The sequence below is a fragment of the Lynx rufus genome, unplaced genomic scaffold, assembly GCF_022079265.1.
Source record: "Lynx rufus isolate CCGP_SWC_20201006 ecotype Redwood Valley unplaced genomic scaffold, mLynRuf1.p SCAF_2, whole genome shotgun sequence".
Classification (NCBI taxonomy): domain Eukaryota; kingdom Metazoa; phylum Chordata; class Mammalia; order Carnivora; family Felidae; genus Lynx; species Lynx rufus.
This window is the reverse complement of record NW_025814834.1, coordinates 189041500-189112643: the sequence shown is the minus strand read 5'-3', so window position 1 is coordinate 189112643 and position 71144 is coordinate 189041500. Positions and strand designations below refer to the sequence as shown.

The window sequence follows — 71144 nt, the reverse complement described above, 5'->3', positions numbered from 1 at the left end:
TTACCCTGGAAAAAACTCTGTATAAACAGCAGGGAGTGGTTTGCATTGTTTTTTCCATCTCAAAGTGCTTTTTCAGTTTAAATACTTAACTGACTCTCTTCCACCTCATAACAATTTCCCTTCCTAATTTCCCCTCCTTTGATCAATGCTGTCCTTTCAACAAATGGAATTCACCTTAATAGATTAAAGGAGGAAAACCATACGATCATCTCCCTTGATGCAGGGAAAACATGCAATAAAATTCAGTGCCTCCTAAAAAATGAGAAAACTTCCTTTTTAAAACAACAAAAAAAGCATCTATAGCAACATCTCTATCAAAACTCATACTCGGGGGGGGGGGGGGGCGCCTGGGTGGCGCAGTCGGTTAAGCGTCCGACTTCAGCCAGGTCACGATCTCGCAGTCCATTAGTTCGAGCCCCGCGTCAGGCTCTGGGCTGATGGCTCAGAGCCTGGAGCCTGTTTCCGATTCCGTGTCTCCCTCTCTCTCTGCCCCTCCCCCGTTCATGCTCTGTCTCTCTCTGTCCCCCAAAAAATAAGTAAACGTTGAAAAAAAAATTAAAAAAAAAACAACTCATACTCAGAAATACCATTATGCTTCTAAACTTTAGAAGCATTTCCTTTAACATTGGTAACTAAGCAGGCCAATAAGATGGGGTACTTCTATCACCATTAATGCTCAATATGATAATGGAGGTGCTGACCAATACAGTAAGACCAGAAAATGAAGGCAGATGTATAAGGATTGGAAAGGAAGAGATTTAACTGCAGATTATCTCACTATTTGCATAAAAAATAAGAATAGCTAACATTTACTGAGCACTTAATATATGCAGGTTCTGTTCAGTAAGCATTACATGTATAATGCCATTTAATCCTACTCTTTAAAAAACCCTAGGAGGTGGTCACAGTTATTGTCCCCATCTTACAGCTGGTGACACTAGGGCAGAGAAGGTAAGAAATTGACTTAAGACAACTAAGCAGTCTAATCCTAGGGCCTTAAGTTTTAACCACATTCTATATTATAACTTTACTGTCATTGATGCAACTTGCTTCAGCAAAGAGAGGAGTGAGAAGATCTGATGTAAGGAAATTAACGTGTCTTTAGAGCTGGAGGAGAAGGCATAAGAATGGTTCTCAACTTTGCATATTAGAATCACTTGGGAAGCTTTCTGAAAAACCCAAATGCCCACACTGCCCCAGACCGATTACATCGCAATCCTGGAAGAAGGGTGGAAAGGCCTCAGTTTCTAAAGAACAACACAATTAAAAGTGCTCTTAAGAGCACTCAAGAATTCACTCAAATTGTGATAGAAGTTTCCTTTCTTGCAACCTGGGTGAAGTTGCAAACTTCAGTCAGATGAATTACAGAAGAGTGTAATTTGAACCCAGGAGAAGGGTATAGACAAGAAGTCCCCTGTAGTTACAGTGACTATAAGAAGGGGTCACTGCATCCACAGGTGGCTCAGGTAGAATCACCTTGGAAGCCTGCAGAGCTCAGGTCCCGCTTCCCAGTGTTGAATCTCTTGCTGATAATGACCTCACTGTGTTAATAAATTGTCAACCCAATAGCCTCTGCTTGTTTAAGATGTCAACGTTAGCCTTCCTGAGAAGGTAACTATATCAGAGCCATGAACTGTTGAGCTGGTCACCTCAAGGTGGCCTCCCCTAGATGGTAACTCTATCATGGCTGTGAATTGTTGACCCAGTAATGTGATCTCCCTGGAGATGCTAGAACTTCTTTCTTAGTGATTAAGTAGCTTTCAAACCTGAAAAGGCTTAAAGTTAAATATAGTGATGATAGAGGCACCTGGGTGGTTCAGTTGGTTAAGTGCCTGACTGTTGATTTCGGCTCAGGTCATGATCTCACTGTTTTGTGAGTTCAAGCCCTGCGTTGGCTCCCCAGTGACAGTATGGAGCCTGCTTGGAATTCTCCATCTCCCTTTCTGCCCTTCCCCTGCTCACATACCTGTATGCACTCTCTCTCTCTCTCAAAATAAACATTAAAAAAATAATAAAAATACAGAGATGATAAATCAAATCTATCATATTCATACTTTTGTGTTTAAAATATATGTCTGTGTTATAATTTTGAATAATAATAATATAATTCGTCATATTGACGAATCTGGTAGATTAGTCTGTGAGGTGTAAGAAAATGTAATTAAGTTTGGAAATAGTATTGGAATACCTCACAATTAGATCTACTAGATTTGTGTTACATGTACATATATAAAACAATTTTTGTCAACTACTTGGGAAAGATTTGCTCATTAGGAATGGTAACTAAATGAAAATAGAATATATGAGATCTATAAATTTAGTTTAAAATGCTTAATTGGGGGCACCTGGCTAGCTCAGCTGGTAGAGCATGTGACTCTTGATCTCGGGGTTGTGGATTTGAGCCCCAAATTGGGTGTAGAGAATATTTAAAAATAAAATCTGTAAAAAAAAAAACGTTAAAGGAATTACATTTTATAAGTTTTAAAAATGGGATTAATTTTTTAAGAGTTTAGATTTTTCTGCCTGTTACTTGAACAATTTTAAAAGATCCCCCCTTAAACCTAATTAATATTTGTATATAAGTATACAAAACTTACAAATAGAATAGTATAGCTGTAAACTAAACATTTAAAGCTTAAATAAGACCAAAGTTTTGAATTTGTAAATGAATAAAGTTAATATTAACATAAAACCAAAGATGCTATAAACAGTCTTTTCTGTTCACAAAAATCTGTCCTCAGACATGAAAAAAACCCCACATTGATGCTATTATTATCTGGACTTAACCAGTGAAGAAGCTGAAGCTCAGAAAGGTTAAGACAGCAATCAACTCTATGCATGTCTGCTCTAAAGCCTGGGCTTCTTTTTTTTTTTTTTTTTAATTTTTTTAATTTTTTAAATGTCTATTTTTGAGAGAGAGAGAGCAAGTCGGGGAGGGGTAGAGAGAGACACACACACACACACACAGAATCCAAAGCAGGCTCCAGGCTCCGAGCTGTTAGCACAGAGCCCGATGCAGGGCTCGAACTCACAGACCATGAGATCATTACCTGAGCCTAAGTTGGACGCTTAACCGAGTGAGCCCCCCAGGCGCCCCTAAAGCCTGTGCTTCTTAACCAGTTTACATGTGGCTTCCATGACTGACCAACCCCCTAAAAAGTCAGGTGACTTTGGATCAATTAAATAAAATCTTTTGAAGTGACTTAATGTTTGCTTACATGCATTATAGATTGACTTTATAGCAAAGCAGGCAATTTTAGCTCAAGGAAAGAGAATTTATTGGCTTATATAACTGAAAAGTCCAGCTTCTGACAGGGTTGCTAGAGACTCCAATCCTGCTTCTTTCTGCCCATCTATCTATATTAGCTCCATTTAGAGACAGGCTTTCTTTCCCCTTTTGGTGCAAGATGACTGGACCTTTCCTCTGGGCTCAAGTACAGCTAAAAAACATGTGACTGCCTCTCCCAAATATTCCCCTCAAGGAGTCATTGCATCTCATTAACTCTGGGTAGCTTATGGGTCTATTCACGAACCAATCACTGTGTCTGGGAAATGTGATGCTTTAATTGGCCATGCCTGTGATTGACCCCAGAATTTGAGGTAGAGTCAACTCCATCACAAACACACAGGTTTGAAGTAGGGATTATGCAGTGTGTGTGGGACAATATCAGATGGACCAACATATGCAATGTGGACATCCCAGAAGGGGGAGAGAAAAAGAAAGGGACAGAGAGAATATCTGAAGAAACAATGCTGAAAACTTCCCAAATCTGATGAAAGATATGAATATAAACACCTAAGAAGCTCCATGAACTCCAAGTAAGATGAACTCAAAGAGACTCACATTGAGACACATTATGATCAAACTTTGAAAAGAAAGACAAAGAGAGAATCATAAAAGCAGCAAGAGAGAAACAAATCATCAAACACAAGGGATCCTCAATAAGATCATAAGCAAATTTCTCATCAGAAACTTTGGAGGCCGGAAGGCAGCGAACCAACATATTCAGTGTTCAAAGAACAAAAACTGCCAGCTAGAATCTGTATGTGACAAAAATGTCTTCAAAAGGGAAGGAGAAATTAAGGCATTCTCTGATAAACAAAAGCTGAAGGAATTTGTGGCCACTCGATCTGATCTGCAAGAAATGCTCAAGGGAGTCTGGAGAGGTGAAATTAAAGGACACTAGACAGTGACTTGAAGCTGTATACAGAAATAGAAATCTCAATAGAAGTAAATACATGGTAACTACAAAAGCTAGTATTATTGTAACAGTGGTTTGTGACTTTTCTGCACTTGGTGTTTTCTACGTGAGTAAAGGGAATAATATTTTAAAGAAAAAAAACCCCTAATTATTGGTTTAAAATGTGTTATGTGTTATCGTAACTTTGGTTTATAACTCCAAATTTTGTTTTTGACATAATTTAAGAGACTAATTAATTAAATTTTTTCTAATGTTTATTTCTGAGAGAGAGAGAGAGACAGAGTGTGAGTGGGGGAGGGGCAGAGAGAGGGAGAGGGAGACACAGAATGTGAAGAGGCTCCAGGCTCTGAGCTGTCAGCACAGAGCCTGATGCGGGGCTTGAACTCACCAACTGCGAGATCATGACCTGAGCTGAAGTCAGATGCTTAACTGACTGAGCCACCCAGGTGCCCCAGGAAACTAATGAATTTAAAAGAATTATTAGTTTATGTTTTGAGGCACACAATGTATAAAGATGTAGTTTTGCAGCATCAACAACCAAAAGGGTGGGGACAGAACTGAAAAGGAATAGGTTTTGTTTTGTTTTGTTTTGTTTTTTAAGAATGTGTATTTATTTACTTTGAGAGACAGAGAGCTTGAGCAGGGGAGGGGCAGAGAGGGAGGGAGAGAGACATTCCCAAGCAGGCTCTGCACTGTCAGCACAGAGCCTGATATGGGGCTCAAACTCACAAAGCATGAGGTCATGACCTGAGCCAAAATCAAAAGTTGGACACTTACCCAACTGAGCCACCCAGGCTCCCCAAGGAACAGATTTTTTGTATCTTATTGAAGTTAAACTCTTATAAATTCAAATTAGAGTGGTATAACTTTAGGATGTTAAGTGCAATCCCCATGTAATCACAAAGAAAACAGCCACAGAAAAATCGCAAACAAAAGGAAAAGAGAAAGGAATTTAAACATTTTACTACAAAATAAAAACAAAAACAAAACAAAAAACTGAACACAAAAGAAGACAGTAATGCAGAAAACATAAGACAAAAAAAGCTATGGGGTATATAGAAAATAAATAGCAAAATGACACAAGTAAATCCGTCTTTATTAGTAATTACATGTAAATGGGTTAAATTCTCCAATCAAAAGACAGACTGGCAGGATGGATCCAACTAGATGCTGTCTACCAAGGACTCACTTTATTTATTTATTTTTTTGGGGGGGCATTTATTGGGGCACCTGGGTGGCTCAGTTGGTTAAGCAACGGGGTCTTGATTTCGGTTCAGGTCATGATCTCACAGTTTGTGAGATTGAGCCCCGGGGCAGGGTCTGTGCTGACAGCACAGAGCCTGTTTGGGATTCTCCCTCTCTCTCTCTCTCTGTCCCACCCCCGCTCACTTCCAGGAGCTCTTTCTCTCTGTCTCTCAAAATAAACAAATAAACATTTTATTAAGTTTATTTATTTTGAGAGAGAGACAGCATGCACATACATGCATGAGTAGGGGAAGGGACAGAGAGAGATAGAGAAAGAGAGAGAGAAAATCCTAAGCAGGCTCTACACTGTCAGCACAGAGTCCGGTGCAGGGCTCAATCTCACGACATATGAGATCATGACCTGATCCGAAATCAAGAGCTGGATGCTTAGCTGACTGAGCCACCCAGGTGCCCCCAAAGACTCACTTTAGATCCAAAGACAGATAGATTGAAAGTGAAAAGATACAAGTATGTAGTCCATACAAATAGTAACCAAAGGGGAGTAAAGATAGCTCTCCTAATATCAGCAAAATAGACTTTAAAACAAAAAAGTTTACAGATTACTAGGGGCATGAGCAGGAGGTTAGCATGTTAGAAAAAGCAGGCCATAGAGTACAGAGCCTTAAATGACAGGTTGGGTATTCTTTCTGCAATGTGCAGTCAACAAGGCTATCCAGGAGTAAGGACTGATAATCCCAGATCTGAGTGAGAAGAACTGAAACAGTGAAGAGTATGGAGGAAGTGAACTTGGTTGAGGAGGTATTTCAGTTTACTCAGAGAACAATAAATGTTTTCCCATAAATGACTTGGCTTGAAATATCCCTTATAGAGCTAGCCTCTGAAGATACATCCCAAAGAATCAGATGTGATTTTTGAAAGTATAAAATGAAAGACTAAAGCCTGCCTAAGCTCCAGCACCTATCTCCCAAAGAATAAAAGAACAATTTTATAGATTTTTGGCCCAGTTGCTTTGGATCTATGTGGTTTTTAAGAAATCCAGCATAAGTTGGCTATATAATAATAGTTATTATAGTAACCATTTAATGAACACTTGCTGTGAGCCAGGTACTGTAAGTCTCTTCTCATCCAATACTCACAATGACCCTGTGATGATATACGTTCAGTTATCCTCCTTTCATACATGAAAAAACTGAGTCCAAGAGCAGCCACAGAATCAATATGCAGCATTACGTAAAGTTCTGTGCTTCCTATTTCAAAATCATGTTCTCAGCCACCACACTTCACATACATAAGCAGTTGTACTTGGCGAACAGCATATGGCACTGCCCCCGGGATTATGGGCTCACAAAAGAACTGCTTGACTTTTCTTTTTTAATGTTTTATTTATTTTGGGGGGGGAGGGGTAGAGAGAGAAGGGGACAAAAGATCTGAAACGGTGAGCCCATGTGGGGCTTGAACTCATGAACGGTGAGATCATGACCTGAGCCGAAGTCGGATGCTCAACTGACTGAGCCACCCAAGAGACCCAAGAACTGCTTGACTTCTTTAGGCCTCAATTTGTTCAGCAATAAATGGAAATAAAAACTGCTCCTTTATTGAGCAGGGTGATAGAAGATAAGGCCAGTTTTCCCTCTTGATTGGATTTTAGAGGAAGCAGATGGAAATAGGAGGCCAGTTAAGAGGGTGTAGTTACAATGGCACCCAACTGCAGTCACCTCATTTAGACAATGGGCATAATAATAGTAATATCTACCCCCTAGGGGGTTATAAAGATCCAATGTATTAATAGAGGTCACAGATTTAGAACAGTGCTTGAGAAATAGTACTCATTATCTAGACGCCAGCTGCTATTGGTATTAAAGATAGAAACTAGGCCACCAGGGATCCTTGTGGCTGTAAATATATGTAACCTCCAAGCAGACAGAGAAGCCCACACTCACTTTGGCTGCCTCTCAGTTGGCATTTAGCTTGGAGGATTAGCCAGCTATAATCTTGGCTAATAGAAAGAGGAACACAAAGACATGACATGGATGGAGACAGAAAGTGTTGAAAAACTAGTTCCTATTTTTTATTTCTCTGGTCAAGCACTACATGAGGAACATACCACTGGGTCTTGTCTAATCCTCACAGATCTCCAAGGTCAGTATTCTTACCTGTGTCCTTTGTCTTACTTCCAACTCCCACCTCTGTAAAAAGACAATAAAAAGTGATGAGGAGTTGTGTCTGGGCAATATGCCCCATGAGCCTGTACTCCTGGCCCCTATCTTCATGCTTCTTGAGGATCTGCCACTAAGAACCAGATGTCAAGGCCAGGTGTCAACAAAGCTATGGTGTGGGGGGACTGGGACACACTGTAGATTACATCACAATCTGCACTAAAGCATGTGGAAATAAATGATAAGCTCAAAATACTTTGATATGCCTTGTTTAAAATTAGAGTTTAAACCCTAGGCTACAAGTATCAATGATACTTCCTGAGAAACTTTGAGGGCAGCCTATTGGCACAAGCACTTTTGAAATACAAAACACTAAAAGACCTTCTATCCTCTGCTTAGAAAGAAAGGGGGGGCGGCGCCTGGGTGGCTCAATTGGTTAAGCATCTGACTCTTGATTTTGGCTTAGATCATGATCTTGTGATTTGTGAGTTCTAGCCCCATGTCAGGCTCTATAAGTCTGCTTGGGATCCTTTCTCTTCTCCTCCCCAACTTGTGCACATGCGCACACTCTGTCTCTCAAAATAAATAAATAAAGCTTAAGAAAGAAAGGAAGGAAGGAAGGAAGGAAGAAAGAGGAAGGGAGGGAGGGAGGAGGGAGGAAGGAAGGAAGGAAGAGGAGAGGTAAGAGAATATTTACCTATAAGTTTTTATAAAGTTTAATTAAATCTATCCTTATTCTTTATACTTATTTCTACCAGAGACAGCAACTGAATTCTGAAGCCTCCTTACTAGGAAAGGCAATGAAATTCTTGTAACGGTCAGAGGTTTGTTTTCATAATTATCTTTCATGGGTTGTTGTAACCCTACAACTCTATTTTTGTTATAGAAAACTACATATGTAGAAATGTGGAGAATTAATTGTATTGGTCCCCTCAGAGTTGTAAAATATGCCACAGGAGTTTGGATTTGCTCACCAACCCTGTGATAACTAACATGCTGACCATAGCCACTGATCATAAATAACAGAAAATATGAAAATTGTGAAGTCTCTTCTCACATTTAAAAACAAAACAAAAAAGTTTTCATATGGTCTAAAGGCCCTGTGTGATATAAACACCCTTTCACATTTCTGACCTCATCTACTTGTTACCCTGGTCCCAGTTGCCCCAGCCTCCTTGCTAGTCCTCCAACACATGAGCATGGTCTCACCTTTGCACCTTAGAGCTTACTGTACCCTTGACTGACAAGGTTTTTTTCCCTCAGACATGTGTATGATTTGCTTCCTCGCTTCACTCCAGTCTGTACTGAAATATTACTCCCTCGGGGAAGACTTCAGGTTATCTCGTCTAAAACTGACCTATCTGCACATGCCCTCACAATCCATCAGCCTCTCTCCCAGATTGCCTTTTACCCCACAACACAAATCACCATCTGATACATTTTTATTGATTGCTCACACTCCTGCCCCCCGCCCCCCGTTCCAGCCCCAGAATGTAAGCTCCTTGAAAGACTATCTTTCTTATTCCCAGCACTGGAATAATGCCGGACACCCAGTAGTTGGCCAGTAAATGAATGAAGCAAAATGAAAGAAAAAATCTGAGTCCCAAGACAGGCAACAGCTTGCACTGGGAATCCATCACCAGGTGGTTTACGAGATGCTGACCATCAGAGCCAGAGATGACCTTGAGAATGGAAGCGACCCCTGGGAAATCACAGAAATCTCAGGGGTAAGTACCAGACTTTCTGAATAGAGTGGAAGGGAGAATATGGACTAATTCTAACTGATGCCAGCTTTATACATATCTTATTTCATGTTAATATCACTACAGGCGAGGAAACTGAAGATCAGAAAAGGGAAGTGATTTCTCCAGGGTTATTCCACCATGTTCTTTCCAAGACACCACACAGCTTAAGAAAAAGCTTGGCAAAGAGTGTATGCTCAGTTAAGTAACAGTTGAAGGAATGAATGGATGCTTTGTAGAGAAAGTGACAGTTAAACGGCCTTATAGAGAGAGCAAAGGCAGACCAGGAGAAAGAAGGAGATTGAACAAAAAGTTTTGGGTTAGTTAGGTGAGGAGCTGTCCAGGGAACACTGAGCACATCATTGTGGCTGGATCCTAGAGTGCTGAAGGAGTGTGTTGGGAGATAAGGGCTCCAAAGACCAGAATGTGAAAGATCTTCACTACTAAGTTAAGGAATTTGGGCTTTATCATGAGATAGTGGGGAGCATTAAACCCTAGGATAATGTAGTCAGACACTGCTTTAGGAAGGTCATTCTGGGATGCCAGTGACAGGGTAACCAAACAGATTTGTTGTAATAGTCCCAGTGAAGGATTATCTCCAAAGCAATCTATTCTCTCTGAACCCCTGAGAGGTTGAGGTTAAAACCTGCCCCAAGTGTTCACACAACAGCCACTAGTTGGCAGCAGTGTCCCAAGGAGCAGCTTCTCCCGGGGCTGTGATGGGATAAACCACCCGGTGGACAACTGGAGTAGGTGGGAAGGCCATCTGCGTGGAGGGAACCCAAAGCCCCTGAGGCAAGGAGTATGTAAAGGTCAAAGGACAGAGTAATCAATGCCTAGAGGATGGTTCAGGTGAGGTGGTGGGGAGGAGGCAGTGGTGAAAGATGAGGCTGCCTGTGAGTGCTAGAAACTGATCCTGAATGGTCTTGAATTTCTGGACTAAGGAAGCTGGGCATTATCCAAAGGGAATTGAGGACCCAGGGAAGGTTTTAAGTAGGAGAGAGACATGACCAGATGTGCATTTTATAAAGATTTGCAAGGGTGCCTAGCTGGCTCAGTCAGTAGAGCGTGAAACTCTTGATCTTGGGGTTGTGAGTTAGTTCAAGCCCAACATTGGGTGTAGAGACTACTTAAAAATAAAATCAGAAAAGAGAAAGAAAGAAAGAAAGAAAGAAAGAAAGAAAGAAAGAAAGAAAGAAAGAAAGAAAAAGAAAGATAGATAGATTTGAGAATAAGGGAAGGCAGAAAGCAGAGAGAACAGTGAGGAAGTGCTGCAGTGATCCCTGGAGAGAGATGAGTGGCCTGCAGCCTGCAATAAACAGAATGGGTCAGATCTGTAGGTGACTTAGGAAATCAAAATCATAGGATGAGAAAGGGGGCACTAAACATACTGTTTTGACAGGAGAGAATGAACATTCTTTCCCCCTTATACATACGGTGAATTGTTGGATTTTCTGCCTAAAACTGCCCTGGAAAAAAAATCAGATTGTGGAATGTCACTGAATCTAAATTCTAGTTCATTTGGTCGCCTGACCAAATTGTGTGGTGAGATCTGAGGCCAAAGGAATGGCTCAGCAGTTGCCTCCCCAGTCTGGTGTTGGGACAGCCAACTCCCATGTAGCTGATGGAGGAAATACAGGATGCTGCGGGGTCCAGCGGGGTAACCTGATCCAGGTGTCCAGGGAGAGGAGGCTTTTGAGCAGAGGATATCCGACGAAGGAGCTCACAAACTGTCAGCGAACTTAGCTAAGCCCTGGAAAAGAAGGTGGCCGGGAGCACTCTCGTTACCTATTTACTCCTTTTCGTCAGAATGTGTAGCCATCCCCTTATGGGCGATAGGAATCCCAGGTGGCCTAGGTTCTCCAGGTGCCGGCGCTAAGGTTCAGCGCAAAGGCACCTCCCAGAAGGCAGACCTACAAGACGCTACAGGATCGCCGCCGGAGAAGCCAGGCTGTGATTGGTGGTGGCCTGGGGCCCGCCTTCCTGCCAGCCAACAGTGCGGCCTGATTGGCGGAGGTACCGCGTAGCCCCACCCCTCCCGCGAGGCGACCAAGGGAGCGACCGCCAGGGCAGGTCCTGGAGCACCGCTGGTGGGGTCTGGGGAGGACGGCCTGTCGCCCGGGCCGTGGTGGACGCCAGGAGAAAAGGCGTCGAGGGAACGGAAGCTGTGCCTCCCACAGCATTGTGGGCCACGGCTGGGGCGGGACTGGGCTCCGGGCGCCTGCGCGCACTGCGCACTTTGGGAAATGGCCGGCACCAGGCACATAGGGGCAACCTAGTGCGGGCAGGGAACCGGGGAGGGGGTTCTCGGGCCTTTTCACACCCGGGTCTGGAGCCCTGGGCCGGGGCGGGGCTGGGGTGCTGTGGGCTGTGCCCCGCTTCGGAGCCCGGGGCTCGTGGGCGCCAAGGAGCGGCGCGGTTTCTGCACGCCATGGTCTTTGCATCCTCGAGCTCCGGCCCTGGGTACGCCCCTTCCGCCCCAACCCAGCCCTGGTCTGTTAACTTGCATCCAGCGCAGCAGCCGCCGAGTGCCGCCATGAGCTTTTAAGAGCCTGGATGGAACTCACTCCTGGCATTCTGGACCCCTAACTCTCCTCTTTACACTACCCCTTCGGGCGCCTCCTCGAAGTTTACAAAGATATCTTGCTTTCAGCGTTAGATTTTTGGAGACACACAAGGCTTTCTCCATCCCACGCAACGCCTCACGTGGCCTCCACCCTTCGCGCTTTAAGCCCTCAGGCTCAGGCCGGGCATTACTCTGAATCGCACCCCTCATTTGTGAGATGGGGATGGATAGATAACGCCTCAGATTCTTTGTAACTAATAACATACATAGACACTTCCATTTACTAAGTTCCATTTCCCTCCTCACTCCCTCCTTACAATCACTCTTGGTGCCAAGGAAATTTTATAGTTTTGCCTGACTGCAGTTATAAAGGCTTCTACAGGCAGATTCCCCCGATTTTCTCCTCTGAGTCTGTAGGGACAAATACCCTTAGTGCTTTATTTCATCAACTATTTTCCAAGCGCCTGCTGTGTGCCAAACCTGCCTTAAGTGCTGAAGACACAGATGAACCAAATTTGACTTTCTATGACATTGATACAAGGGGAAAATTAGGAGTTATAGATAAAGGGTGCAAGAGTACAGTGCCATAGGAAAGGAACAGAGGAGGCCCTTGAAATTCCTGGGTGGGAAAGGGGGTAAGAAGTCTTTTGAGAGGCCCCAGTAGCATGTAAGCTGGATCAGAGGGGTCATTTCCTAGTTTAAAGGTTAGAGGAAATCAGCTATGGGGTAGGGGTTGTGTAGTGTAATTGTTAAAAGTAGGGGTTCTAGCATGACTTACTTGGAAGTTTCAGGCACATAACCTCTGAGCCTTTCAAAGGCAGATATGGTACCTACCTCACATTCAAGATAATGTGTATCAAGGCCTGAGCATCAAGGTTAGCACATAGCTGTCATTTTTTGAATACCAACTATCATGTGAAGGAAAATAGGAATGTCTTGGATGCCAAGATATTTAGATTTTCTCTGGGGAATAGGGATTAGACAGATTTTTAAGCAATGGAGGGTCTCCCATCCAAGTACTAACCAGGCCCCACTCTGCTTAGCTTCTGGAGATCAGAGGAGCTCAGATGCCTTGAAGGTAGTATGACCCTAGACAAGCAATAGTGGGTGTTCATTCCTTGGAAGGGACTGGGTTTCAAGTCACAAAGTTCAAAGTCACTATAGCCATTATTTCGCTCCCATTCCATCTCATTCTCCCTACCCTTAACGCACAAGCATTTCAAAACCATGTTTCTAAAAACCAGCCATTTATATCTGTTTAGGTAAGTTACAGAGGAAGTAAGGTGGTGTATTTACAAGTTGGTTTGTCCAGATATACTATAACTTAGTGTCTGTATTTAATATTGACAACCAAAAAATATATATAAATATCTTCCATCTATACACAGCAGGGCAGGAGTGTCCATGTCTTCTTGAGCAGTGAGTTCTCAGTCTCCTACGGCCCTCCTCTCATGGTGATCGTCTGGCCCTCAGTGCAAAGGAGACTAGAAGCTGGCAGCCCAGTCTGGCCCTTCCCCTCTCCTCCCTGCACTCCAGTGCTCCCAACTGGTCTCAGGCAAGGCAAGATTACTTTGAGTGGTTGGGCAGGAAGGGATGGGTATGGGCGAACCCTAGTGGAGCCTAACCATTACGGTAGGGAGATCCAGGCCTCAGAAGAGAGCGGCCACAGCTACCTCTTGGGGTAGAAGCCTCATAGTTCGTTGTTTGATTAGTATGTCCTTGGTCATAGGTCCAGCCCTACAGATTAGCGTGGCAAAGAAGGCAAGTGTCTAGGCAGGACTTGGTCCCCACCTTCAGGTACTGAGCCATTCAGAGTGAAGTCTGGGTGTAGGTACAGGAGACTCTGGCTGATAAAAAAATAATAACAAAATCAGTAATAAAAAAAATTATAAAACCTGTTGCTTATCTGAATAGATCTGAGCAACAGTCTTGTTTTTGTTAAAATCCTGGAGCCATTAAAGTCCTATTATTCTTCTGGACATCACTGTTGGCTGAAGAAAGGAGCCCCAGGCCCGGCTCTGCTGAAATCCATCAGTTTGAAAGTCTCATCCAGCTGCCTGTGCTCCGAGAGATCCTTGGGGCTGCTGGGAGCAGGCCGGGCTGGTGGTGTGGGGCACCTCACACTTGGGAATCGGCCCCCAGGGGGTGAAACAGCTCCTCGGGTGTCTTGTCACTTTGACCGGCTCCTCCCTGCCGGAAGCCGGAAGCAATCTCATCGAAGGTCCGGCCTTTCGTCTCGGGAACTTTGAAGTAGGTGAAGATGAAGAACAGAACCAGGAGTACGGTGAAGATGATGAAGACATATGGACCACACAGTTGCTGAAAGACACACACATACACTTGGTTGGAGTACTGATCCTACATCCTGACTGTAGGACCTTGGCTTATAGGACTTGATCTTTGATCTGAAAAAGGGAACAGCTACTCACGGCCCAGGCATGCAGGGATGATTAAATGAGACTGCCTGCACCTGGCATGTGATGGGCTCCAGGGAGCAGGGTCCCACCGTAGAGCAGAATAGAGACAATTCAAAGCTAAGGAAAGAACCCTGGAATTGAGGTCTGTTTTTAGCTGTGTGACCTGGGCTTCTGAGCCTCAATTTCCTCCTCAGCAGGATTCCAATGAGAACAGCTGGGAGAGCACTTTGCAGAGCAGCACAGGGTCCTGCATGCAGGAGAGCAATGGTGAGCAGGGACAGTGCAGGGTTCTCACCTCTACATACTGGAAGCACATGCCCACAATGAAATTGGAGGTCCAGTTGGAGAAGCCAGCAACAGCAATAGCAGCTGGGCGAGGACCCTGGCTGAAGAGTTCAGCCACAATGAACCATGGGATAGGGCCAGGGCCCACTTCAAAGAAGGCCACGAAGCCAAAGATGGCCACGATGCTGAGATAGGACATCCAGGGCAGCTGTTCCTGTTGAGGACAACAGAAGGGTGGAAAGTTAGATTAGGTTGTTATGGATCCTCAGAGGAAACCAAAACTGCAGAGGTAGCCCAGGGCAGGGGTAAGAGTCCTAGGCTGGGAGGCAGTCCTGGGGGCTGATCCTGGATTTGCCACATAGCTTAGGTTCCCTCCACTGGGTCTCCGCTTCCTCATCTGAACAAAATGATCTAAGTCCTGCAGAATGGCTGTGAGCTCAAGCCTACCCTCTGGGAATGGTAATGCGGTGTGCACATGGAAGGTGCTAAGAAGAGGTCCCTGTGGTCCCCTGGCTCTAGATGCAGAGCAGTCCACCTGAAGCAGAATGCTGTGGAAGAGCATTCCTAGGACTAAGTGTTAAAGAGTTTGTAAGGTGCCCAGCTCAGGGCCAGCAGAGTAGGCCCAAAGCATGTGGTCCTATATCCTCATTCTCTTCGAGGAGGCCACAGTAGAAAAGGTATAGGCTTTGGGTCTGATCCCAGATCTGCCACACATCACCTGCTGCGTGCTGGACCTCTCAGCTATCACCAGACTTTCTACGCTCTGGTTAAGTTGTAAAATGAGCATACTGTTGCTTCCTTGCCCAGAGGGTAGACAAAGGAGGGTTCGTGCATGTGAAGTGCCTGGCACAGGGTTACCACAGTGATTAGTCACAGGCTCGGGGCCAGCAGACCTGGGGTCGATTCCTGGCTTTGTCCTTTATCTGCTGAGTTACTAACCTCAGCAGGACTAGAATTCCTCACTTGTGAAATGGGAATACTAACTACACCTGGCAGGGGTGAGAACTGAGAAAAGGCATGTTTCCATATCTTGGTGGTAAGGAGGGGAATACTTTCTAGGGCTGTTCTGAAGATGAACTAAGGTCACAGTTGAAGACTTTGGAAGACTTAGTACTGGGCAGAGCAATTCCTGGGGAAAGGGGCCTTAGGTCCTGGGGCCAGAGGTGCTGTGGTGAGAAAGCACGGAACAGGGAGGAGCCAGTTCAAGACAGGATGTGAGTGGGTAGGAGACAATCTAGGGAGCCAGAAGGCCATACCCAGGCTCATGGGGCTGGGGAGAAGGGGGCAGAACTAGGGAGAAGGCAGCCCCTACCTGGTCTCTGGATGCTTCTGGCCAGACTGGGGCTGACACAGTCACTCGGATCAGAAGCTGTCGTGAGCTTTCCCCCCAACCCCTGCTGTCTCCCAGAGCGGAGCAACTCACCAGCAGTGCCAGTGCGATGGTCATGAGCACAGCACAGCCTGCCATGCCAGCCAGGCCTATGAGGTGCAGGGTCCGCCGGCCGGCTCGTTCCACCACAAACAGCTGTGGGCAGAGACAGAGTCAGTGCCACCCCCTCCTAGTGCCTCTCTGACCACGCCCGCCCCCCATCTAGAGGCTCGTCCCAAGTGTTGAGAAAGCCAAACAGCACTGCCTCCTCCGTGGGGCTCAGCTTAAGGACCACATAGGATCTGAGGGGCAGAGAGTTGACTCCAGGCAGCAGGACAGGGGGTGAGAGCCAGCCCCAGAGAGCCAGACAGCGGAGCATCCTGGCTGTGACTTTGGGCAAGCCGCTGCCCTTCTCTGAGCATCAGTGTCATGGGCTGTTTGATATGAGTAATGAACTTGACAGGTTTGTGAGGATGAGACGACACAGCACTCAGGAAGAACCTGACACACTGCTTGGCTTGCAGTAAATGCTGCCGTTCGGTCACAAGGCCCTGGGGCCACCCTGAGCTGGACCCTGGCAGCTGACCGGCGGTGGGCAATGACGCAGACTCACCGACACAACAGTGAAGGCTGTGTTGACGATGCCGGAGCCAATGGTGGCATATACAGGCTGCTGCACCCCCGCCTTCTCGAAGATACTTGTGGAGTAATAGAAAACCTAAGGGACAGAGAATTTGTTGGGACTTGGCCAGGTGCCGTGGCTCTTTCCCCACCTCCGTCGCTGTGGGTGTGGGACACGGGTGAGTGTAGAATGAAGGGGACATGTCTGGGTTTTGGTTCTGAAGGAAAGCCGCTCCACTGGAAGGGGATTGTCTGTTTTAAGTTTGGGATCTGTTCACAGCACACACTTGACCACGGGGTTTGGCTGGGCCCAAAGGAAAGGGTGGGTGAGGGGCACTCACAGCGTTGATGCCCGACAGCTGCTGGGACAGCTGCAGGACCACGGCGATGAGGATGGGCTGGCGGTAGGCGGGCGAGCGGAACAGCTCCAGGATGGTGACCTTCTTCTCCCGCATCATCTGCCGACTCTCCTCCTTCATCTCCTGCAGGTCGCGGGTCACGTCAGCCGTCCCGCGCAGCTTCTTCAGCACTGGGGGGACCGGAGGGAAGGTGGGGGTGGCTCAGAGCAGGAAGGAGGCCGGGGCGGGAGGGGGGCTGGGGAGAGGGCAGAGCCCCGCCCATACCGCTCTTGGCCCGGTTCTCCTCGTTGCGGTTGATGAGCAGGAAGCGGGGGCTCTCGGGGCAGAAGGGCAGCAGGACGCACTGCAGCAGCGCCGGGACGAAGATGACGCTCAGCAGCAGGGGCCACAGCTCCTCGCTGCCCATGATGGAGTCCAGGCCAAACACCTGCGGGCAGCAGGGGTGGGGAAAGCCGCCCTGAGTGCCCTAGCCCCGCCCCCACACGAGCCCGCCCCACCCAGTGGCCTCCGTGGTGTCAGCGGCCGCTTTACCCCAGTGTCCTCATTTGTCGCATGAAGAAAGGAGGACCGACCTCACAGCATAGTGGGAGGACAAATGGCACATGGCATAGGGGCTGTCACTCTGCGGCGGGACAACTTTGGGGAGGGGAAAGGGAAAGCCTTCTAGAGAGAGGGTAGTGTATACAAGGAAGGCCTCAAGGCCTGCAGGCAGCAGAGAACCTGGCATGTGGGGGTCCCAGGGGGCTTCCCTGTGGCTGGCTCCCCAGGGGAAGGACAGGTCACGAGGCTGGGACCAGAAGGGCCAAGTCATCTGGGACATGCGCTCACACCAGGGAGGCCTTGGCGGAACTGTGAGTGACAAGACTGCTCTCTGGGGCCTGTGCCTACTAGGGTGTGTGCACGAGGCTATCCCTTGCTGCGGGGCTGTGGAAGTCTGGGTGACAACTCTGATCAGGGTGTCATCTGGACACAGGAGGGCCACCAAAGCTGTGGGGTGGGGGCAGTGCTGGGCAAGGAGACCCAGCCCCAGCTTACCTGGGCGATGAGGATGCCAACAACGATGCCCAGCTGGTGCAGGGTGCCCAGGGCCCCACGGAGGGCCGTAGGGGACACCTCCCCCACATACATGGGGACGAAGCCTGTGGTCAGGCCACAGTACACACCGATGATGAAGCGGCCCAGGATCAGCATCTCAAAGGACTTGGCCAGTTTCGAGAAGCCCATGAGCATAGAGGACAGGACGGCCAGCAGGTTTATTATCAGCATTGAGTTCCGTCTGGGGGTGGGGTCACAGGTCAGGTGGGTGCCTGGATCTCCCCAGATTCCCAGGGGCTAGGTCATAGGCAACACCCTGAACAGGCAGGGAAGTCTCCCCCACTCCCATCTGGGATGCCCTGGCCAGGGCCAGGACCCCTTCTGCTCACCGGCCAAAGCGGTTAACAAAAAGGCCCACAGAGAAGGAGCCAATCATGCCTCCTACAGAGAAGATGGCCACGGAGAGGGACCACAGCGTGGTGAGCGTGGTAGGCAAGATGCTCTCCCCATAGCGGTGGATCCAAGTCTGGTTGTAGAACTCTTCAATCACCTGCAGTGGGGGAAGCAGCCTGTTGAGTCGGCCGGGACCCAGCCTCCTTTTCCCCTTGCACTGCACTGCCCCCTCAAAGAGGGCCCAGCACCCGGCCAGACCCCAAACTCACTGCATGTCACTGAGCCAAGTCCCTCCCTTTTGTGGGCCTTAGTTTCCCCAGGTGAGAAACAAGGGGATGGGCTCCATCTCCAGAGTGGCACCAGCTCTCCTGCTTCCCCCAGGTGTGGTTTCCAGTGCTCTATGGTTTCATATGTTCCACAGAACTTGCTGGAGTGGACAGCAAATGACCAATGGTGGAACTTCAGGCACAGAGCAGAGACAGGTTCAGGGAGAAAGTGCTTCTTCCCATTTGCCCCTTTTCTCTTCAAAGTGCCTAAGGTGCTAGGCTCTGGCCACCTGGGCCCTGTCCCCAAACCCCTGCTGGGAAGGAAATACAGCTGGACAGATGGTTCCACGTTCCAGACGCTCTGGGATGAAGGGAAGGCTCATAGACTTCACACTTAGGGCCTGTTGTGACCAACCTGCACATAAGACATGCTCCAGAGACTTGTGCAAATTGCTTTCTGACCCCCAGGCCCAGCTATTTGTGGGAGTTACACCCTGAAGGACCCATGGCCTCCTCCCCTCTCCAGGGTGCCGAGCTGGGAGGCATGGGGAAAGCTAAGGACAAGGAAGCAGTTCCAGGAACTGGAAACACCTGTCCTAGAGGCCTGCCCACTACCCCCGCCCCCGCCCAACGGAGGGCCTTACCTGATCCACCGGTTGTGCCTGAGCACGTTCACCCTACTCTAAGGCAACACAGACACACACCCAGTGCCACGGGACTGGCCAGACCCACCCAGCCACATGCGTAGCTGGGCACAGGCCCAACATACCCAGAAACAGCTTCCTGTGTACATGCACCATCACACACACATACTAGTGCTCACATGATCTGAATATTCCTGGCTTCAGCCAGTCACAAACCTGGATGTCCCTCTTTCCCTTCAACCACCTGCAGCTCAAACTTGCGTAGCTAGTCCATCCTGGCACCCCTCTGCACATGCATGCTGCAAGTTCATGTGCACGCAGCAGTATGCAGCCTCTTACACAACCTGCATGCCACTGCCCTTGAACCTCTCTAATCCTCCCAAGCCCCGGGGGTCTAGCAGAAGGCATGCGGTGGGTAAGCCATAATTGCCAAGGGGAGAACGAGGCTCTTGGTCCCAGGAATGCTCATCGAGTATGCTGGGCCTGGCCGCACAGTTGCAACGGGTCCTTGGCCTCTACCTTCTTCCTGCCCTGCTGCCATGATCTGTCCCAAGTCTGGAGACACCTGACAGAGGCCGGGCTCTAGGGGGTGAGGACAGATTGACACAGGAATGGGGAGAGGAGGAAGGCAGACCTAAAGATCTTATGTCCCAAGGAAGCCAGACAGAGTGTAGGGGTTAGGAACCTGGACAACAATTGAGTTCAGATCCCAGCTCCACCATTTATCTCAACTGGGACCGAGGGCAAATTATTTCATCTCAAATGGCGACATCAGCAATATCTATTTCATCATGCTGCAGGGGAGTAATGAAACGTAGAGTGCTTACAAGGTTCCTGGCACGTTCACTGAACCAAGGGACCCCACCATGTTCTGGTACTGACCCAAGGGAAGTCAGATCACTGACAAAAGTATAACCAACCCTGCATCCCATCATTCAAAATCAAGGCTCCTGCCAGGTATCAGTCTGACCTCCCCACCTAACACCATCTCTACCTTTGCTCTCGGCCTCATTTTCATGCTCTTCATGGTTACTCTGCCTTGAAGGCCCATCCTGCCTTACCATGCTGAAACCTTTTGAGATCCAGCTCAAAGGCTCCCAGGAGTGTGTCCTCCCTGAGCGCAGGGACCCTAGTGGATTCACACTGGGACCTGTCCCAGAGCTGGTGCCAGGGATGCCTGGTGAGTGAATGAAGAGAGGGCCTTAGGCTCTCCTCCTGGGAGCCCCTGCTTCTGCTGGGGCAGAAAGAAGGCAGATTTTAACAAAACAAAACAAAGTGCTGTGTTCTTCAAGGGATAAAACCAACCCCAGAGGAGGACTGGTTGGGAGCAGTAATGGTCCATTTATCAGGCCCTGCAGAGAACAAGCTGTCCTGGATAAGGGGAGTGTCCAGATAAATGACGCTTGCCCCACTAAGGACCCATCAGGGTGGAAATCTTTCTCCCTTCGTCACTCTCGCTCTGCTGCCCTTGGGGCTCTCCACGGGGGCAGGAAGAGGTGTTTGCCCCAGATGGCCTTTAATTGATGCATTCTGTAGTTCTCAGGGTCTTCCTCCACACCCCTGTGGTTCAGATGCTGTCTCAAGAGAAGTCTCCACATCCAGTTTAAATTTTGCCAAGAAGTCAGCTAATGGTGGGGCGCCTGGGTGGCTCAGTAGGTTGAGCGTCCGACCTTGGCTCAGGTCATGATCTCGCAGACTGTGAGTTCGAGCCCCACATTGGGCTCAGCACTAACAGCTCAGAGCCTGTAGCCTGCTTTGGAATCCGTGTCTCCCTCTCTCTCTGCCCCTCCCCTGCTCACGCTCTGTCTCTCTCTCTCTATCAAAAATAAATAAACATTAAAAAAAAAATTAAAAAAAAAAAAAAAAAAGAAGTCAGCTAATGGAATTGCCTGAATTGTGTGCAGAGTCAACAAGGGCTGAGTAAGGGCTTTCTACCTAAAGGAGCTTAAAGATGTGAGGCTGAGGTTTCTGTTCTGGCTGCTCGGGTCTTTAACCCTCTTCTTGGGGCTGGCTGGAGATGTTGAGGCAGCCAGTAAGAGGACCACAATCCCAGAGGCTCCCTTCCCCCAGCGAAGTGTGCTGCTTGCGGTAACAAGTGAGAGGGACCAAACCTTGTTGAGAGGTAGCTCCTCAATGGCTCATGAGCTCCCCTGCTACTCAGATCAGACCTCTTTATGGGCATGCATAACGGGGAATAGCCAGCCCCCTTCACCTTCACCTTGGCCTCAGGCTCATCCTTTCCACCCCCAGCAGCACTTCCTGGCCAAGCTGAGGCTGCACAGTGAGTTCCTGCCTTCTGATCTGGGGGTCTATGCCCCACGTGGGGCTGAACTGGCCCTTGGCCCAGGAAAGGCAGGGAGTCCCTGGAGAATGGGAAGAACCCTACGTGGGGACAAGTTCTGGGGTCACCATCCACCCAGTCCCTGCCCTCAACATCCACCCTAGCACTGGCTGAGTGCCCCTAAGCAAAGAAGAGCCTTCTTCCTCCGAAGGATCCCACAGACCCAGTCTCCACTACACAGTCACCGGCAGCCTCCGCAACCCTGGCTCATGTTTGAGGCCTGGCTGGTGCTTCTGAAAGCTCCCACTCCCGTGCTCCCTCCCACCTCACATGCTTTTCACGAGACTTGATCCTGTCACCGCCCCACATCCAATCAGTCACTAGGTCCCGGTCAGTTCGCCCTCTTCATCTATCCTATTCTCTGCCTGTACAGCACCTACCTGCCCTAGGTCTCACCCGGATTCTCCTCCTGACTCCTCCCATCCACCCAACTGATTCTGCCTCCCGTGATTAATTACTCTCCATGGAGCCCTGCACATCAAATGCATCAGGTTTAGCCAGATCTGTCTGTATCTCTGCTCCCTTCCCAACCTATTCCCAGAAGTGGGCAATAGGGCAGAAGTGGGGGGTGCTCCTAGTCAGCTTGAGGGGGGACCGCCATGGCATCAGACTCTCAGGAGTTGAGGGCTATGAAGGATCTCTGTCCAATCACCCCACATTGACCCTAGAGGGCAGATGCCTGCTTAGTGACACTGTAGGAGCCAGCGTGGTGAAGCGACCTCCTCTGGGCTGCTGAGATCCCTTAGACTGGATGGTTCCCAGTAAAACCTATTCCTCATCCCAGCAGTTCTCAAGAGGGTGGCAGTGGCGGGAGGCTTGCATCACATCTGACTCCTTGGGAATCCCCCCTCCTCCCTCTCCCCACCCGGGCAACTGTGGGAGAAGGACCACACGTCTGCCTGTCTGCAGAGGAAGTTCTGACTTCCTCTGTGTCTGGGCAGTGTCTGTAGTGAGGGCCTGGGCATGAGGCACAGTCTGCTGCCCAGCATACAGAATAAGCGGTTACTTAAGTCACTGTTGTTCTTTCAAGGAGAGAAGCTGCCATCTTCAGAGGAGCATTAAGGACAGACAGGGTTTTCCATTTTTAAAGTGCCCGAAGATATAGCATTATCCTAAGGAATTTATAGTGCAAGAAAGACCTGAAGAAACTAGGGCCCTGCCTCAAGGAGTCTTTCTTCAGACCCTGCCTGGCTCCCCCACTCATAGAGAAACCCAGCAGGTCTGCAGAGCCCCAGGGCACAGGCTTCACCTCGGGGAAGAAAAGCTTTCTAGGCTTCAGAGGAGACTGTCTACCTTACAGGTAGTGAGTTCCCTGTCAGCAGGGAGCATACAAGTCAAAGTTTAGGGCAAAGATTGCTAAACATTTTATGTAAAAGGCTTGACAGAAAATATTAGGGTCTGCTGACCACATATGGCCACAGTGGCTTATTTTTCTTCCCCGTCTCAATGTAACGTAATTTTCTCCCCCCTTTAAAAATGTAAAAACCATTCTTAGCACATGAGCCATACAAAATCATCTGCTAGCTGGACCTGGCCTCCCTGCCAACCCTTGATCTAGAATTCTAGATTACTGCCAAGAGAAGGGGTATGCTTCAGAACCCCCAGCCGGTCTCAACATCCTTCCGTGTAGACTCCTCTAACCCAGGGTCTTCTAGATCATCCTGTGAGGGAGAGTTAGAGCTCCCACCTCAGCTTCTCTTCTCTCTCCCAGATGTTACTGGGGGGCGAAAGGATTAAAGAGCCACCTAAGCTCTGAGCTCCAGTTAGAAAGAGGAAAGGGCCAGCTTGTCCAGGTCAGTCCCTCAGCCGGGCCTTGACCACGATTTCCTATTCCCTGCTATCCCCTCCCCCACAGCTACCCTCCCTCAGCCCAGAGTTTATGTCTCCATAGCAACTTTCAGCCACACCCCAGGTCAGCTGAGAGTTCAGAGCAGATGCTACAGGTGGTGTTGGACAGATAGCCCCACCTGCTGGGTCCCCTGGGGCCTCTCCTTGGAGCCTGGGGAAGAGGCCCAGGCAGCCAGACGGAACTGGAAGCTGGGCCCCAAGCCCACAGGAGAGGTTCCTACCACCCATGCTGCTTCTCCAGAACAGCCCTGGCATGGTTTCTCTCTAAACCCAGGCCAGGCCTTCACCCTGGCCTCCTCACTGGTCCCTGATCTCCAGAGTCTCCCCTGCCGGCAGAGAGATCTTCATGTCCCTGCAGGAGCCCTGCTCCCAGCCCTTCTTGCTCCCCACTGCCCCCTCCCACCCCCACACAGTGACTCCCCCATACCACCCAGGCACCCCACACTGCTGCAATTTCGCTTGTGCTGCTCCTCTGCCTTCTCCCTGGCGAGTTTCAGAGAATACACAAACACTCCTCTGGAGAGCCTTCCTGAAAGTACCCCTCCTTCTCACTGCAGTGGCTCTCAAACATGGGCAGTGTGGCTTTGCAGAGGACATCTGGCTACGTCGGGACATTTTTGGTCGTCGCGCTGGCAAGGATGCTGCTAAACATCCTACAATGCATGGGACAGCCTCCCACAGCACCAAAGAACTATCTGGCCCCAAAGGTGAATGTTGAGAAGAACCCTGCTCTGTGGGCCAGGTACCTTCTCCCTCTCCTTTCTCCACTCCCAGAGCCTGCCCACACTTCCATCCATGCTTCTGTCCGTTGTTGCCCCAAGAGCTAACTACAGGGAAACATGTGCTCCCTCTAGACTACATTTCAACACGGGAGACGTCCGATTCATCTGTGTCACTAGATCCCAGCACAGGGCTAGGGGTAGAAAGAGTTGTCATTAATTGATAAACAAGCCATGAATTCGAGGGGCTTAAGCAATGATGTAGCTATGACAGGGCTGTAATGGTGTAAGAAAATTGTGCAACCATGTGTGGGAAACCGTTGAGATGTCTGTACGTAACTGAGCTTGACTCGGCCTGGAAGTCAGAGTAAGAGGGGGCAGCTGGGTAGCAGTTATAGGTGTGTGAAAGGGTGTTTCAGTGCCCATCTGACTGTAGTATAATTGCCATTCCTTCTACGGTGGTCAAGGATGCAGACTGGAGCCAGACTCCCTGGATTCCAATCCCAGCTCTGCCACTTCCTGGCTGTGTGTCCTTGGTTTAGTTAGTCGCTTAACATCTTTGTGTCCCAGTTTCTTATAAAACAGGGATTATAGTGCGTACCTAACGAGGTGATTATAAGAAACAATCGAATTCTGATTTCTGTGCACTTACACAGTAAGCTGTAAGGGTCTGTATTAGTGGAGATGGGTGAAGGCCAGAGGGAACACAGAACTCTCTGGATCTTGACAGAGATAAGGAGAGGCTACCCGGAGCCTGGAGCCCAGTGCAGCCCCAGTGGGCAGAAGTCTGGGCTGAGAGGTGGGCCTCTAGTACTTTCGCTCACAAGCCGGGTCATCTCAGGCAGACTTCGCCTACCTTCCAGGCCAAGTTCCTCCTTTGTCAAATAAGGCATGCTAAACCAGTGGACCATCAGGCCCCTTCCAGCCCTAACTCTGACTTCTGAGGATGCTTCATTCTGAGACATGCCTGACACTGTCCCTTGGCCAGGAACTCATGGTTTCTAAATGGCCTTTAGTCATTTCTATTGGCAACTCGGCCATTTGGGGAAGGGAGAGGCCGTTCTCTCCACCCACTATGGTGGTCAGGATGCCTTGTTCATTTATTTGCTGTCTCTGTGGCTGGGCTTCCCTCCTCCTTCCTCCCCAGAAGGCAGGAGGCCTGGCAGGGGCGTCACAGGGATGTGGTCATCACTCCCTGGTGAAGCCTGGAGGCCAGCCGTAGCTCAGCCTCTCACTTTCCAGGTGACCTCATCAGCCTAGTTTCCTCCTTTATAAGAAGGCAAGATAACCCAGCCCCACCCACCTTGTGGGGTGGCCATGAGGAGACGATTTATGGGGAGGTGCTCTGTAAACATTTAAGATAATGTTATGATTAATTAACCACTTCCAGGAGGAAGCCCTTTGGGGCCTTTTTTATGGAGGAGCCCCAGCTTCTGGCATCCTCACCATTAGTGAGGTGCAGGCTCCTCAGGAAAGCAGGCCGACCCGGCCAGCCCAGGGCAGCTTCCTAACAGTCCTAAACAGACAGGGGCTGTCGGTGTGTGGGCGCAACACTTCTGCCACCGCATGTCCCCAGTGCCTGGGCCACCTGCCCCTTGAAAGGCTGCCCCCTCCCCCTCTGCATAAGCCTGCCTTCCTCTTTCTCCAGTGGCACCCAGAAGCTCTCCATTAACTATGTTCTGGATCTTCCCAGGGGTCTCCCCTAGTGCGCAGACCTTGGCACAGCTCCACCCCTGCCCCACCTCCCACTGTCTGGGATAGAGCCTGTAGACCTTGTGGAGCGAAAGTGTCCGCAGGGCTGAGGCAGGGCTGAGTCACTGTGCTCGTCACCCTTACCCTTGTGTCATCCTATCCCCTCTTCGCAGCTTAAGTTTATCACATTGAACCCGCCCCTGCCTGGAAGGACTATGACCAGGCTTTCGAGAAGTGTCTGCAACACGGGGAGCCCGAGCGCACACCCTGGAAACACCACTCCATTTCAGTGTGTGCACAATCAACTGTGGCCACTCCGGGCCTCGCTGCCTGGCTCCTGAAGTGATCTCTGGACAGGTGTTCACAAATGCTCCCAGAAATGCCCTCTGTGCCGCCCACCAGGCCTGCTAGACGCCCCAGCCAGCTGCCCCTCCCATCCTTCTCAGCTGTTCTCCCCTTCCGTCTGTCTCTGATTAGGCGGGAGGCACCGAGAACCCGAGAACTTCACTGTGGGTTTGTCCGCATCTACAGCCTCAGAAGAATCTCGGGCCCTCCCCGCCCAGTGGCACCCTGGTGCCTCTGCTCCAGCAGCCCCTGAGTCCTGAGACCTCTCCCCAGCTCACCCTCAACCCCTCTGGTGATTCCTTACAGCGCATTTAAAAATGAAGTCTTCGCATGGGAAAAAGCATCCCAGCCAGATGACCCCTGCAACCACCACCCCTTTTTCTTCTTTCTCCACTAAGTCTCTTGGAAGAGCCATCTCTAATCTTTCCCATGCCCTCCTCCCTCCTCAACCTGCTGGAGGGAGGTTTCTACCCATATGGCTTCACCCAGTCAAACTTTGGTCACCACAGGGTCACCATCCAGTCTTTGGCATTCAGCAATTTGGGGCTGACTTGTCCAGGTTAACCTCTGGGGCACCTGACAGCACTCCTTCTTCACCTCATCCATCACCTCCTACTTGACTCTTCTTCTCTTTTCATTCCAGTCTCTCCAGGACATCTTCCTCTCCTGCTATTTGGATACCAGTGACCAGCGCTCAGGTTTTCTCCAGCTGACCACACGCCTGAGAAACAGACCCCATGTCCAAGTGCTTCCTGTACATCTCCAAATGTGTCACCTCAGTTCTGACATGTCCCACAGGCACCTATCAATTATTCCTCCCATACCTGCTCCTCCAGATCCCATATTGCCCAAGCCAGAAACCTAGAAGCCATTTTTTTTTTAAATGTTTTTTTATTGAGAGAGCATGGAAGGGGGAGAGGGGCAGAGACAGAGGGAGAGAATCCCAAGCAGGCTTCGCACCATCAGTATGGAGCCTGATGTGGGGCTTGATCTCACGAACTGTGAGATCATGACCTGAGCTACAATCAAGAGTCAGGCACTTAACTGAGAGCCACCCAGGTGCCCCTAGAAGCCCCTTTTTTTTTTTTTAACGTTTTATTTATTTTTGAGACAGAGAGGGACAGAGCATGAACTGGGGAGGGTCAGAGAGAGGGAGACACAGAATCTGCAACAGGCTCCAGGCTCTGAGCTGTCAGCACAGAGCCCGACGCGGGGCTCGAACTCACGGACCGCGAGATCATGACCTGAGCTGAAGTCGGCCGGTCAACCGACTGAGCCACCCAGGCGCCCCTAGAAGCCCTTTTTTTTTTTTTTTTTTAATTTTTTTTTTTCAACGTTTATTTATTTTTGGGACAGAGAGAGACAGAGCATGAACGGGGGAGGGGCAGAGAGAGAGGGAGACACAGAATCGGAAACAGGCTCCAGGCTCCGAGCCATCAGCCCAGAGCCCGATGCGGGGCTCGAACTCACGGACGGCGAGATCGTGACCTGGCTGAAGTCGGACGCTTAACCGACTGCGCCACCCAGGCGCCCCTAGAAGCCCTTTTTAAACCCCACTCTTATCCTCACACTGAACTGATGACCAAACCCTGCCCATTCTTCCTGCATGGTGTTTGTTTTCCTATCCCTATTCCAAAGCAGCTTTCTTGCTATTTCCTGGTCTCTCATTTCCCATTCTCAGATCCCTCCCACCGCCCAGATGCCCGAATCCTTTCCCTAAAATGCAAATCTGATCATATCTGTCCTCTTCAATGAGTCCCTACTGTCCTCACTCTGAAGTCCCTACTCCTAGCTTGGCCGACTCTTTGGTGCCTACGTGCCCGTCCTGATGGTGCCCTGCCATGCCAGTGGCTGAGATTTTGTAGATGAAATCTACCCACGACGCCCTTTGTAGTCAGGCCTGGGCTTACCTGTTGGCCTCCCCAGCCTTCTTTCTCCTCCCACTCACCCTACAGACACACGAGCCTCTCTCCTCTGCATACCAATCCCTGTTCTGTTTCTGGAAAACACTTCTTCTATCCTGATCTTAGAGTCCTCGTTCTCTAATTAATTCACTAGGTGATAGGTCGAGACATCACTTAATCCAGGAGCTCTGGACTTTGGGCACACATTAGGATCAGCAGGGGAGCACTAAACATTCCATGCCCAAACAGCATCCCAGATCAATTACATCAGAATCGGGAGTGTCAGGAGCGTCCAGGACACCACAAGTGCAGAACTCAACCTCCCTCTAAGACTGCAGGATTTCCATCTGTAGATTCCCAAAGGGAGTCAGTGTCGAGGCACGCACCTTGGCAAGAGTTGCTCAGAGCACTTAGCTAAAGCAGGGCTTGGTGCTGTTCCAAGCATGGGAGCCATTTCAGACGAGTTTGGAAAAGTCCCGTCACCTCCGCTGCAGCTGAGCATGACTCAGCAGGCCAGGCCTTCCTGGTGACCTGCTCCCGGGCATCAGGCGTGGCCCCTCACAGCCACCCTCTGCCTATTTGGAGGAGGACAGCTCTGACTCCCAACACTCCCAGTTCCCCCAGACAGGCCACTGGGCCTCGGGACCCAGCCACACTCACTCTCTAGCCTCCCCTTCTGCACAATGAATGTGGTCCCGACAGGACTGTCCACTCTCATTTCGTCCTCCCCAGGAAGGTACAGATTTTCCAACTGACATGGCAACTGATCAAGAAGATAGCCTGTGGTGGTGGAAACAGAGTCTGGCTTCCGGAGCCACCATTCACTAGCTATGTGACCTTGAGCCTGTTGGTCATTTCATCTGTCCAGGGCCTCAGTCTTTGGGTCTATGAGATGGGGACTCACCACCCAACCTCATAAACATGTGCAAAAGGGCTGGTATAGAGAAGGGACTCCTTACAGTATCCTGTCCTGCCCCTTGACCCCTTTCATCTTCTCTCCTTCCTGAAGCAGGTGGGCTGAGCTGGGGGTGATCACGGGGGACCCTCCCAGTCTTGACATTCAAGGAACAAGTGAGGACGGATCTGGGATGTGCTGCGAGAAGAAGGAAGCAAGCCTTCCTTCCAGCAGACCCCTAATCCCTCTGGTTCCCTAGGATAAGACACCATTTTGGATGTGACTGGCACTGGGCCTCCAGGGGAAGGAGGCTGTTTCCACGTGGAACAGGATGCTTTACGAGGGAGGGTGGTAGGAGCACTTGGTCTGGAGGGCTCCATGGCAGACTAGGGTTGGATACCAGCTCCATCCCTGCCTAGTTGGGGGGATACTGGGCAGGTTTCCTTTCTCTGGCCACTCTTCCCACCTGCAGGAGGGGAGCGCTAGCCGACTGTTGCCTGCCTGCCTTATAGAGCACTGTGAGCAGCAAGTGAGGTAAGCACCACAAAGCCCTATGTAATCCCAGAGTGTTATGTAAATGGAGCATCATCACACCAAGCATTGTTTTGATTATTAGAAATGTCCGTGTGGGTGCGAGGTTGGTCAAAATGACTTATAAAGACCCCATGATTCTGCAGCCCTGAGATTCCAAGGCCAAAGCCAAGGGTTTTTGACTTTTCGGGGCCAGAATAATTGGCTGGTGGGAGCAGATGGTGAATTGATGTGAACGACTGACACCCAACAGGCAGGGTGAGCATGTGGGATGTGGGGTGTGCAGTGTGCAGCAGAGCAAGCTGGTGTTGATAATCCAAGGAAGGCACGGCACTCACCTTCTGGGGGGCATTGATGACTCCAGTGTTGTAGCCGAACTGTAGGGAGCCGAGCACTGCCCCTCCCACGGCCAGCATGAGGCGGCCGGTCAGCTTCTGCAGAGAAAAAAAAACCATACTGTGACAGGCATGTCTGGGCCCAGGTTACTACAGGGCAGGACATGGGCTGGTTCCCTCGTTCAGATATCCGGCCTGACTCCTGGCACCACACCAGCCCTTCTCCCAGGAAACTCAGCCACTTCCTGATCTCAGGTGCCTGAACCAGCTCCGCTGACTTCTAGACACTGGGCCGGCCAGACTCATTCCTGGGGAGAGAGGGGAATTAGGGTCTTCTTTCTTTGCAGCCAGGTCTTGGCACTCCGGAGTCTCATTCCTCTGGTGGAGCCATGCCCTGGGTCCAGGTGGCTCTAGACTGTTTGGGAAGCCCAGGAATCAACTCTCCTAAACAATGGGGGCCAAATTATGTGGGAGGAGCTGCATAGGTAGGGGGAAGCACCCTAGATTTGGACCAGAGTGTGCTGGCTTCTGATTCTAGCCCCCCTGCTACTTGTTCTGTGAATTCCAGCAGGCTGTCGCCCATCCTCACTCCTCCCTGGACCCTCGTTTGTTTCTGTGCAAGACGGGAACAGTCATGCCAGTCAGCATTGGAGGTGGGGTCTTGCCCTTTCCTCTCCTCTCCTCCCTCCATTGACGGGGCAGGAAACTGAATCCTGAGAGGCAGAGTAAGTCCCAAATTACTCAGGAGACTGCAAAGAGCCAGACTGGAGCTCAGGGCTCCTGACTCCCTATCTCGTGCCTTTCATGGCAACCATCTGCAGACCATGAGCTTCCCAGGGTTATTTGGACATAGATGACAACAGCAAGGAATGTGCTTTGGAAAAGTACAGGACATCAGGCAAGTAAGAGTATTGGACCAAGGTCTGTCTTTCTTTCTTTCTTTCTTTCTTTCTTTCTTTCTTTCTTTCTTTCTTTTCTTTTCTTTCTTTCTTTCTCTTTTCTTTCTTTCATATTTATTTATTTAGAAAGAGACAGAGACAGTGTGTGAGAGAGGAGCGGGGGGGGGGAGAGAGAGAGAGAGAGAGAGAGAGAGAGAGAGAGAGAGAGAGAATCCCAAGCAGGCTTCACACTCAGTGTGGATGGAGCCGGACACTGGGCTTGATCCCATGACCCTGAGGTCATGACCTGAGCCCAAATCAAGAGTCAAACATTTAACTGACTGAACCACCCAGGCGCCCGTGGCCAAGGTGTTTCAACGGGCAAAGGTCTGGGAGAGAAAAAGGGTGGTGGGTTTTTGTCCCATGGCAGCCTGGGGCATGAAGGCCACAGGCAGGGAAGAGGCCGGCAGGCAGGACAGCCCTAGGTGAGCAAGATGCCCTTGCTGGAGAAAGGGAGAGGACTCTTCTTTTCTGGCTTATAAAATGAAAAAGCCAAGGGACACCTGGGTGGCTCAGCTGGTTGAGCATCTGACTGTTGACTTTGGCTTAGGTCACAATCTCAGGGTCGTGTGGGATTGAGCCCCATGTCAGGCTCCGTGCTGAGCATGGAGCCTGCTTGAGATTCATTCTCTCCCCCTCTCTCTGCCCCTTCCCTGTGCACCTGTGTGCTCTCTATCAAAAAATAAAAATAAAATAAGATAAAATAAAGATAAATAAAATAAAATAATAAAATAAAATAAAATAAAATAAAATAAAATAAAATAAAGAAGCCAAAATGTGACGTGAGGCAGGCCCTTAATTGGTTGTGAAAGAATGGAACTGGGGGAGGGGCACCAAAGCAACTGGCATTCACTGTGGGCACCACACAGGGCTGGGGGCTGGGCGCTAGGGGGGAAGGTTGGGAAGCACTGAGCCACACATGTGGAGGGGAGAGCTGCTTGGCCATAGCCTTCGGCCTCAGTTTCCCCACAGAATCCCGAAGCAGCCCTGACTTCAAGATCCTCACAGAGAGCACTGGGCTTACGGTTAATCAGACAGGTTTCTAGTATGGTCTTTTCATTCCCTAGAAGCTTTCAGGCCAACGATCGCAAAAGCCAAGGTTCTCACATCAGATGCGGAGAAAGAGAAAGAGGCTTTGGCTAGTACGAGTGCACAGGCTGTGTCCATTCTTCATCAGATGAGTGCTGAGACCACGTTCCCACTGGCCCACCTGGCCCCTTCCTGGCCCAACTCTGGACATCCCTCCTATGCTGGAGCTTTCCTCATGGCAGAGGCTGGGTGGAAGAGAGACTTTTCATTTTACCCCCTTTTGTGTGTTTTTGAATTTTGAACCATGTGAATGTGTCACCTACTCAGAAGAATTTTTTTGTATAAGCCCCGTGGTTTCATATTACTTAGAACAAAGCATTTAGATAAAAATATAAGTGAAAAATAATACAGATGATAACGTGGATCTGTAAGAGCCATGCTGGTAGCACAGGAATGAATGACGCTGCAGCAGGGGCTCCGTGAGAGCTAAGTCCTCGTATTACAGACCCCGTTTTCAGTCTGGCTCTGATGTTCCAGGGGTGTCTGGGCCTCTGAAGTTGTTGCTCTTAGGGCCCTGTTGGGCAGCTGTGGCCTCTGGCAGTAGGGGCTACTGGGAGCCAAAGACAAACCCCTGGGCTGGAATTGCATGGGCAGGTCAAGGTCAAACTCTACTTTAGAAAACCAGCCTACCCACGCCCTGGGTTATATCCACAGCCACCCAGGCAGGCTGCTGTACTAGGACTAATGCTCAGTGGCCCATGCTCCAGGCCCTGGATGAAAGAGGCCCCTGTCCTGACATCAAGGAAGAGGAACCCCAGCAAGTGCAGAGGCCAGAGTGGTCTGAGTTTCAACAGGGGGGTGGGGGAAGGCATTGTGGGAGCCCTGGAGGGAGAGACTTCTAATTTTGCCTGGGGACAATCGAAAGATAGGTTCCCAGGAGGTGACATTGGAGTTGGGCCGTGAAGGACATGCAGACAGTCTGCCAAGTGGGGAAGCAGTGGCAAGACTGCATTCCAGGTAGACAGAACAGTGTGTGCAGGGGAAAGAAGAGGGGCCTGATTCCACCGGATTAAACAGGGAGCGCTCCGTGTAGCTGGGTGCAGCTGGGTGCGAGATACAGGGGGAGGAGCATCACCCGCTCCTGGGTAGGCTGCCCCCACCACATCCAGCTTGATCACGGCTGCACTGAGAATCAGGAGAACTGGGCTGAAAGTCCAAGAACTGCTTCCCTTCACTTGGGAGTTGGGATATGTGGAGGCCTCTGGGCCTCGGTTTCCTCACATAGGAAATGGGGATCGGAGTTCTTTCCCTCAGGAGTTGCTGTCAAGTTCTGTATCAGTGGCCATCATGGAGCCTGGCAGGGTTTACCTGACAAGCATTTGCTTGCTGAATCAGGGAAGAATGGGAAGCCACCCTCAATTGGGCCACCAGGGCACCATCTGTCCCCACCAGCTCTGTGGCTGCAACTGAAATGCCGTGATGGAATCATTCATTCCATGTGATTCCACAGGTATTTATTTATGTACCAAGCTGATCAACTGCTTGGTGAAAACTTAAGAGAAGGGGAACAAAGCCCACAGCTGTGGCTTTCTTGTGAGGCCTTCTTTAGGAGTGGAGGAGCAACATATTTGGGATCTGTGACCCCCAGCAGTCCATCACCGCCCTGGGGCTGAGGCTACCTTCTAGAACATCCCACACTCTTCCAGGGTTTTTGCCCTTATGTCCTCTGCAGTCTCTAGCTGTGGCTTCTAGCAGTTGGGAATACCCATTTGCTGTTCACCCACCAACCAGTCTGGGAACTCCCTAAAAATGGGACCTGGGTCTTACCCAGCTCTGCAGCCAGAGTGCCCAGGGTCAGGCATGGCACAGAACATTTGTAAAACAGACCACTTTGGAATTTAGCTCTCAGGCAAAACAGGCTCTACGTGTATCCACTTTGCCAGAACAGTACTCATCCTAACAGATTTTAACCCGGCCATTATCGAACCTCTGATGAGTACTGGAACATCAGCTCTGAGAGGCAGAGAAACAGGCTAACAGTAACTCACAACTCCCGGGACCAGAGAGGAAAGATCTCTGAAATTAGGCAGAGTACAAATCCTGACTCTCCTGGGAGCGCCATAGACCTCTCAGGTCAGCAAATGCCCAGGCTCAGAGTCTAGCACAGAGGAGGTCCTCACCCCTTCACCCCGACCAGCCCTATCCCAGTGTGAGGGTCCCAGGGCCCACTGAGGGTTCTCCCCCTCCCAGGGTGTCAGCCTCAGGACCTCTCCTCCTACATGCCGGGATGCCAAATGGCACCGGCCGTGTCGCATCACTTGCTAAGCATTGTGGCCTTTTGACCCATGCCTGTGTGCCCTTCCTCAGCACAGTGCTCCAGCCTTGGGCTTGGCCCTTGGTCAATATTGGCAGAGGGAGGGCATGTGGCTACTGCCATTCAGAGGCAGGGCCTTCTCTGCAGGAGGGTCACAGTGCTGGCACGATCCAGACATTGCTCTCATCCTGGCCTCCTCCCACAGCTTCCCCATGGTTTTTGGAGGTGCACTGAAGCCTAGGACATGGGGAGCTTGTAATGGCTTGGTCCCCAGTTCTAAGGAGGGCGGGAGGGGTTGGTGAGGGAGGGGATTATGGAATCTGTAACAGCTCCTTTTTTATTTATTTTGTGTATGGTTCTGTTTGTTTTTAATTCTGGGCATTAAAAAAGAAGCCCAAGAGGGGCGCCTGGGTGGCTTGGTCGGTTAAGCGTCCGACTTCGGCTCAGGTCATGATCTCATGGTCCGTGAGTTCGAGCCCCACGTCGGGCTCTGTGCTGACAGCTCGGAGCCTGGAGCCTGTTTCAGATTCTGTGTCTCCCTCTCTCTCTGCCCCTCCCCTGTTCATGCTCTGTCTCTCTCTGTCTCAAAAATAAATAAACGTTTAAAAAAAAAAATTAAAAAAAAAAAAAAGCCCAAGAAATTGCAGAATTCCTGTAACACTCTTATGCGACAGATGGAGAGCCTAAGGTCAGAGGGCAGAGGCCCAGGATAGTCAGAAAACAAAAGCCAGGGCTGGGACTTGAGTTCTTTGGATTCCTTGACTGGCAGTTTACTCTCTGACCTCTTCCATCCTGACAAGTCTTTTCACAAAGAAGAGTGATGGGTTACCCCCTCCAAAGCCTAACCTTCAGGTGACCTCAGGCATTTACTCCTCTTGCCATTTCCTTCAATGCACCCCACGGTGGCCCTGGGGACAGAAGGTACTCATCAATCTTTAAAGCAGAGGGGAGAGGAGGGAGCTGCTGCATTTATCAGTACCGGCAGCACCAGTGAGGCCCTAGGCGCCATGCCAGGGGCTCACGGGTACTGATTTAAATCACCGTGAACACACGCTGGGGGAGAGATTACTCTGACTTCACAGATGAGAAAACGGGAGGCTCTGAGAGGAAAAAGTGGATAATCAGAAGGTCCTCGGCTTCTGTGAAGCTTCCAGCAGGAGGTCTCTGATGCCAAATCCTATGCCCTTCCTGCTCATGTCCTCCCCCACACCTTGCTTCCGGGTACTCTCCCTGAAGGAAACAAGGTTTCTACCTGGTGCTTTCTATGTAGGTCAAATTCTATTCTACAAACTTTTGGGCCTTGGCCAGTCTGAGCCAGGACAGCCCAGGCCAGAGCTCAGAAACCTTTGGCCACTTGGGTAGATTTTGCTCTAAGCCAAGGTTGGCAAACTATGGTCTGTTGGCTAAATCTAGCTTGCCAGCTAAGAACGAAGTTTACATTTTTAAGTGGCTGGGAAAAAAAAGACTAATATTTTGTGGTACATGAAAATGATACCAAATTCAAATTTCAGTGACCACTAAGAACATATTATTGGAACACAGTCACACTCATTGATTTATATATTGTTTATAGCTGCTTTTGCACTACAATGGCACACAGGGACCATATGGCCCACAGAGCAGAAAAAGTTCATCAATCTCTGCCTGAAGCCCTACGTCCTCTGAACGGCTATGTGCAAACCTAACACATGAACTGCACAGGATTTTCAAAGGCTTCCAGGTAAAACTGAATCATTCTCTCTAAAAAACCAAAAAGGTGTGTGTCCTAAAATGGGATGTTAAAAGCAAACAAGCAGGGTTGTGTGCATGGGCCTTGGTCAGGCCCTGGACATCTGCAGAAACCAACACCCCTGACAGGTACCCATTCAGTAGTGAGACGGGCACCAATTCGACCTTGATGAAATTAATTTGGTAAAACCACGGGAATATGCAGAGGTCCCTGGCAGCAGACAAGTTCAAGTCCCAGCCCACCCCCCCCCCCCCCCCCCGCACTCGCATGACCTTGAAAAAGCCCCTTCCCTTCAGACCTCTTTTTCTCCACAAGAAAGGTTTCCTAATAATACATTACTAAGGGAAGATCATACCTGTATGCACGTTCCCAACACTATTCTAGTTGATGGGGATTCGGCAATAAACTACACCAAACCCCTGCCTGCACAGAACTTGATATTTTAGTTGGGGGCGGGCGGGCAGAAAATAAATACCTAAAATACATCAGGCGGTGAGTGGTATGAAGAAAGAAAGTGACGGGAGTGCTATGGCTTAATCACAGTGGGATATGCCTGTAATGGAATATTATGCAGCTGTTGATGAAGGGAGTGTCAGGGCAGACTGTTAAGGGAAAAAGCAAGGTGAAAAATAATGTGTAGGATATACATTTTGTGTAAGGAAGGAGAAGAAAATGAACTTGTACAATGGCACTTGGCTTGTAGGGGCAGAGCAAATACACCTGTAAATATTTACCTCTGAGGGGTGGTGGGTGAACAGGATGGGCTGCTCAGAACTATGTAGAGAGTGCGATTCAATCACATAAAAGTCACATTTATAGGCACATATATACACATGCCCAGAAAGAGGTCTGTGAGGGTAAACACCAAACCATTACAACTGGGAGACAACATTCACTCTTTTGCTTTGTATGACTGACTCCACCAGTTCTGTAATTTTTTAAAATCCTCAACCTGACCCAGAGAGGTGGATATGACCCCCACTGCACTTGAGAAAACAAGCTCCAACAGGAGGTGTGTAGCTTGCTTGACGTTAAATGGTAGAGCTGTTTCTGATGGATGCCTTCCTCTGCCCCCAGCCCGACTCCCAAATGACAGTGGTGGGCCAGCCCTGGGCTAGGAAATTTGGGCAGATGTCCTGTCCAGCTGAGGCCTCAGTAGCCAAAGGTTCCATAAGCTGGGTGTGGCAAGAGGTCTCTCCCCTTTCAGGATGCTGAAGCCCCCCCCAGGGAGGCGAAAGCCAGCAAGGTATTGGTGCCGAGGTCTTAGAGAGGGTGAACTCTGCCCTCATTCTGCCCTGAGTTCAAGGCCTGGGAGCCCTGCTCAGTTACTATAAAACCCCAACATTTATGCATTAGCTACTGCCTCCCTGGCTTGGTGGCCGGATGGCAGAGCCTTGGGCTCCACTCCACCCCTCCCACGGAGGGAGGTAACAATCAGAGATTTGTTTTGGTGGCCAGGCTTGGGCCTGCCGGCCTGGTCACAGCCTCTGGGAGCCCACGAGGCCAACCAGGAGCCTTCTCAGTCTCCACCATCCCCGGGATGCCAGTTACCCAACTGAGTGGCTTTGTCACCTGCGTGCCCAGGAGTGAGGCGGGGGAAGGGTGAGGCTGCAGGTCCCAAGCCAATGCTGCACACTTCTCCCTTTGTTCCAGGCCTCCCCAGCTCTGCCAGCCCTGGGGGAGGGGGAACTGAATGCCTGTACCCTCGGAGCCAGAGAAGAGCTCTAGGCCCTACACCTCGTGACCAGGAGGCACTGGGTAAAGCTGAGTTCCCAGAAGTCACAAGCTGATTACGGGGGATTTGGGACTGACCCAGCTCTGGGGCAAGTAGAGTTGGGTCCCCAAATGGCTCAGCATGGGACAAGGATCATCATGGATATGTTTATACTGTCCGTGCACCCAAAATGACCCAACAAAAGGTCTTCCCACCTCAACAGCCTCCCCCTTGAGGTGGGGTACTTGGCCAGTTTCACCATACCTGCCACGGGGCTGCAGGCTCCATCTCCGGGGAAGGAAATCAAGGCTCTGAGAAAAGTCACTTCCCCAAGGTCGTGTTTTTGTGAGGACATGTTTTATTTCCATTCACAGAAGGGTTTCAGCTGTCAAGTTATGTCTAATCCAACTCTTATTTATTTATTTGTTTGTTTAAAAAAAATTGGGGGGGGGAGTGCCTACTGGCTCAGTCGGTTTTACATAAATAAAAAAATAAGCATTAAAAAAAAAGACTTTTTTCTCTAAGTTTATTTACTTAGCGCATGGTTAGAGAGAACAAGCTGGGGAGGGGTAGAGAGAGAAGGGGACAGAGGATCCAAAGCAAGTTCCCTGCTGACAGCAGAGAGCTCGATGCAAACCATGAGATCATTACCTGAGTCAAAGTTGGATGATTAAATGACTGAGCCACCCAGGCACCCAAAAAACTGTTCTTAAAAAAAATTTTTTTAATGTTTTTAAATTTATTTTGAGAGAGAGAGAGAGAGAGAGAGCATGCATGAGCATGGGGGAAGGGCAGAGAGAGGGAGACAGAGAATCCCAAGCAGGCTCCCCACTGTCAGCACAGAGCCCGACGAGGGGCTTGAACTCACAAACCATGAAATCATGACCTGAGCCAAAATCAAGAGTCAGACGCTTAACTGACTGAGCCACCCAGGTGCCCCTATCTAATCCACCTTTGAAACTCCTACTGCACCCAGAAGGAGCTTGGCAAGTCCTGGAGTGTGAGAATTCTTGTTCATCTGGGGTGAATGGGGGGTTGGCACAGAACACAAGGGTGTGGAAAAAGCATCTTTTTTTTTTAATACTGTGGAACATCATAAGTTTTTTGTGACACCCTTATCTTGGACAAGTTTTTCCTTCTCAGGCCTCATTTTCCCCATCTGTCAAACGGAGGGCTGGGTCATGCACCTGAAAGTCCCTTCCTGCTCCAACTTTCCTTTTTCCTCTCATGTCTTCCTAGAAAGGCTGGCAGCGTGTTTTGCAGTAGGAGGCTCAGTGTGTGACCTTGGGAACGTCACTTTTCATTGGACGGTGATGTCAACTGTGGCTCATATCTCCCTCACAGATGAGACAGACGAGACAACGCAGCCACATTAGCTGACCCATGTCTAGGCCCGGCACTCCTAGCCAGGTGCTACCTCTGCAACCTGGCTTCCCAACAAACCCTGCTGCAGAAGAATTGGTCAGTGGGATCTTTAATGATTTACCCAACCAACCAACACTCGTGGCCTGGGGATTCTGGGGCTCCCCAAAAGCTCACATTGTCAGAACGCCAGGCTTCTGGACAGAGGCCACCACCCAGGTACAGGTCACCTGGGACCAAGGTAAGTCTAATGCATCACAGGAGTCCAAAGAAGCAAGGAACATTTATGGAGCATCTATGGGGACAGACACATTTTTTTCTGAATTCTTACAGACACTCTAATAAAACATTACATCACTCTGCAGATGAGGGAACTGAGCTAAACTGGAATTCAAAACCACATCCACGGGACTTCTAAAGTCTAAGCTCTTCATACCACTGAGGAGCTGAGGAGCCCTGCAGATGTCTGATTTCTCCTTCATCTGGAAGGCAAGATAGCAGAGATCCCACAGAGACCCAGGGCACCACAGGGAACTAGCCAGAAATTCTTCACAAAGGGCTGCATGAAATGTCCCAGGGGAGGGTTCACCTGCTGCCCAAAGGGGAGCATGAGTAAACCCTTGGCTGGGAGGGGAGGCATTCAACCTGTCCCCCCATTCAGTTAAATTCAGCCCCATGCACAGAGGACATGACAGAACACAGGGAAGTCAGTTGAAACTATTCTCAGTGCCTAGGAGATGAAGGAAACACAGCAGAAAGAACTTCAGGGGCGCCTGGCTGGCTCAGTCGGTGGAGCCTGAACTCTTGACCTTGGGTTTGTGAGTCTGAGCCCCACGGTGGGTGAAGAGGCTATTTAAAAATTTTTAAAAAATTAAAAAACAAAAAAACACCAAAAACTTCAGAGTCAGACACGCCTGGTTTAAAAGACCTTGGGTAAGGGCCATAACCCTTCTAGGCCTCAGTCTTAACATCCTGCACAAAAAAGGGCTGTGCTTGCTGACCAAATCAGCAGTCTCCAAAGAAAAAAAGTGTTATTCCAGAATGTACACAAATGACCTATACGGGGTTTAGGAGGGGGAAAAAAGTGTGGTTTTTTACCATAATTGTCACCTGCGTCTTTTTAAATTTCTATTTTATGTAGTCATATAGTCTACTATTGTAACAGGGCTATATACACGAATTTTTAAATAAACCACCGAGGAGGTGCTCCAAAATTATTTACTGATGGGCAGACAGTCAAGTTTGGAGCGTATTGCATGAAAAACACCTACCAGCTACAGCATTGAGAACCAGCTCATACAAGGCAGCCTTTGAGAGTTTAGGCAAACTCCCTTCAGCCCAAAATTCAAGAAAGGCTGTGGTGAAAGGGAGCAGTGGAGACTGAAAGCCCTTTCTGACCAGCCTGGGTTTAGATCCAGCCCCGCCATTTACTAACTGTGTGACTTCAGGAAAATTACCTCCCTTCTCTGAACTCCAGACCTGTGAACCAGCAGGGCTATATGGAGGGTCAGTGACACCATGGTATTTTAGCCAAGAGCCTAGTAAACTGTAAGTGGCTATTGATTTTCTCCTGCACTTTTCTGTCTCTGCTCAGAATGTTCATTTATCCACTCCACAAATAAACACCCAGGTCCTGCTGAACAGGACAGTTCTTACTGTTGAGGAAGTTAAAAAAAAAAAAAAAAAAAGCCATTCTCTTTTACAGAAGACAAACTGAGGCCCAGAGGGGTTAAGTGGCCTATCAGAGCCCTGAGATAAAACAGCAAGTATCTGGACTTGAAGGTCTCAAGCCCTCACCACCAGCTAAAACTCACTTCTTGTTTTATTTTTATGTTGTTATATTCATATCCGAGCATAATGGCTCACCCATGAATGTGGGGTTCCCGACTCAGGGTCTCAACTCAAGCCCAAGGGCCAGGGTGGGGTGACACAAGCTGTCTGGATTCAACAGGTATGAAGGAGATCGTCTGTACCCCTTGAGAGGACAGCCCAGCGTCAGTCAGGCGCCACTCTGTCCAGGCAAGACCCGCTGGGTCCCGCTCACACCTCCACAGCCCATAGGAAGGGCAGTGTAGAGTTCAGTCCTCTCCCTGCCTTTCAGACTTTTTAAAAAAAGGGGTGTGGGGGGGGGCGGGGGGGGGAGATACCCTCGTGCCTCCCCCTGCCAAGAAGCTGGGAAAATTCAAGAGGGAGCTTTTCAAATTAAAAAATCACTTGAAAATACTCTATACAAGGGGGAAGGGAGGGAAGAAACAATGCCCTGCACACAGGAGGAGATCAACAAATATTTGTTGAAAAGGAACCGTTCTGGGAAAGTCACAAAGATCCCCTGCAGGACAAGCCTCTTTACAGACGAAAAAAGAGATCTTATCTAGGCAGTTGTTCGCCCCCCGAGGAAGAGACCACATCTCTTCAGAGTACGGAGTGCCCGCCGGACCCCGGGCTCCTGGCGTGCGCTCCTCTCTCTCCGTGGCGGCTAGGGACCCCTTCCCGGGCCGGTCCCCAGGGGCTCGCACTCTCCCGGGTGCTCTCTCGACCCGGCCCTCGCCAGCCCCGCCCGAGCAGGGAAACGTGCCACCTTGGAGCTCCTTTCCCCGGTACTTGGCAAAGCTTTGGGGCCTGCACTACGCGGAAAGAAGGGCCTCGGAGGCCGGCTTTCCTTCTCCGCCCTGGAGCCGGGCATCCTGGAGTTGAAGCCCCGGCCTGAGAAAAGTGCCCTCCGCCTCGGAACCTCGGAGGACTGGCTCCGGGGCCGCGCGAGGCCGTGTCTAGCGCCAAGCAGCAGGCCGCGCGGAGTGTGGCCCCCCGGGAAAGGGGAGCACCGGCTCGGAGCTTGCCGAGTGGGGGCGGGTCCCGCCGCCTCCGCGCGCCGGGGCCGGGGCCGGGCCGGGGGCTCGGCTCGCTCAGCCAATGGGCGCCGCGCTCGAGCCCCCTCCCCCGCCTCGGGAGGAGTCGGCGCGGGGCCTCCGCCGGGGAGATCGTGAGCGACGTGCCGCGCCAGGGCCCTGGGTGCCTTGGCCCCGCCGGGCCGCGTGGACGGCGCGGCGCCCCCGGAAGGAAGCCAGATACTCAATGCGGGCGCCAACTACGCACGCGGCGCCCTCGCGCCCGCCACATCCCGAACCCATCCGCACCCGCGTCCCCTGCCCCGGCAGAGCGCGGCGCTGCAGGCCAGCGCCGAGGAAGGCTCAGAGAGGCGCGCCGCCCTCCTCGGGCGCACAGCGCGGAGGGGCGGCGGGGGAGGTTCGGGCAGGCGGAGGGTCGGAGGGGTCTGCGCCTTTGTTCCGGGCGGGGAGGGCCCGCGCCGCGAGCGCGCGACTCACCTTGCTGCTAGGCTCCATGGCCGCGCTGCGCCGGAGGCTCTGGCAGCGCTGGGTGCGCGGGCGGTGACGGGCGGACGGGCGGCGCTCTCCGGTTCAGGCTTCTGCTCCGGTTCCGAGACTCCGACTGTGATTCCGGTCGTTTGGCCTCCTGCTCCCTGGCGAGCTCGTTCCCAAGACCCTCGGCCCACGATCTCCGCGCTAGCCGGGGCTACCTCTAGCTTCTTGCCTCGAGCGCGCGGACGGTAGAGTTTATAGGACCCCAGCCATTGGCTGGCGCTGCCGGTGTGTGTGGGGTGTGTGGGCAGAGCCTGGGGGCGGGGCCTGGGGCACGTCCGGGGCGGGGCTCGCGGGGAGGGGGCCAAGGGTGGGGGAGGGGTCGGGGGATGAGGTCTGGAAGGCGCCCTGCCCGCACCTCGCTCTGGCGGCGGATCTCTCCCGCTGCCCGTGCCCTGGGTCCCAGGAAGCGCCCTCGCTGTGTGACGCTAAATAAGTGTGCACACCTCTCTGAGCCTCAGGGACTTCTAGCAAAATGGTGGAGCTGGTACCCGGCTGTACGGCAAATTGGGAGCGGCGTAGGGTAGCGCTTAAGAGCGAGGACTCTGTGGAGTCCTTACTCCGCCGCCAGATAACTTCCGTAAACTAAGGATAATAATAGTGCCACCTCATAGGTTTGTTAAGATTAAGTGAGTTAATATTTATAAAGTGTTTAGAACAGTGTCTGTTTCGTGCTAAGTGCTATTTAAGTATTTGTTAGACTAACTACAGGAGGTCTCGCTCCGAGATTTTCTCCTAACCCCCGTCCACCCCCAACATTCCTGTTTGCCAGCCAAGCCTTGCTTTAGCACGGGCTGGGCCCTCTGCCTGAAAATCCATACCCACCTCTTCTCTGGGCTTTCGCATCATTCCTTTGTGAAGTCTTCTCTACTCCTGACAGGACATGTGAGTCTATGGCAACAGGTAAGTGTGAAAAATACGAACGCTAAGAGCACAGGAGGCCTTGGGTTTAAGCCAGCTCTATTGTATACCAGCCCTAGCATGATCCCAGGCAACGTGCTGGCCTTTGAGCCTCGGTTTTCTTACGGGTAAAACGGAATTAATACCACCTTCAACCTCATGTGCTGTCGTGAGAGTTATAATTTCCAGATAAGTCCATGAAGTACTCAGCGCTTGCTGACACACAGCAAGTCCTCCTTAGGGGTAGTGGTATTACTTCACCTTCTTTCCTCTTCTAAACTGTGTCTTACTTGAGACACAGTGAAGACAAAGACCCCCAGTCCAAAGTCCCGAGGGTAGGCAGAGTGTCCCTTTTCCTGTGGGGAGGGACAGAGAGAGGTTACTTTCAGCTGGAAAGGAGCAGGCTGAGCTGACCACATGACTCCTGGACTCGTTTGTCTGGGCTGTGTGTCCACTGCTGCAGAGGGGGCACCCTGGCTGGGCCCGGACCTCTGGAAGGGGGAGCAGGCCCCTTCTGGACACACACCTGCCGGCGGCTTCTATTTCTGTGGTCAACCAGCTGCTCAGCCTGGAAAGCTTGGGGGTACCTCTTCTTCAGGTACCAGCGGCCACCAAGTCCTGTTGATTTCAATTTCTGTACCACCCCATCCTCCTTCCCTCCCTGCTGTCTGCAGGGCCTCTGCTCCTCTGGTCTCACCTCCATTCCTGACCTTCACTGTCATGCCCTGTGTGATTGATGCTGCCGGAGAGGGAGCAAGGCCCAGCCTGCTTAGTTTACCAGCTCTGCCTCACCTCCACACCGGCATTTTCTACATCTCTACTCTTGCTCGGGGTGTTCCCTCTGCCCGATTCCCTCCACTTCCCCCCTCAGTGTGCCAGAATGCTTCAGACTGCACAAAGTACCTCTGGAATGGGGCTTCTGGAAAGTGTCCCAGAGTCCCCCAAGAGAGAATCTTTATCTTCTTTACCCTTGGGCCCGTCTTTCTTCTTTCTTTCTTTCTTTCTTTCTTTCTTTCTTTCTTTCTTTCTTTCTTTCTTTTTCTTCCTCCTTCTTTCCTTCTTTCTTTCTTTAAGTTTATTTATTTTGAGAGAGAGGGAAAGAGTTCATGGGGCTCAAACTCATGAATCATGAGACCATGACCCGAGCCAAAATCAGGAGTAGGTCGCTCAACTGACTGAGCCACCCAGGCACCCCATACCTTTGGTGTTTCTTAGTGTGCTGCTGGTCCTTCCTATCCTCCCCTAGATGGAGCACCCTGAGGACGGCTTCTGTGGTGGAGACACATGGTGAAGGAGTGAAGGCAGGTGATAATGAACGATCATATGAGTAGCTAGTCTGCCTGTTTCCTGCCAACGCTTCTAGTATTTCCTTAAGTACCTTTTTGGTTTTGCCACTTCCCTGCTCAAATTCTCCATAGCTCCTTGTTTCCAAGCACATTCAGTCTATTGTTCATGCCTCTTCCCAGCTGTGAGTATGTCTCACTCAGCCCATGGGTCACACTCACCATCAGGCTTCCTTTCCTTCTCTATACCAGCCCTGTGTTGGTCACTTCCCCAGGGATAGATGTATATGTGTCTGTTGCTAGCTTTATGGAGCCCCTAAACTGGAAAGGATGGAAGAGGAGAAATGGACAGCAATAATACCAAGTTGAGTGTATAGGGATAAGAATGTACATAGGAGCAGAACTTGTACCCCAGAAGAAGGAGAGGGAGTAGAGAGCTTCAGGGAAGGGAGGGGGCATGCTGAGCAGGGTTTAGAAGGCTGAACATGAGTTCACCAGGTGGATCATAGGGAAGGCCATTCTTGCAAGAGGGAAGAACATGTGCAAAGACAGCAGGTAGAGAGAGAGCAATTGCTAAAAGGAAGAAAGAATCTCTAGACCATACTCAGAGACTGATGGTGGACCTCTGGATTCAGACTCCTGAGTCCCAGTTCTGCAATTTATTTGCCAAACATCACTGAGTAAATCCCTTCTCTCTGAGCCTCAAGACTCATATCTGTAAAATAGGTATAACAATTTCCTCCTGGATCGGCCTGAGGAAAAATGGATATGTGTAAAAGTTTATCCAAATAAACAGTACTAATTAATAATGTCAAATCAAATCCCCTTCCCGTGGTCAGGGTAGCATTAGAAGACAAAGCAGAGTGGCCAGAAAAACAGCTTTACCTTCACCCCACTTCATCATACCTGCCCAAAGAGACCCCCCGTTATCTGCTTGAAATTCCATTTCTGGGTGTTCTCTCTCTGTAAAAGTTTTATGACCCCCCCCCCCCAGAGGCTGCCTTTTAGAGGTAAATTCATGAGAAGCTATTAAGTGGATCAGAGGTTAGATTCTCAGGTGGGCTAGTTTATTTTGGGGGGTGGCTGAGTTTCCACCCCCCAAAACAGGGGGAAAACAGGATTTAACTCCAACCAGAGAGGTAACACCAGAGAAAAAGCCTAAATGGCATCTGAGCCTGCAAGTTTGGGATGTGAGGGAAGAGAGAGCATGAGCAAATGCCAGGAAGGGGTCATGAAGGTGCAGCCTAAACCACAGACCCCTCCTAGGCAGCCCCTGTGGCTGCCACGTAGGGACTTGGGAGAGAGAGGAGATCAAGTTAGGGAGAACTGGAGCTATGGAAGAGCTGGGGTCATAAAGCCCCTCAAATGCCAGGGTATAGGAGTTAAGACTTTATTCAGTGAGCGTTGGGGAGCCATGGAGGGTTTTTGAGCAGGGGAAGGACCGAAGGAAATCTCAGCTTCCCCTCAAGCCTCCCCTACCCCAAGGCTTTAAAGAAGGCTGGAAGGGAGGCTGTGGAGTCCTGGTGCTCAGCTTGGAGGGACTTAGGGCCCCCTCCACTCCCCCTCAACCCCAAGCTGTGCTCACACTGGCAGCTTTGTTCCCTGGAGGCTGCCTTTAGCTCTGGAAGGAACTCGACTTTTTCTGGGTCTGATTCCAAGCAGTTCCAGCCCTAGCCAGTCGGAGGAAGGGCTCTCTGGGACTGAAGGGGCGGTGCCAGGTGGCCCAGCGGCTGCTGGCGCCGGGGTGCGTGCCTGAGAGCACGCACGTGGGTTCGGGCGGAGCTGTGCAGGGCGGTCCTAGCGGCTCCCTAGCCTCGAGTGAGTAAGGAGGCCCGGGAAGAGGTTTTTTGTTTTTTTTTTTTTTTTTTTTTTTCCTTTTGCCTTTAAAGGCAAGCGTCCCGGAGAAAAGGCGAAAAACCGTTGCTGAGTAAGCCTCCGCTGATGCAAGGGGGGCTGGCCCTGGCTGGGACCGGGGCGCCCCTAATCCTGAGTATGTTTTGCAACTCAAATCCTCCCAGGCTGCAGGTAAACACGGTGTTGGACTCCAGGAAGGCCTGATGGGCCAAGCAGGACAGTTTTCTGTTTAATATTTTCATTCTAATTTGCACACCTGTTCAAACCACCCGCTGTCCGAGAACTTTTCAGTTTGCCTTCTTTATCCTTTCGTGCACCCTTCCCCGGATCTCTGCAAGCGTTCTCATCGGGGCAACCACCTGCTCGCTAATGCTGGAGGACAAAGAAGGAATATATTCCTTCTCCATTCTCTCCCGAGCGCCAGGCTTGTCTGTACAGCTGCCTCCATGAGAGCCCTTTAAATGTCCTACAGGTACCTACCTGGCACTCACTTTGTTTAACTCTAAATCCATCTTCCCCTGCCACCCACGGTCCCCGCCTCAGAGATGGCTCCTCTATCCACCAGATTGCCTAAGCCAGAGACCTCGCATCTTCCTTGACTCCTCTTTCTCTCTCATTCCTAATATCCTGTCCTAAGAACCCTGTCCTTCCAAAATATCACTGGACTCTGCCCCCTCCTCTTCGTCCCCGCTGGCCCTGAGCCAGCACAGTCTAGAACCCCCGTGTATCCATGCTCCCACTTACCACCATAGTGGTCTCTCTAAAACGCCCAGCCACTGCATCCTTCCCTTGTTTAAACATCTTTCCCAGGCATGCCACACATGGCTACATCTCGCAGACATAATGTGGAGTGAAAGAAGCCATATGCAAAACAGTGTGATTTCATGTGTACAAAATTCAGAAACAGGCAAAATTTACCTGAGGGATTAGAAGTCTGGATAATAGTTACCCTTGGAGGGAAGGCAGTGACTATGAGGGGAGCTGATATGAGCGCTGGGACTGGTTGGTATAAGGCAGGATCAACATTACTGACATTTTCCTTTTGCCCTGAGCTTTCATATGACTCAACACAGTACCATTACTAATCCCGTCTTCATATAAAATTTAGATATTTTGTCATCATGGATTTTTTTGCATTAACTTTGAGTTTTTGAAAAATACCACATTGAAACATTGTTTATCTTGATGACTGAACTTTTTGACCCCTCCCCCCACCCCGCCTTAAATTTTACTGTGGAGGTGAGCGCCTCACTTGCTATATCCTAGCCCTGACCCGGCTGGGAATGTTTTGTAATCAGGGTGTTAGTTACAGGGTGTGTTCAGTTTGTAGAAATTCACCGAGCTGTATACACTTTCAATTTTTGCACTTTTCTGTATGTACATCATGCTTCGATTAATTTTTTTCCTTGTTTTACTTAACGAAGTAAGTCCACTTGCCCTAGCATCTGTAGCACCAAGAACAGTACCTGGCACATGCTGGGACTCAGTACATAGTTGTTGAAAGAATGAATACAATATTATTCCAGTTAACTTAATTCCCACAAGACCTTGATGAGATAAATATTTTTCTCTCCCATTTTCTTTTTTACATTTTTTTTCATGTTCATTTTTGAGACAGAGAGAGCAGGAGAGGGGCAGAGAGAAAGGGAGACACCGAATCCAAAGCAGGCTCCAGGCTCTGAGCTGTCAGCACAGAGCCCAACACAGGGCTCAAACTCATGAACCGGGAGATCATGACCTGAGCCGAAGTCAGAGGCTTAACCGACTGAGACACCCAGGTGCCCCTCTCCCATTTGTAAAAGAGACAACCGAGATTCAGGGAAGTGAAGTAATTTGACCGAGATCAGGTAGTAAGTGTGAGTTCTAGCACCTTGATGAAAAAAATAAAAACTCTGACAAGCAGCACTTGTTCAGGTACTTGGCCCGACACCAGCACAAGCATGTACCTGGGTCTGGCTCTTATCAATTAGATTACAATGATTTGAGCCTTATCTTTCCCCAAGTAATGACCTCTTTGGGGCAGGGGCTCAGGCTTCTGTCTTCTCTCTGTCCAACTAGTTGCTTAGCACAAGGAAGAGGCTGTAAATGTTTAATAAATAAATGAAGCAAAGAATGAATGAATGAATGAGTGAGGAGTCTGTCAGTGATATGTGGTATGGAGAGCACAGGTATTGGAGACAGATCTGCTAGCTGTGTGTCTTTGGGCATATTACTTAGGCTTTCTGAGTCTCGATTTCCCCAACTGTAAAATGAGAGGAATATTAGTACGTACCTCAAAGACCGATTGAGAATAGGAAGTGAGAAAATGTTTGTCGGGTGACTGGCATATAATCAATACTTGAAAAATGATAACTGTGTTTTACATTCTCAAAGCCGGATTTACGTCAGGGTGGCAGGAATCTACCTCTTTGGATTTCCACGTATTGTTTTCTGGGGGTCTCTGGAGTTAGAAGGAGGGGACCTGATGCAGCCATGAGGGCTTTCCTCCTCAAGCCCACAGACAGGGAGAGTACTGGAACAGTCCTGAAGTTGGCCTTATGGCTCAGCTCCATGCGGCCAGTGGTCCCATCTTTGACACGTTGTGTTCTCTCTGTGAGCCTCAGTTTTGTCTCTGTAAAATGGAGCTCAGAACAGTCTTGACCCTATGGGGGCCACTGAGGAGGCTTCATCAGCTTGTCCCTGGGCCTCGTGCCCAGTAGACTCTCTGTTAAGGTTGTGTCTGAGGAATTAATCTGGCACCCTAAGGTAGGACCAGCGAGAAGACTGGAGCGTCTCAGCGACCCTGAGAAGCCCAAGGACTGATGGGAAAAACAAACAGCCTGACCGGGGTCGCTTTTGTTCTTAGAGACTTGTTTCTCCTGAAAAATAACATTGCCCTTTATGCTGATGCAACTTTTTTTTAAGTGTGTAAGATACCTTCCCACGCATCATTCCTTGCGTCCTCCTCACACCTTGTGCTGAGGGCAAGACTAGATTTATTCAGATTTCCGCAGTGCGGTTGAGGAGACCGAGATACGCAGGAGTTAGACGCCACACCAGATCTGGTAGCAAATCGAAGGTATGAAACCTGGGCTTCTTAATGGCCGGATACCACCGTGCGGCGATTGGGATCCAGACAGCTCATTCCCCAAGCAAGCAGCCTCGACCCAGCAGGTGTCACGCTGTGCTCACCCCCCTCCCCCAGCCCCCACCTGGATGCCACCTGGCAGTCACACGCACATTCATCAGGAGTTGCTGGCTGACTCACACCGTTTATACCAGAGCTGACTCATGCTTTAGAAGGGGGAGAGTGAAAACCAGTTGGGCGCCCAGAGAAACCCTCCCTTCCTCCATGAGGCTTGAAATGAATGCCCCAAATCCATGGAAGTTTAGTTCTAAAAAAAGGAAAAATGTCGTGGGCTGGCTGGAGACAGAGGACTCAGAGAGGGTTGGTGGTTCCGCCATGCTGGGCTGTGTTACGGGTCTGCTGGGTGACTTCAGGCCAGTCACTGTCCCTTTCTAAGCCTCAGTCTCTTCCATTTTGTAACGAGGAGCTTGTAACAGGTACCCTCCAAGGCCCTCCTGACTCTGGGTTGAGAGGCCTTGTCATAAGAAAAAGTCATGCGTGGGGCGCCTGGGTGCCTCAGTCGGTTAAGGGTCCAACTCTTGATTTCGGCTCAGGTCATGATCTCACGGTTTGTGGATTCGACCCCTGCATCCGGCTCTGTGCTGACAGTGTGGAGCCTGCTTGGGATTCTCTCTCTCTCTCTCTCTCTCTCTCTCTCTCTCTCTGACCCTCCCCCCACTTGCTTTCTATCTTTCTCTCAAAATAAATAAACTTAAAAAAAAAAGAAGTCATGTGTAATGACAATTTGCTGTGTGCCAGGCGCATGGCTAAGTGCTCAGCGTGGAATTATCTTCTTTAATTCTTATAACCAATCCCAGACCCACTCCATTTCACAAAGAAGTTAACCAAGGCGCATTTCTCGAGTAATGTGCCCCAGGTCAAGCAAGTAAACAAGTGGCAGATCTGAGAACTGAACCCAGTCTGTTCCTAGAACTCCCATAAACTGCTCTACACCCATTCTGTTGATCTTGCTAGACCTCATTTTTCTCATTAAAAAAAAAATCGTGGTAAAATATACACAACATGAAATTTACCATTTTAGCCGCTTTTAAGGGTACAGTCCGGTGGCATTAAGTGCATTCACACTGTTGTGCAACCATCACCACCATCCATCCCCAGAACTTTTTCATCCTCCCGAAGTGAAACTCCTTACCCATTGAACAGTCACCCCCATCACCTTACCCCCAGCCCCTGGCAACCACCATATTACTTTGGGTCTCTATGAATCTGACTGGTCTGGGTACCTCATATAAATTTTTCTCATCTTTAAAATTATGATAATAAAAGTTCGGGTAATTTGTTCCTTCTCCCAGGGGAGCACCTGGCTCCGGTTCTTCCATTCAACAGCTGTGTGCCCTCAGGCAGGTTGCTTCATCTCTCTCTCTCTCTCTCTCTGAGTCTCCCGTTTCCACAACCCTAAAATTGGCCTAATGAGCCCTGACTTGTGGGGCTGTTAGCAGAATTCCAGGAGACCATGAGTGAAGGTGTTCGGAGGGTGCGACGCCACTGCTAGGGCTTGTTATATGTACCTTCTTCCTGAAGCACTGGGACCGGGACCCTGGCTTAGATTTAGGGGTATAAGAGCTGGAAAGATGTTCAGGTTGCACATGTCAACCTATGTACAGATGAGAAGACTGAGGCCCAGAGAGGTAGAAATGACTTGTCCAGAGTCGTGCACAGAACTCCACGCATCTGTGGGCATCTATGCCCTGAACGCTGTGACCTGCAGATGGCAGGTGCCCAACAGATGTTTGCTACTGAGGCTGGAAGGTGCAGGCCATGGCATAAAGAGAGGGCCTTGACTGCTCAGCTATGGAGCCCTGCCCTCAGGCAGCTTGCATTCCATCCTGTGTACCTGGTATTGGAAGGTGGCTGGTAGAGCCTTGCTTATAGCAGGTGCTGGGGCGATATTCTTCTATCTTGGCTTGTTCTTCTTTTCACTGGTTCCCAGAGGCCTGGGAGGTCCTCTGTGCCTGAGAGTCCCATCTTTCTTATACCCTTAGAGTAATCATTGTTAGGATTTTTTGGGTGCAAGTATCAATATATTTAAGCCAACTTCAGCCAACAAAGGAGAATTTATTAAAGGATACAGAGGTGCCTCACAAACCAGGGGCAGAAAGGCAGTTGGATGCTGACAAAGCTGTGCCATCAGCGAGGAGGCTGCCACAGGGATGGTCTGTGTCACTCATCCCTGCTTTATTCTTCTTTCTCTGCCCAGACAGGCATGTCTCCACAAGGCAGATTATGCCAGAATATGCGTGGGACCATTTCAACGACCCTCAGGCTGATTTGACTGTCTCCTGGTCCTGATTCTAAGTTTGTAGACAAGAGAAGCATATCAGCCCAGTTTGGGTGAGATGTTTATCTTGGGTCCGATTGGCTATAGTCAGGTGATGGGGTCATAGAGCACATACCAGGCTGGCAGGGCTCACCTCTGTGTGGGGGTGGGGCGGAGGAAGATGTGTGATTCCTGATGGAGGCACACAGGCAAATATGTGCACCCATTAAAAATGTTGTTTAGGGGCGCCTGGGTGGCTCAGTCGGTTAAGCGTCCGACTTCGGCTCAGGTCACGATCTCACAGTCCGTGGATTCGAGCCCCGTGTCAGGCTCTGTGCTGACAGCTCAGAGCCTGGAGCCTGTTTCAGATTCTGTGTCTCCCTCTCTCTCTGCCCCTCCCCTGTTCATGCTCTGTCTCTCTCTGTCTCAAAAAAATAAATAAACGTTAAAAAAAATCTTTAAAAAAATGTTGTTTAATGGACATATACCGTCATTGACATGGAAAGAAAGTCAAGAGGGTTTTTTTGGATGAACAAAACAGGTTACAGAACAAGCATGTTTATGCCATTTTTAAAAGTAAATATCATATGTAATGTAAATGAATCTCTATACACAAATGTAGGCTAAATATTAATTGAAATGACGAGTAGTAGACTTAGGGGTAATTTTTATTTTCTTCTTTTGTAATATCTGCATTTTTCTGATTTTTTTCCCTAAAGAATGAATATCAGTTGAGTCATAATGAAGGTGCTCTTACTTCACAGGGCTGCAGTGTGTGCTAAGACATTTATTCACTTATTCCATAAATATTTACTAACCATCTCGTACATGATGGTGTTTGCGAAAGCCACGCAGTGATGGGCCGGTGGTAGATACTCAATAACTGGGCTCAGCCAAGGCTCTTCTGTCAGGTGGCACACACGGGAGCTGGGTGCTCGGTCACAGGTGCTCTTTTCTACGGGTCTACATACATTTCAAAAATCTAGGAAATGAAAACACTGGGGTGCTTCCACTATCTAAGCCACTCCAAGCTGAGTGGCTTTAAATGGCAATGATATGTGATTTCTCCTGATTTTGTGGATTCAGCAATTCTGCTCCCTGTGGTGCAGCTGAATTTCCTCATGCAGGTGCATTCAGCGGGATACTTGGTGCGGGCCGGTCTCTGCACGTGGTGTCACACTCTCCTCTGTCTCCAGTAGCCTGGGCTTCCTTACAACCTTGTGTCTGGGGCTAACAGGGAGTATTCCAAGTGGGCAAACCCCAACGTGGGAAAACGTATCAAGCCTGCTCGTATCAATGCAAATTGTTCTGAATATAATTTGCTTTGTGGTCTAATCTATAAGGAGCACTTTCTCAGTAAGTGAATATTCTTCCCAGCTTGACTTTTAATGGTTGACTGATAGACTATCATTGGTTTAACCAATCTCCCACTGATAAATGTTTAGGTGGCTTTCATTTGAGGGCAGTTGTAAACAACTCTATGAAGACCAACTTTGTACCAAGAACTAGGTATGAATCCTTTCAAGAGAGGGATTATGAGGTCAAAGGACAGGAATTTTTAAAGCGTTGCCAAGTCACCCGTCAAAAACATGGTATGCATTGCACTTCTACCAGTGTAAAGGGACCTGCCCTTCTCACAGTCCTCTGCCAATACTGGGTGTGGTCTGTCTTTTTTGTCTTTGTCCATTGGATCGGTGAAAAATAGTATCTCATCGTCTTCAGAAGAGAGAAAATTAAAAGTTGCCTCACCCAGAGGCTTAAGGAGAGTTCTTGTCATTTACTCAGAAGTGGCCCTTTAGGCCCTTTTGTGTCTAAAATCAGTGGACACAAAGCCAGTGCGATGCAATGTGTTTCTGTCCGCTGACTCAGGCTGTAAAAAGGAACACAGTGCTGACAGCTGAGCTCCTGACAGTGGAGATGAGGTCACTGTGTCCCCGCTGTGCGGTCGATCGGGACAAGTGCTCTGCTTTCCGGTCTGGTGTCTGCGGGTCTTCCGGTAGTCACAGGGCACATGGCCTCACCTGCCATGCTGCCACACCCATCTTGGGTCTGGCTCTTTCCCCTCTGACCCACTCTGGAGGGCCTGATAGTTAGGTCTGGACCTGGCTGGCTATGACTAATGAGAGTTGTAAGGAGAGGCATATAAAGCAGAACCCTGCGTCCTTGGCCTTGAACAGCCAGAGCCATTCCTCATGGCCTCAAAAACTCATGAACTGGGGGACACCTTCCTGTGTGGTAGCAAGTGTCCTGGACTTGAGCCAGCAAGCAATGGAGCCTTTCTGAGCCTCAGTTTCTTCATCTAGAATCTTCATCTAGAATGTGGGGGTAATAGAGCTTTAAGGATTATGTTCTTTCTCTTGCCTGATACCTGTAACTTTCACGGGATCCTCCAAGGTTGGGAGTGTCCTGCCCACTTTACAGATGTGGCAAAATGAGGCCCAGAGAAGGGAAATAACTTGCCCCCAATCGTGCAGCTAATAAATAGCAGAACTGGAAACATGAGTGTGATTTTAAAACCCTGCTGTCACCCAGCTGGACCAGTAGAGCATTCTCAGTGGGTGGGATGGCTGGGCTGGGGACCCACCATGGAGAGCCAAGTTTACTGCTGGAGTTCTCCAAAAGGGTGCTTGACTTCACAGCTATGATTCTACTTTGTTCCACTCTTCCCTCAGAAGGAGGCAGGGCCCTTCACTTAGTAACTGCTACCATTTACCTAGGGAGGTATTACGCCTGTGTTAGGCGCCCTTTATATGTACCTACTGCCTTTCTGCGTTCAATTCCCATGGTGATTCTGTGCAAAGGCCTTCTTGTGATCCCATTCATTGGATGGGGTGCTGGGGCACAGGGAAGTTCAGTGACCTGCCAGGGCAACAGTGCTGAGTTGCATGCTCACTGGAGTGAGGTACTCGGGGCTGGACCACCACCAGTATTTGCAAAGCATCTTGTCCTCTGATCACCAGAGCCTCTTCTCAGCCCTGGGAGGCAACCACTGTTTGCCTTACAGATGGAGAAACTGAGGCCCAGGGAGAGGAGGAGGCTTGTTTCCTCTACAGACTCAGCCTACTCAGTCCAGATTGCTGTATGGGGAAGTAATGGAGAAAAACTTGCCAGCAATGAACGGACTTCAGCCTGCCAGCTGAAGTGGACTCAGCCAGGGCTGGGTGTTCCTTCCAGGGAACTCAAGGTGGGGCAGGATGAATGGGAATGAGCTTAGAGGGCAGGCCAGGCCAGAAAGAGGAGAGGGCTGGTCTCTGGGGGGGTCATGGGATGAGAAAGGGAGCCTAGAATGGGGCTTGGCCTATGGATTCCTTACCAACATGTTTAAAAATTTTTTTTTTCAACACTTATTTATTTTTGGGACAGAGAGAGACAGAGCATGAACGGGGGAGGGGCAGAGAGAGAGGGAGACACAGAATCGGAAACAGGCTCTAGGCTCTGAGCCATCAGCCCAGAGCCCGACGCGGGGCTCGAACTCACGGACCGCGAGATCGTGACCTGGCTGAAGTCGGACGCTTAACCGACTACGCCACCCAGGCGCCCCATTACCAACATGTTTAAAAAGGGGCCATGTGGGAGTGTGGAGCTCGGGAATCAGGGCTCCTGGGTGTAAATAATGTGTGTGCCACTTATGGAAATGGGGAGTTTGGAAAAAAATTATTATATATATATAAAAAAAAAAAGTGGTGAGTTTGGGGGCAATATTTCCCTGAGCCTCAGTCCTTATTTGTAAAAGGGCTGAAGTGTGGTGGGTAAGACTGTGCCATCTGGCACGATCTGGAGCAGTGCCTGGGGTAGATCCCGGCTCTGCCACTTCCAGGGTGACCCAGGGCAAGGGCGTTTGCCTCTCTGGGTCTCAGTTTCCTCATCTGTATGATGGGCCTGCTAGTAATCGTACCCCCCTCACCTGGCTGTTGTGAGGATTTAATGGCTTCAAGCAGGCTTTTCCCCTAATCAGTCTTTGCTTCCACTGTCATCATCATCATGGTCATCATTTACCTCCAAGGATGTTTGGAAGGATTTACCAAGGCTGCTGGTGCAAACTGGCGCAGCCTTTATTAGATAATTACCGAGCAGAGTGACAGGTGTTGTGAAATTCACAGGAAGGAGATAAAAGTTCTGCCTGGCTGGGTAGGAGAAGGGTGTGGAAGGCTTCCTGGGGAAGTGGCGTTTTCTGGGCGTGAAAGGATGTACAGAAGTTCCCCAGGTAGAGGAGGGGACAGGTAGAGAGATGAATTTGAGGAAGGGCTCAGCGGTGAGAGAGCGTGAGCGTGTCTGGGAACCACAGAGCCGTTTCATTAGTTCCTATGCCTGTTGTCCATGTGGCAAAATCACCCAGAATACTTTAGAAAAACACAGATTTTGGTGGTTCCACCCAGCAATATGCTGAGTAGTAGGTGTCAGGTAGGACCTAGGAATCACTGTGGTTAAGGCTCCCTAGGAAATTCTGGTGCCCAACCAGGTATGATAACCCCCTGCTCTGTGGAGGAGGCTATCTCTAAGCAGGGATAGGCCTCACTGAAATACCAATCCCAGACCTCTAAGATCTGAGCAGAGATCTTGAGAAGGTGGGGAGGTAATACAAGCAATCCCTGACTTAGACTCCTCACCCCCTCCCCCTGTCCAAGAGAGTCCCACATTCTGATGGCCACATTTGCCACCAGGGATAGACCCCGGAGATGCTACTCCCCTGGCCCCAAGCAGGACAACTTTCCTTCCCTCTGTCCATTCATCCATCTGTCCGTTCACCAGACACAGTTCTTGAGCTCCCTCACATGTGCCAGGCAAGGTTTTGGGTCCTGGAGGTACAGTGGTGAATAAAGCAGACACTCTGCGTTCCCCCTACAGAACTTTCCATCAGCCCCAGCTCCCTTAGCTGGCGGAGCATGGTGTGCTTCGTCATCAGGAATGTGGCTAAGTACAAGAGAACTGGGACAGGAAACCCACCCGGGGGGCTCAGACAGAGACAGCAGCAGCGCCCAGTGGCCCAGTCTCCAGACTCCGTGGCTTCCTGATTCTTCTCTCCCACAGGCCCCACCTCCTCTCCCAGATGGCTCAGGCCTTGCCTGCCCAGCTCTCAGACTCTCCCCATGGTGCCTCTGCCAGGCAGTTCCTGGTGCCCCGGGAAGGGGTGAGCTGTGCAGCCTCCACCTCACCCCCCAGCCCACAAAGAAGCCAACAGCCTTTGGTAAGTCCTGAGCAACTCTTCTCAAGGGCAGGGTCAAGGAGCATTTCCTCACAGGGGTAGCAGAAATAACAAACACGAGGAAATGCCAGGGATTCTGGGGATTTCAGAGCACGCAGCCTGGGTACAGGATGGACCCACGCAGAGAGATGGGGGGAGAACCTTGTTGCAACAACTTCCTTGCCCCCCGCCAGAGCCATCTCCTTGCGTCTTCGTGCCTTTATTCAGTCCTTCTGGTTCATCACAATCCCTTGCCTGCTCCAACCCCACCCAAGCTGTCACCAGTGTGGGTGCTACGATGTCACTGTCCCACTCACTCACTCTGCCGTTCATTCATTTCTTCCCTCATTCATTCAACATATAGGTGCCACGTGCCAGACACAGGATGAAGCCGTAGGCAGATGAGAGCCTCTCGTGGAATTGCCAGCTGAGTGGGTAAACAAACAACAATGGGACAACGGTAATACAATGTGACTATTGCCACATGGAGTTTTGCTCAGGGTGCCAAAAACCCAGGGAGGAACCAAAGGAAGGCTGATTCTTGGTGAAGGAACAGGAACTTAAAGAGAGTGTAGCATACGGTGGGAACAGCAAGCATCAAGGCAGTGAAAGATGGTTTGCAATGGCTAGAGCACAAGGAAGGCTCAAGGGACAGAGGGAGTGGAGCCTGGAGAGGTCAGAGGGGTGGTCCATGGAGGGCCTTGAATGCTGGGCTAAGGAACTAGAACTTTCCACCATAGGCAATGGGGAGCCATTGGAGGATTGTGAGCTGGGGAGGGACATGGTCAGATTTGTGTCTTAGAATGACAACGTGTGGCAGCTGGTTTGGGGGGAATGGGCTGGAGCAGGAAAGGCCAGGCAGAGCAGCCAGGAGAGGATGAGACATAGTCCAGGTGGGAGAAGCCAAGGCCTAACTAGGGCAGGACAGGTGGGTGGCTCAGCAGGTGTGAGCACCTCTGGGCATAAGAACCGAGGTCAGCGTGGGGCAGACAGGCTGCAGAGCTGGCCCCATCAGGGCGACTGGGCGTTTTCCGGGCTTGAGGTCAAAGACAGGCTGAGGCAGGCAGGAGCTCTAGGAACTCTTGGCCTTTGGGCTGGGGTAGGCTCAAGGTCAGCAGATGCAGCTGGGTCTGGGTCTAGAGACTTGGGAGGTCTACAGCAGGACTCCAGCCTGCATGCAGGAATCAGGGCAAAGTCCAGCCCCGGAAAAGAGTTCCCAGGAGCCAGGCGGGGTGTCAGAGCCCTGGTCCTGAAGGAAGAAGCTACAAGGCAAAGAGCAGAGGACTCCTGCCTCCAGTTCCTTTATGTCATGAACCACTTCCCTTCTATGGCTACCTGTGAAGATGGGCTGCGGAGGCACCTGGGGCTACTTTCTTGCTCATGCTTCGTCCGTCTTCAGATGAGGCTCCCCTCAGACTCATCTTGAGTCCAATGACCATCTGCCCCCATCCTGGGGAACCGAAGTCTGCATGGGGTCTGACCTGCCCCTGGCTCCACGCTCTGGTGAGGATGGACTCGGGCATGGCTCCACCCGCAAAGCGTGCAGTTGGAATGCCACATTGACCGCCAGGAAGTTTCTTGTAAAGATATATACACTTACATTACAATCCAGCAGTCCCACTGGTAGGTATTTACCCAACATGGAGGAGAGAGTATGTTCACCCAAAGACTTGTAGGTAAAAGGCCATAACAGCTCTATTTGTAATAGCCGAAGACTGGAAACGATCTACATACTCACTGACAGGTGACTAAAGAAACAAATTATACAATGGGGCACTACTCAGCAACGAAAAAGCATGAGCTAGTAATGCATGCAGCAACATGGACAAATGTCAAAGCCAGTTGAATGAGAGAAGCCAGAAAAGAGAGAGAGCATACATAATGCATGTGATTCCATTTTTATGAAATTCTCGGAAATGCAAACTAATCTGTGTTGACAGAAAGCAGACCCATGGTTATCTGGGATGGAGGGTGGCGGAGGGATGACAAGGAGGATGACCAAGGGGATGAAGACCTTTCGGAGGTGATAGATAATGTGCCTTATCTTGGTGGTGGCGAGAGTTTCAAGTGCGTATACATGTGTCAAAACTTGTCAGATTGTATCATTTAAGCATGTGCTGTTTCTTGTACGTCGGTTATACCTCAATAAAGCTGTTTGAAAACTCTGATGCTAGTTATGCGCGGTCATAGCCAGGCTGGTCCTAACACAGCATCCGTCACCGTGTCTTCCTCCCAACCACCAGGGCACAGCGAAAGGTTGCTGTGCACCAAACTCCGTGTCCTAAATACTTCCACTAAATATATGCAGTTTGGGGCGCCTGGGTGGCTCAGTCGTTTAAGCGTATGGCTCTTGATTTCAGCTCAGGTCATGATTTCATGGTTCGTGGGATCGAACCCCATGTCAGGCTCTGCACTAACAGTACGGAGCCTGCTTGGGATTCTCTGTCTCCCTCTCTTTTTACCCTTCCCCCACTCACACTATCTCTCTCAAAATAAATAAATAAACACTTAAAAAATATATGAGTGGAGTTTTCGCTTAAGCCTCACAACAGCCTTGTGAGGTGGCGCTGTTACTATGATCTCTGTTTTACATCTGAGGAAACTGAAGCTCAGAGAGGTTAAATCATTTCTCCAAGGAAATGTCATCTCACTGAATCCCAGCCCCAGCGTTTGCTCCTAACCTAATCCAAACTCTGTTTGATTTGTTCTTACGATTATGCAAACATTGTGATATTTGTGGAGAACAGCATTGAAACATTTAAATTGTTTTCCATGTCTTGTATATCATTAAGTATCCTAGCACATCTCATAATATTTAGTTTTTCCATATTTTTGTCCATATGAAGACAGTGTTTTTACTACCGTAATTCAATATGTGCATAAACATTTGGTCCCCCTCCCCCAACCCTGCATATTTACATGTGGTCTTATACTCCTCCGAGCAAAGAACACCAAGAAAAACAGTTTTTAGGTAGGTGATTTTGGGTTCTCAGGGAAAGTCCTGAAAAGTGGAATGCAAGACACAAAGTGTTATGCTTTTTCCTCCTTATCTGGGTCTAAAAAAACACAACTCAACCTTTTTCCTGCTCAGTCTAAGCTGGAGCCTTTTGGGAGCTCTAATCTAGACATCCTTGTGACAGTTCAAACACCCATTCTCCCTCTTAGCAGGAAGTTGCTCACTCCCCAGCACCAAGAACAGGTTCTGATTGGTTTTAGCCAGTCCATATATCCACAGCCATTGTCCAGGTTTGGCCCTAAAGCACATCAGAGCCAGTGAAAAGCAAGATTTCTTCTGTTACTCCTGAGAAGGAGAAGCGGCCTCTCTTCTCCATGGGTGCTACCAGGAGACCCCCCCTTTTATGGAACACTGCAGGGAGGCACAAGGAGGCTCTTGGCAGACTGGTGGTGGGTGGTGGGAAGTTTTCGAATGGCACTGCAGACAGAGGTCAGGGCAGAGACATAGAGAGCACCCCCTTCCTCATTCTCGCTGATGTTTGAGCCACTGGAAGCCAACTAACAGATTCCTTCTGTTTAAACCAGTTTTCATTCATCCATTTATTTGAACAACATATACTAATCTCTCCCTATGTGTTAGATACACTTGTAGGAGCAATAGGAGTTAGGTTTTCCATGACCAGAACCCTAAATATAATCTTAACCCAATCCTTAGTCATAAACTACAACTCTGATCCTTTCCTAGTGAAGAGGTTTTAATGGCAAGAAACAAAGGACGGAGGGGCATTAGTATGAGAGTATGTATGGTGCGCTAAGCGAAATCCCAGGAATATTCTTTTTTACTTTTTAAGTTAATTTATTTATTTTGAGAGAGAGAGTGTGTGCAAGTGGGGAATGGGCAGAGAGAAGGGGAGAAAGAGAGAGAGAATCCCAAGCAGGCTCCACACCAGCAGTGCAGAATCCGATGTAGGGATCGGACCCACAAACTGCAAGATCCTGACCTGAGCTGAAGTCGGATGCTTAACCGACTGAACCACTCAGGTGCCCCCCACGAATATTCTTACAAAGATCCTACAGTGCTGGGCCTCAGGAGGTCCAGATGGAGGTAGGTCCCTAAAGATGAGGGATGCAGCCTCTGTCTAATCAGCGGAACTTCATGTCAGGGTCTAAATATCAATCATCTCCACTAACAGAGATCCTGAAATGATTTGTTCTCTGGACAGTGATCCCTTTATAGATTTTTTTTTTTTTTAAAGAGAGAGGGCGCAAGTGAGCAAGGGACAGAAAGAGAGAGAGGGAGAGAAGTGGGGCTCACCTGGGGCTCAAGCTCACCCAAAGCGGGACTCAAACTCATGAACCATGAGATCATGACCTGAGCCGAAGTCAGATGCTTAACCAACTGAGCCACCCAGGCGCCCCTTTATAGATCTTTAGTAGCAATCTCCACCGGACAAATACTGTAACTCATATATATGATACTGGACAAAAATAGTAAATCCTTTCAAATGTATAATATTAGAACTCCTTTCGAATTAAAAAATTTTGCTCATGAAAGTGCTCAGTGCCTTTCCCCTTTGGCTAAACTTCCTAAGATTTCATTTGTCCTACCTTGGTGCTCTGAGGCCCCTCCTACACTGCTGACCACAAGGCCAATCTTGGAGGTGGCTTTGTGTCTAAAAAGAAGCCTGTATTTTTAAAAAATAGGTTTTATTTAGACACAAATTACACGCAATAAAATTCTCCAGTTTCTAGTGTAAAATATGATTGACAAATGTATAGTTGCATAGCCCCCATATATATAGATATACATATATCTATACCTCGATATATGTATTGAGATAGAAAGCATTTCTATCACCCTAAAAGTTCCCTGTACCCTTTGAAGTCAATCCCTTCCCCCTCCTCTCAGCCTCTGGCAACTACTGATCTGCTTTCTGTCATCATAATTGCGAATTTCCAGGATTTCTTATAAACGGAATCATCTAATATGCATTCTCTTGTGTCTGGCTTCCGTCAGCCAGCATAATGATTTTGAGATTCATCCATATTATTGTGTATATATCACAATAGCAGTAGTATGCTGAGTAAATTCCATTCTGTGGATATACGACAGACGGTTAACCCATTTACCAGCTAATTGGCATTTGGGTTCTCTTTAGCTTTTGGCTATGGTGAACAGAGTTGTCATGGACATTCACTTATATGTCCCTCGATAAATATCTCTTGGTAAATATCTCTTGGGCAAACATGTAGGAATGGGATGGCATGGGTGTGATGTAAGTGCATATTTATTTTACAAGGAACGGCCAGACTGTTTTCCAAAGTTGGACCATTTTTCATTCCCACCAGCATTATAGGGGAGTTATAGTTGTCCACATCCTCGTTAACATTGGTGTGGTCAATTTTTCTATTTTATTTTTTTATTTTTAGTCATTCTAGTGGATATGGAGTGGCATTTCATTGTGATTTAAGTTTGGGTTTCTCTGATGACTAATGATGTCAAGATACGAGTATCTCGTTGTGTGCGTTTTGGCTGTTTATGTATCTTCTTTGGTGAAGTGTCTAATCAAATCTTTTTTCCATTAAAATAGTTGGTTGCCTTCCTACTTTGAGTTGTCAGAACTCTTTATGTATTCTGGCTAAAAGTCCCTTATCTGATACGTGTTTTGCAAATGCTTTCACCCATTTGTGCCTTGCCTTTGCCTTTTTAATGATGTCTTTTATTTTATTTTATTTTAAAAAAAAATTTTTTTTTCAACGTTTATTTATTTTTGGGACAGAGAGAGACAGAGCATGAACGGGGGAGGGGCAGAGAGAGAGGGAGACACAGAATCGGAAACAGGCTCCAGGCTCTGAGCCATCAGCCCAGAGCCCGACGCGGGGCTCGAACTCACGGACCGCGGGACCGCGAGACCATGACCTGGCTGAAGTCGGACACTTAACCGACTGTGCCACCCAGGCGCCCCAATGATGTCTTTTAAAGAGCAGAAGTTTTTCATTTTCTTTTATGGTTTCTGACTTTTGTGTCCTATCTAAGAAACTTTTGCTTCGCTCAGGGTTTCTTAATTCCAGTACAATTGTTATTCTGGGTCAGATAATTCTTTGTAGGGGGAGGCTGTCTGTGTATCGCAGAATATTTAGTAGCTTTCCTGCCCTTTACCCACTAACTTAGTAGCATCACCCCTCCAGTTGTGACAACCAAAAATGTCTTCAGACATTGCCAAATGTTTCGGGGGTGGGGGGAGGGGAGCCTTTCCCAGGTTAAGAAACACTGACCTAAACCAACAAAAAAATTATTTTCTTCTACATTCTCTTCTAGAAGCTGTATAGCATAAATTCTTACAATTTCTATGACATATTTTGAGTTGATTCTTGCATTTGATGTGATGGTCGAGATTCATTTTGTTGCATGCAGATACTTAATTGTTTTAGCCCCATTTGTTGAAAAGGCCATCTATCCTTCCCCCATTGAATTATCTTGGCCCCTTTATAAAAAATTGATTGACTACGTTAACTGTAGGTCTATTTCTGGACTCTGTTTATTCCACTGATTTTTATGTCTATCCTTACATCAATACTGCACTGTCTTGATTACTGTAGCTTTATATTAAGTCTTGAAATCAGGTAGTATAATACTGAAACTTTGTTCTTACTTTACAAAATTGTTTTGGTTGTCTTAAGACCTTCACATTTTTGTAACTTTGGAATCAACTTGTTAATTTCTACAAAAACATCTTGCTGGTGTTTTGATTGAGATTGTATTGAATCTATAGATCAGTCTAAGATCTATACAATACAATACAGGTATTCTCATCTACAAACATACTTTATCTTTGCCAAGTTTTATTCACAGCGTTTTGTTGTTTTCAATGTACTGGTTGCGGTGGTTTTAAAAATATGCTCAGGGGTGCCTGGGGGACTCAGTCAGTTAAGTGTCCGACTCTTGACTTCAGCTCAGGTCACGATCTCACGGTTCATCGGTTTGAGCCCTGCATTGGGCTCTGTGTTGACAGTGCGAAGCCTACTTGGGATTCTCTCTTCCTCTCTCTCTGACCCTCTCCTGTACTCTTGTGCACTCTCTTTCAAAATAAATAAATAAACTTAAAAAAATAAAAAATTAAAATTGAAAATATGTTCAGAAATTATTTGATATTGGAGACTAATATCAAAATTGGAGACTAATTCTCCGTTTCAAAATTGGAGACTAATTCTCCCCTTGAGTAAGGGCTAGATGTGATGGCTTGACTTGTTCAAATGATACAATAAGGCAGAAGTGACAGTGTGGGGCTCTGGAGACTAGGTCATCAAAAAACACTGTGGCGTTCCAATTGGATTGCCCTTTCTCTCTTAGATCATTCACACTGGGAGAAGCCAGCTGGTATGTTGTAAGCAGCCCTGTGGAGAGTTCCATGTGATGAGCAACAGAGGTTTCCTGCTAACAGCCACATCAAGCCTTCAGATGACCACAGCTCTGGCCAACATCTGGGTTGCAACCTACGAGAGACACTGAGCCAGAGCCATGCAGGTAAACTGCTCTTGAATTCCTGATCCATGGAAACTGCAGTAGCAAATGTTTCCTGTTTTAAGCTACTAAGTTTGGGATAATTTGTTACACAGCAGTAGATAACTAATACATACATCTTGCATTTATTCTGTTAAATGTATCACTATTTGATTTTTTGATGCAATTTTATTTTTTAGTTTTATGTATTTTTAAGATTTTGTTTATTTATTTTAGTTTTTTAAATATTTATTTATTTTTGAGAGACAGAGAGAGAGAGATGGACAGACAGAGCACAAGCAGGGGAGGGGCAGAGAGAGAAAGACAGAGGATACAAAACAGGCTCTGCACTGACAGCAGGGCTCAAACTCACAAACTGTGAGACATGACCTGAGCCAAAGTTAGGTGCTTAATCAACTGAGCCGCCCAGGAGCCCCTAAGATTTTATTTTTAAGTGTCTCTATACCCAGTGTGGGGCGTGATTTCGCAACCTCGAGATCAAGAGTCACTCTACCGACTGAACCACCCAGCACCCCTTGATGCAATTTTAAAAGATGTTTTATTTTAATTTTTTAAGTTTATTTATTTTGAGAGAGACAGAGACAGTGTGAGTTGGGGAGGAGCAGAGAGAGGGAGCGAGAGAATCCCAAGCAGGATCCATGCTGTCAGCACAGTGTCTGACGCAGGGCTCGAACTCAAGAAACTGTGAGATCGTGACCTGAGCTGAAACCAAGAGTTGGACACTTAACCTACTGAGCCACCCAGGCACCCATAAAAGACATTTTAAAACTTTCAGTTTCCAGTGGCTTATTGCTAGTATATAGAAATTTGATTGAATTGAGAACATTGGCTTTGTATCCTGTGACCTTGCTAAACTCAGTGTTAGTAGCTTAGAAGTCTATAATTTTGATGTGTTCATAAACTGATGTGATAATCCTCAATTCCTGGTTGGTGAGAATGCTGCTCTCTCTTTCCAGCAGTACACTTGTAATAAACTAAGTTCTTACTAATTTCGAGTCTCTGATCTCACCCTCTGACACTGGGAACCTTGAGGACCACCAGCAACAAAAGTAGGAAATGGACTTTTACATTCACATCTCAATACTAACTCCACAACTTAATTACTATCCAACTTTGCTTCACTTCATTCTGCCTGCTATTAACTCCTTTCCTTTCCTTTCCTTTTTTAGCCACTGGCTTAAACAGGTTCAGATCTCTGGACTTCTCCCTACCATAATTCCTTTGCCTCCATTTTCCTACCATGTTTCCCAGTGTTCCTCACTTCAAGTTCCCAAGTGTGACGATCTGGTTTGGCCTGTCTCAACTTTTCCCTCCATGTCATTGGTTGCCTGGCAGCCCTCTAGTCAGGTCCCCTTTCTTCCTTCCAGTTGTTTCTGTCCACGGGGTCAAAATTCCATGGTGCAAGTGTATCCATTTGGGCATTAGGACTGGGAACAGAGTGATCCCTTGAAAGGCGTGTGACGTGGTGGGTCCTGTGATGCAATGAAACCTCTCATACAGACCTCCAACCCTAGGCCCTACCTCCTCCTAAACCTCGAGTGACCTTAACACTGCTTGTCACCCAATCCGAGAAAGAAACGCAAATCCCATTTATAGGATTGAACATTCTTTTTTAAAATGCTTTTTTAAACGTTTATTTCTTTTTGAGAGAAAGAGTGTGTATGTGTGTGGGGGTGGGGAGGGGCAGAGAAAGGGGGACAGAGGATCTGAAGCAGGCTGTGCTCTGTCAGCACAGCACCTGATGCGGGGCTTGAACTCACAAACCGGAGGTCATGACCCGAGCTGAAGTCAGATGCCCAACTAACTGAGCCACCCAGGCACCCCTGAACATTCTTATGAAGATACATTATCTTCATCCTCTCTCCCAAACCCTCCCACCCCTTTCCTTGCTCATTCACAATCAGAACTAAAAAGTCCCAGAAAAAGCATGCACTCCAATCCATGAATCTGACAGGTGAGAGAACTGTGGCCCGGAGAGCTAAAGCGAACTTGCCCAAATTTATATAGAGGCAAAATGAAAGTATAGGCCTCCTGATTTTCCCAAGATCCCCTCTCCCCCACTAACCAGTACTTGACTCCTTCAGACATGCCCACCTCCTCCCACTCCCTCTGGGGTCTGATGGGGCAAGAAACTGGTACTACAGTCTAATGGAGGCAGGCAGGGCCAAGGAGCAGGTGGCAGTTAGGACTCAGCTTATGTTGTGGGTATTAGGTGTCCCACCCTACCCAGGATCAGGCTCTAGATCTTAGTGAGTGAGTGCCTGGGGGTCTAGGTCCAGGTTTGGCTAGGAGATGAGAAGTACAGAGGCAGGGGGCTGGCTGAGTTGGAGCTAGAACCAATAGACCTGTGTTGGTTTCCTGCTGGTCCTATAATTACCACAAACTGGGGAGCTTGAAACAGTAGAAACACATTAGTTCATGGCTCCGGAGGCCAGAAATCTGAAAGCAAGTCATGAGCAGGGCTCCCCTGCCCCTGGAGACTCTGTTCCTTGTCTTTCCAGCTTCTGGTGGCTGCAGATGTTCCTGGGCTTGTGGCCACATCACTTCAGGCTCTGCCCCCATCTTCACATCTCCTTCTTTTCTCCGTGAGTGCAGGTCTTCACCTCTCTGTGTCCCTCTAACTCTTTCTTATAAGGACACTTGTGATGACTTTTAGGGCCCCCTGGACAATTCAGGAGAAGCTCTTCTTCTCAAAATTCTTAGCTTAATCATGTCTTTTGCCATATAAATAAGGTAACACTCATAAGTCCCAAGGATTTGATGTGGATATCATTTGGGGCACCTTTTTCAGCTCACCACAGACTTCATTATCCTCCTTCCAATGGCCTCTGAGCCGGGGGATGGAGTGGCAGCCTTCCTTATTCCTCCTGGGAGTCGAGGGGAAACTGGAGGTAGCCAAGAGAGAGAATAGTTATGGCCCTCCTACTTATTAGACACTACATTAGCTTGGGCTGCCGTGATAAAATACCACAGACCGGGTAACTTAAACAACAGACATTTATTTTCTCACAGTCCTGGAGGCTAGGAGTCTGAGATTAGGGTGCCAGCGTAGTTGGTCTCTGGTGAGAGCCCTGTTCCTGGCTTGTAGACAACCGCCTTCTTGCTGTGTCCCCACAAAGCCTTTCTTCCACATGTACATAGGGGAAAGGGAAGGAGAGGGAGAGAGAGAGAGAGTGAGCTCAATCTCTCTGGTGTCTTTTCTTATAAGGACACTAATTCTGTCCGATCAGGATAGACCCCTCATGACCTCATTCAACCTTAATGAATTCCTTCAAGGCCCCATCCCTAAATATAGCCATACAGGGGGTTAAGCTTCAACGTATGAATTTGTAGGAAGGGATACAAACAGTCAGACAAGAATAGACCCTTATGTTTATGTTTTTATTGAATCATCTTAACTGGGAATTAGTATTCTATTGGACAGATGAGGAAACTGAGGCTCACAGATGAAGTAACTTGTCCGAGTCACTCACCCAGCTAATGAGTGTCAGAGCCGAGATTCCAAGCCAAGCCACGCTGATTCCATTGCCCTGGGCTCAGCTGGAACTCCACAGTTAAGGCTTCAGCTCTGCCCTGCACTCACAGCATCATTGCCTCTTGTGAATAGTAAGGGAGATGATTCATTTTCAGAAACACCAAATAAAAGCTGTGCTGTCTAGTTAACACTAGGTTTACAACCTACTGGAAATATGTATAACTCCCCCCGCCCCTCCACAGTGGAGTCCCAAACCCTTATACACTTCACTTCCTGGTTCTTCTTCCACTCTCCGTTTCCCGGGCTTATTTTCGAGGGCTTTGTAAGGAGTGTGTGCCAAAGAACAAAGGGAGGAGGGACTGAAAGTCTCTGCATCACATCAGGGAATATACATTTCTTCCAATCAGACTACTTTTTGCCTTATATGGGCATAGGCGATGTTGGGGGTGGGGCGCTAGGCTGTAACCTCTGTAGTACTTAGCCAATGAGGAACCAGGGGAGGGACTTGCATACTCGGAGATAAATCGTCTGCTGTAACTGCCTCAAGTGTGCCTGTTCGTCAGACATCTGCTCTTACAAGAAGGTTGATTAAGGCCTTGCTTTACTGTGCTCCGAGTCTCCACGTCCCTCTTTTTTTTTTTTTTTTAATTTTTTTTTTCAACGTTTATTTATTTTTGGGACAGAGAGAGACAGAGCATGAACGGGCGAGGGGCAGAGAGAGAGGGAGACACAATCGGAAGCAGGCTCCAGGCTCTGAGCCATCAGCCCAGAGCCTGACGCGGGGCTCGAACTCACGGACCGCGAGATCGTGACCTGGCTGAAGTCGGACGCTTAACCGACTGCGCCACCCAGGCGCCCCTCCACGTCCCTCTTTTGATTGGGGTCCCTCCTTTGATTGGGTCGATGGACTTATTTCTAACACTCTGCTTTTACCTGAAGTACAAACTCAAGAGTTCACAGCTTCCTTAGCGTAGCATCTTCAGCCTTCAAGAAACCAATAAGCTCATAGCTCTCAGGTGTCTTGAGGAAGGTGATCACTGAAGGAGGAAGACAAGGGTCCGTGGGCTGGGCTTCCCTGTGTCTTGGCTTGCTTGAGCCCTGTGGGGGTGGGGTCTAGATGAGAACAACCTGGGGAGGGGCCAGGGAGAAAGCCCTCTTCCCCTGGGAGTGCAGAGACTTTAGTTGAGGTCCAAGCATGACAAAGCACCCACTCCATGGGTGATCTCTGGCAGTCTCTTTCACATTCTGGACCTCAATTTCTTCATCTTCCAAATGGGGGATTCAGTTCATTTATAAGATATGTTCAAGTCCTGAACCTCTGTGACTTAAAATACTGTCATCAGGACCAAAGCCGTCCGGTGAACAGAATGCTGTCACTCATCACTACCATTCAGTGAACATTTACTTCCATTGCCATGTGCTTGCCCATGTGTTGGGCAATGCTGAACAATAGAGGGCATGCAGAGGGAGGGGAGACCCAATTCCTGGCCTTGGAGAATATTAGTGCAGGTAGAAAGGCAGATATGAAGGGAGGGGAGGGTAAGAAGGTATATAGTGTGCACAGGGCCCTGGTGCTGAGGAGGTTGCTGAGGGGGAGGGGCTCAGAGGGCAGAGTAGAGCTGCGAGAGACCCCACATTCAGTAAAGCAATGAAGGCATTGTTGTCTCCATTTTACAGTTAAGGAAACTAAAAGCTCCGAGAGAGAAATGGCTGCTAAGCCACACAGCTGGGAAGTGGTCAGGCCTGCCTCCATTTCGGGTCCTTGTCTTTTGGCACAGTTTGCCCTACACTATAGGTGACACTGGGACGGGGACAGAAAGGAATCTGACCCAGACACTGAAGATGCATGTGAAAAGTTCTCAGTCTGGGGAGATGGACAATCAATACGCAGCTCTAGATTTTCAGAAAGCACAGCTTGGCCACCTTGTGGGTGTCAGGCCTTGGACCCAGGAGCAGAGGGACTGAATCAAAGTGTTTCCAGGCCCTTGGGGAGCTGTAGCCTGCTGGGGCGATGACACATTCCAGGGCCAGAGCGGTGACAATCCACAAAAAGTCTCAGCCTAGGCCTACTGAGGGTTTTCAACCCAAAGAAATTCATGGCCTCGGACATTCATTTATTCATCCACTTATTCACCTACTCATTATTCCTTTCATTCGGTCACCGCATGGTACTGAGAGCCACCTATATATCTGTTTGGGGAGCCTGTCCTCCCTCTTTGGACACCAATCCCCAGGCCTGTGCCCCTGGGCTACAGTTTCAAGTCTGCATTTGTGTAACTTGTTGCTCAGTGCCTGGAGGGGGCAGGGCACGTGCCTGGTCTCCTGCCTCTCTGGTTGACCTGGGGGAGATTGAACCAGGCTAGTTGACCTCTCTGAAGCTTCTCTCTGCTGCTCCCAGAGCTCCCTCTCCAAGGCATGGGGACTCTAGGCCAGGTTGCAAGGGGGAGGTATTTGTGAGCACAAGGGCCCCACTCCCTAAATCTGCAGATCAGGTCCAAAGCAGAAGGGCAGAACTGGAGGGGGCAGATCGCAGAGCTGGGTCCTGTTCGCCACTGTACTGATAAAGCAGAGGCAACCACTGCGCCTCCCCCCAAACGGTAGGGGCCCAGCCTTTCAGTTCCCAGTTCTCCTGCTGCCTACAAATGTATCCTGGGTGGTCCCCAGGCTTTGCATTTAGCTGTTTAGATGGGGGATGGGAGGTCCCTCCGCAGAGGCTTGGCCGGTGGGTGTGGTGGGGGAGGGCGGCCGCTCCCGGTCCAGAAAACATTCCCTCTCAGTGCTTTTGATCTCCTGTGAGCCAGGCCCCATTCTTTCTCCCTATCTGGCCCTGGATTGCCCTGCGCCGAGGACAAAGTGGTGGAGGAGTGGAGGCGAGTGCGGGGAGGGTGAATTGAAGAGATAATGTAAAGGATCGTTCTGGAGTTCATTCTCTAACCCTTCTCGACAGTCGGGTATCTCTTGAGTGGCTGGTGAGGGGCACGAACCGACGCGTGCATGTGTGAGATCAGGTGTGGACAAGGGTCTGTGGGACTACACACACGTGCACGCGCATACGTGGGTACCCGTGTGTTTGCGGGACTGTGAGCAAGCACGAGGGTAGCCTGTAGGCACGAGTGCCCGCAGTGGTGGTGCTGCGGCTGGCTTGAGAAGGCGTTGGTCTCCCCACTGACCTCCATCGGCGCCACCTCTCCCCCTCCCTTTGATGCGGACAGGACTGGACAATCTGTCATAAAGGGCCCCTTGGAGACCGGTCCA

The 71144-nt window shown here is 49.3% G+C and overlaps 1 protein-coding gene across 1 annotated transcript; it reads right to left on the bottom strand.

Annotated features, from left to right (window-relative positions):
* Positions 1-13102: 13102 nt before the first annotated feature.
* Positions 13103-42540, bottom strand: SLC2A1 (solute carrier family 2 member 1). The gene is made up of 10 exons (XM_047084635.1): positions 42281-42540; positions 29875-29970; positions 18348-18508; positions 17959-18199; positions 17188-17350; positions 16906-17093; positions 16557-16661; positions 15998-16099; positions 14585-14788; positions 13103-14191 (listed from the first exon to the last, which is right to left on the bottom strand). Exons 1-10 carry the CDS (start codon positions 42296-42298, stop codon positions 13991-13993), a joined length of 1479 nt encoding a protein of 492 aa, XP_046940591.1. The 5' UTR covers positions 42299-42540; the 3' UTR covers positions 13103-13990.
* Positions 42541-71144: the final 28604 nt, after the last annotated feature.

Excerpts from the sequence above, each read along its gene's own strand:
- SLC2A1 (XM_047084635.1), bottom strand. Across the intron at positions 17,351-17,958 it reads TTGGCATCCTCATCGCCCAG|GTGTTTGGCCTGGACTCCAT; the intron begins GTAAGCTGGGGC and ends TGCTGCCCGCAG. Across the intron at positions 17,094-17,187 it reads GGAGAACCGGGCCAAGAGCG|TGCTGAAGAAGCTGCGCGGG; the intron begins GTATGGGCGGGG and ends CGGTCCCCCCAG.